This window comes from Oryctolagus cuniculus, chromosome X, assembly GCF_964237555.1.
Source record: "Oryctolagus cuniculus chromosome X, mOryCun1.1, whole genome shotgun sequence".
In the NCBI taxonomy this organism is placed as follows: domain Eukaryota; kingdom Metazoa; phylum Chordata; class Mammalia; order Lagomorpha; family Leporidae; genus Oryctolagus; species Oryctolagus cuniculus.
Genome location: NC_091453.1, coordinates 113,906,335 through 113,978,423, shown reverse-complemented (window position 1 = coordinate 113,978,423; position 72,089 = coordinate 113,906,335). Strand labels below are relative to the sequence as shown.

At 41.4% G+C, this 72,089-nt stretch overlaps 1 protein-coding gene and 1 long non-coding RNA gene across 19 annotated transcripts in view; one reads left to right on the top strand and one right to left on the bottom strand.

The window, feature by feature from the left end:
* The window catches only part of FHL1 (four and a half LIM domains 1), a 71,166-nt gene extending 47,882 nt beyond the window's left edge, over nucleotides 1-23,284 (bottom strand). For 5 of the 18 annotated variants that reach the window (XM_051827583.2, XM_051827587.2, XM_051827588.2 and 2 more), the window contains exon 1: nucleotides 22,142-22,279. The gene's annotated coding sequence lies outside the window, so the exon portion shown is untranslated. The other 13 variants (XM_051827586.2, XM_070066945.1, XM_070066930.1 and 10 more) reach the window with 11 other exon arrangements.
* Nucleotides 23,285-39,509: 16,225 nt separating this feature from the next.
* LOC138847632 (uncharacterized) lies at nucleotides 39,510-47,232 on the top strand. The gene is made up of 2 exons (XR_011385557.1): nucleotides 39,510-39,669; nucleotides 46,966-47,232. It is a non-coding gene; the product is annotated as an uncharacterized lncRNA (long non-coding RNA).
* Nucleotides 47,233-72,089: the final 24,857 nt, after the last annotated feature.

Below are 72,089 nucleotides of genomic sequence, written 5' to 3'. Positions count from 1 at the left end.
CATAACACCAGATTCGGATTTTCAAACTGATAGATTAAAAGGAGTCTTTGCTTTTGGACGTGGCACAACCAATAAACTAACAAAAGGTGGAAGGATTAGCAGTATACTCTAACATGCCCCAAATAAATACCAAGGATCTGTTTCCATGGGTAATTTCTGAATGCACACTTAAATAATTTTTTGGTCATAAAAGGGGAATAAGAAAAATATATTTGTTATTTGGTTAATAAGTTAACCAGTTAAGATACAGGTTAAGACTCCCAAATCCTATGTCAGAATGCCTAGATTCAAAACTCAGCTCCACTGCTGAGTCAAGTTTTCTACCAACGCATACCGTAGGAGGCAGCAGTGATGGTTCAAGTGATTGGGTTCCTGCCACCCACATTAGAGAACTGGATTGAGCTCCTGGTTCCTACACTTGATCTTAGCCAAAAGGCCAAGAAGCAATGAGTTCCTGGTTCCTGACTCCTGACATTGGCTTTGTCCTCAGCCACAGCCATTACAGGCATCTGGGGAGTGAACCATTGGAGGAAAAGCTCTCTCTCTCTCTCTCTCTCCATCTCTCTCTCTCTCTCCATCTCTCTCTCTCTCTATCTCTCCGCCTTTCCAATTAAAAAACATAATAGAGGAAATGAAAATTATCAGGCATTAGGAACAAATGGAAGCAAAGCAAGAACACAAACCAAATGGCAAAATCCAGTAAGAAAAACAGGGTGGCAGATATTTGCCAAAGTCAAAAGGTAAAATCTTGAAATTCTTGTCCTTTGCTCTAATGTTCAATGATATTTTTGTTTTGTTTTAAATATGGAGATTGATGTCCTTTCAATGACTATCACAACAGCATCCAAACAAAACAAAAAATAAAATGAAAATTCACTTAATTGACTGATGGGCTTGAATTAGTCACTGCCAAGTTGAAAACTTTCCCAGATCTCCAAGCATTCTTTCGTTAACAAAAACAGAATTTTTCCCCGAAGTAAGGGCCATGGGTAGCTTTTAGATGAGTATAAATCTGTACTTTTATATAAGTTGTTGTGTACCCACAAATTAGAACTCCTAAAGCATAGCAATGAGAGACAAAGAAGTCTGAGAGGGATTCCTGAACCAAAGACATTCTACGACTGCTGTTCTCCCACAACCATCACAAATTCCTGTCCATTCTTCCTGCAAAAGAGCTTTCACATTTTTCAATCTTATAATCTCATATCTCCAGGGCTAACTTGGCCCAATATCATCTCGTACCTAGGCTACTTCATGAGATTTTTTTTTTTTTTTGACAGGCAGAGTGGATAGTGAGAGAGAGAGAGACAGAGAGAAAGGTCTTCCTTTTGCTGTTGGTTCACCCTCCAATGGCCGCCGCGGCCGGCGTGCTGCGGCCGGCGCACCGCGCTGATCCGATAGCAGGAGCCAGGAGCCAGGTGCTTTTCCTGGTCTCCCCATGGGGTGCAGGGCCCAAGCACCTGGGCCATCCTCCACTGCACTCCCTGGCCACAGCAGAGGGCTGGCCTGGAAGAGGGGCAACCGGGACAGAATCCGGCGCCCCGACCGGGACTAGAACCCGGTGTGCCGGCGCCGCTAGGCGGAGGATTAGCCTAGTGAGCCACGGCGCCGCCATGAGATTTTTTGATTATGGATATGCCTCCTACTTCAAACAGCTGTTAGAATAATCCCTGAAATGCATCACCTCAAATGGGTCACTTCCTTTCCCCCAATACTTAGGTCATTGTTCTCTTTTTTAAAAAGGATTTATGTATTTGAAAGGCAGAGTGACACAGAGAGAGACACACCAGACATACCACTCATCCAATGGTTCACTCCCCAAATGCCAGCAACAGCCTGGGCTTGGCTAGGCCACAACCAAGAGCCAAGAACACTACTCAGGTCTCACACATGGGTGGAAGGGGCCCAAGTACTTCAGCCATCATTTGCTGCCTGCAAAGTGCATTAGCAGAGAACTGGATCAGAAGCAGAGGTGGCACTTATTCCCAGGCACTCTGAAATGCGATGTGGGTGTCCCAAGCAGCAGCAGCTTAACCCACTGCATCACAATGCCTACCCCAGCTTCAGCCGGGGACCAGCCATTGTGACCATTTGGGGAGTGAACCAGTGGACAGAAGAGCTCACTCTCTCACTTTCTCTCTCTCTTTCTCTTCCTCCCTCCCTCCCTCCCTCTTTCTGTAATTCTGCCTTTCAAATAAATAAATATTTTTTCCTAAAAAAAGAAAACCCCACTCTCAAATAGTTGCCCCAAAGTAGTCTAATGTATAGACAAGATTGAGAAACACATCCTCAAATTCCTATAGCCCATAGTTGTCAAACTTTAATGGACATCAGAATCTCTGGGGATGTGTGCTTGTTAAAACACCATCTGGGCCCCATCCCCAGTATTTCTGATTCAGTAGGTTTGGGGTGGGGCCCACAAACTCATATTTCTAACAGGCTGCCAGGTGATCCTGCTGTCCCAAAGACCCCACTTTGAGAAACATCAGTTTACACTCATAATTAGTATGATTATACTTTATAGTACAAAAATATATGTACCATAAGCATATGATGATAATTATTACATGGGAAACTCATTTGGCAGGTCTTATGGTTTGAACAGGACTTGGCTCCCCAAACTGATGCAAACATTTAATCCCCAAAGTCTTATGTTAATGGTTAATGGACTAATGTTAATGATGGGTGGAAAGTGGGTTTGATCCAAGTATGGCGTCTGAAGGTGGGGTCTACGGGAAGGGACTGGATTGGACTACATCGCTGAGGTGGAGCCCCATGATGAAATCATGATGGATTTATAAAGAGACGCATGGACATGGAGGAAGAGAGTGCCCCCTGTGTCTCCTTGTCTCTCTCCTTCCTGGATCCCCATGTGATTTTCCCTCTGCCATCCTCCCACCTCACCAGCAGCCTGAACTGCTGGTTCAAGATTGGGCCAACCCAATCTTGGGCTGTGAACTTCCAAACTGCTACCTCAAATAAATCTCCTTCCCTCCTAAGTAGTTCCTCTTAGGTTTCTTAGTTAAAATACAAAAAGCTGACTAATACAGCAAGACAATGTGCCATCTTCTGGAATCTGTTCCACATTTGTCTATGAGTCAATCTGTAGAATGTCTTAGACATGATGCTGTCTTATTCCCTTTTGATAGACTGAGACCCACAGTGATTTGTCCAGGGGATCAGCTAGTTAAGGGCAGCAATCCAGCTAAGATGCAAAACTCCTGATTCCTCCACCCCCAGATCAATACTCCCCACCACATCCTTGTTGTCTCTAACAGCTTCTCCAATTAGAATGGACAGTCGTTGCTTTATGAAATTACTCTGGTTTTAATATTTCCCACTGCATCTAATATGCCTAGCCAAGTGTTTCGCGCATCAGAATAAGCACTCAATAAACATTTGTTGATTTCATTTTATGAAGTACTCAGCCCCATACTTTTCATAAGATGGGTTTGGCACTCTGTGAACTATTTCCCTACAGTTTGGCAACTGGGCAGCTTTGCTCCAATGAATTTAAATCCTTCACACCAGCACGCATGCTGTCATCACCTGCTATAAGGACAATAATAAACATAAAGAAAAATCACGGGGGTGGCAGGAATGACAAATAAGCTTATAAGGTGACAGAATTCTACTTTTAAGCTGTATGTCAGAAAATATTTACGAAGTACCCTGAATTCCACCTGATACCTAACAAAACAACACAACACAGCAGTAAAATTCAGACAAAGAAATGAAGAAGTACACTGTTTTGGGAGTCTGAATACTTAGGCCAATTTTTTGTGTGTGTTAAGGCCCTCAGTGTTCTCTTTTTCTCAGTGTTCTTTAATAGAAAACTTTAAACTAACTGGATTAAGGAAACAGAAGAAAGGGAACTAAAAGGAGCCAAAGGGTGCCAATAAGCAGGTGGGTGAGCAGCAAGGGGGCAAAAGAATGCTGTCACATTCATGCCTCAAGCCACAGCAACTATACCTCCTCGATCCTTCCACACCAGGGGGTTCCACATCTGTGCATTCTACCCATAGTGAATGGAAAATATTTGGAAAAAAATTAATCTGCACTGAGCATGTACAGATTTTTCTTATCATTAGTCTCTAAACAATACAGTGTAATAGCTATTTACATAGCATTTATATTGTATTAAGTATTATAAGTAACCTAGAGATGATTTGAAGTATACAGGAGAATGTGTGTATATAAATTCTATGCCATGGTAAATAAGAGACTTGAGCATCCACAGATTTTGGTAATGGTAGGAGTCCTAGAACCAATCCCTTTCCGATCCAGAGGGATGGCTGGAATTGCAGCACCTATCGAGCACAACTAGTTTAGCCTGTCTATAGCTGTGGGACAATGGCATTCAGAGTTGGGCAGACTGTTGCTCTGGCCATCTTTCAAGTCAGCAGGAACTGCTATGAAGTGGAGTAAGCTGCAGAGGTTGTGCGACCTTATGGCTTACCCCTGGAACAGAGTAACCAGTTATCTCCACCAATGAACCAGAACCCCAGCCTCCACCACAGATCGTGACTTAAGGGAGACATTATTTGTTCCTTCTCTTCCCTCTTCCCTCTCTGAAATTTTTAAAAATAAATTATAAAATCCACTGCTTTCAGCGGAGGCAACACCACATGTATAGTCAAGTAGGCTAACAACAAAATTAAGGGGAAAGAATAAGTAAAACATCAAATAACACGTATAATAAGGAGTTTACATAACAGATTCATACATGAGGAATTACTTTCTCATATGCAAAACAAAGTTTAATAAGTTAAACTGAGGTGAATTCTATAACTAACTCTTCCCTTTGTTAGTATTTTTCCAGGTAACTTTTTGTACTATGAAGCTTTTCACATTGGGTCATATCCCAATTGCATGGAGAACCACACCCTCTAGATATCCATAGCATGAGTGGATGTCCCCCGTAACACAACCATTTTGTGTTCTAATCCTCAATGCTTTGTCAGATGTTTTTCTCTTTCAGTGATTTTAGCATCACCACAGCATCTGCCTGATTGCTTCTCAATCCCAGCAACTCTCTTAGAGCCAACCCCACTGTCATTACTACCTACAAGACAAAGTTCAGTTCTCACAGCCAACTCCGGAAAGCAACACATATTTGTAGCTGCTCATCATAGTTACCCAGTTCCAATATAAGAAATCATTTACATGAATCCCTATAACAACGTAATCTTTTCGCACACATTTACCATAGAATGGGCCACACTGAGTACTTGCCAAGGGCTGCTGGTGTTAGGTCTATGCTTCGAAAAGCCACAGAGTAAATGCCCTTGGGCCCAAACCAATGTCTGACCTGTATACTGGCTCAGAGTGTTTTCTTGAGCTCACCAACTGTCATTGTCACTAGCAAAACCACACTACAAGGGTCCAAAAAGGGCTCACAGGGTTGTAGTGCAGGAAATTAGTCAAATCTGGGAGCCCGTATCATGACAACGATGGCATAATGTCCCAGTGGGTGGCAAACAAGGGAAGTTTCAGGCCATGGACACACTGGCCTGCCCACTGACTATTGTGTAAGCAGACAGTGTTCAATAGTACTGGCCAGCTCTCCTGGGAGCTCATACTTTCCCTTTCAGGGGCCATGCCCCCACTTACATCACTCAAGGAGAAGCATTCCTTTTCATTTCTTCTCACTGAAAAACAAACCCTGACTTTTAACCTACAAGGTAATAAGAAAAAGAGACTGAGACATTATTTGTATTTCTGAAACTAAAACATATGAAGAGTTTTTTTCCCCAAATTCATAAGCTTCATGTTTTTCCAAATTCATAAGCTTTTATGTTTGCAGAAAAACTGCATGGCAAGTAATCAGTTCCCACATATCTCCTCACCACCTCCGTCCCACTTTTCCCTATATTAGTGGGGTACATTTGTCAAAATTGATGGACCCGTCTAAATCATTAAGTCCCAAGTTTTCAATTTTGTGCATGTTACAACACCATAATATTTATCAAAGTTACCATAAGTGGTATATTAGGTGCTCAATTTAAGTTCTTTATAGGGGTCCTATATATAGGATGATGGGACATCATGGGTTAATATTATTATGAACTAAAATTCATAGCTTATATTAGTGTTCATTCTCTGTGCTGTGCATTTTATGGGTCCTGACACATGTTAAAGGGTTTTTTTTTAATGTCCTTAAAGAACATTCTGAGGAATAATAAATCGCCTTATCCCAAGACAATTTTAATCGCTTTTGCTTTGTCATAGAGAATATTATGATGTAAAGCATTCATTTGTTTAATGAGTCATGGATTCAAAGATCTTCATAAAGTAGCCCAGCAAATATATTCAACTTTGATTATCTGAAAACCAAGCTTTCACAACTCTCCAACCTCTAGTATGGCTCCGAACTTGCATAGAGTCTGAAAAAATTATTGTATCACAAGGCCGGCGCCGCGGCTCACTAGGCTAATCCTCCGCCTTGCAGCACCGGCACACCGGGTTCGAGTCCCAGTCAGGGCGCCGGATTCTGTCCCGGTTGCCCCTCTTCCAGGCCAGCTCTCTGATGTGGCCAGGGAGTGCAGTGGAGGATGGCCCAAGTGTTTGGGCCCTGCACCCCATGGGAGACCAGGAGAAGCACCTGGCTCCTGCCATCAGATCAGCGCGGTGCGCCGGCCACAGCGCGCCAGCCGTGGCGGCCATTGGAGGGTGAACCAACGGCAAAAGGAAGACCTTTCTCTCTGTCTCTCTCTCTCTCACTGTCCACTCTGCCTGTTAAAAAATAAATAAATAAATAAATAAAATAAAAAAATTATTGTATCACAAACCAAAAGTAAAAAAAAAAAGAGAGAAGAAAAAATAGCCTCTGAGATGCCATGTGACATGTTGGGATAAGTCAGTCTGCTGCCCACTCAGTCTGGAGATGTTTGTAAAAATGACTTTGGCCTGAGAAAACAGAGTGGTGCAAGAGAAACAGCAGCAGCAGGACAGGAAAATTGCAGGGAAAGAAAACCAGGGAAAGGAAAACAGAGAGTTCAGAAACAGCAGCAACCAGCAATAGCAGGACACCAGGTACAGGCCAGAGCAACAGCGATGGGACAGACAGTCAGCTAGACACGTTTTGTACATTTGAAGATTGTTGAGGGGGTGAGAGAGGAAAGGGCAAACTGTATCTCAATATAGTATATCTCTGCACAATAATTATTCAGGTAACTGAATAAAACCATGAGAAAGTCATATTTAGCATACTAAAAGCTGGTTTCCCATGCAATTGTGTAAAGTTGGCATAGTGTCTACATACAGAAATTCCCCTCTAAAACCTGCTTCAAATCTTTCATAAGGCTCAAAGGATAAGGTTAATCATATATATATAAAATCATATATATAATCATAAGGTTAATCATATATATGCAAATACATAAACACACTGGCTGCAGGTTTGGGATATAGATATAAAACTTTCATCCCCATTCTCACATTCCTTACAAATAAGTGTGAAGCTAAATTTAAATTATTTTATTTTTCCTGTTCCTGGGGGACTTGACATCTCAGTGTAACTACCTGAGAAAAATATATACTGCTTTTACATTTATTGGGATTGTTTCTTTCTTGGGTATAATTTCCCTCTGGTCCAAGTATGTAATTAGACTATTTACTAAGTAATTCACTTTCAGACTATCAGTATAATAATCTAGGAAATAAACACCTAGAATTTCTTTGTAATAATATTTTATCTTAAACATGTAGAAGAAAGTTGCATTTTGGAAACAGATCTGGTCTTCATTATAGAGAAGAAGACACAAATTTTCAAACTGAAGTTTGGAAAGAAGCTCCCAGACAAGAGTCAATCAGTGAGCATTAGAAGACAGTGGCAGAACTTTGACTATGGCCTTGTCTAAATAAGATCAGAGTTGGCGAACTCAAAAGGCTTCCATAGCCTTGGCAACTCATGACAAGAGCCTCGGGCGATTACTGACGCCATAAATAAGAGTGTAAATTGTTAAATCAACAATAGGAGTCACTGTGCACTTACTCCCCATGTAGGACCTCTGTCCTTAATGTGCTGTACATTGTGATTTAATGCTATAACTAGCACTCAAAGAGTACTTTATACTTCATGTTTCTGTGTGGCTGCAAACTGTTGAAATCTTTACTTAGTATATACTAAGTTGATCTTCTGTATATAAAGATAATTGAAAATGAATCTTGATGAAGAATGGGATGGGAGAGGGAGTGGGAGATGGGATGGTTGCCGGTGGGAGGGTAGTTATGGAGGGAAAAAGCCACTATAATCCAAAAGTTGTACTTTGGAAATTTATATTTATTAAATTAAAGTTTAAAAAAAAGAAGGCAGTGGCAGATGGAAGACCGTACTGCAAACAAGGCACAGGGGCACTTTTGGGGGTGCTATAAACATTCCACATCTTAACTTGTGGCAGTGGTATCATGGGCATATACATCTACCAAAACTCATCAGTTAGAAGTTTGTTGCGGCCGGCGCCACGGCTCAATAGGCTAATCCTCCACCTACGGCGCCAGCACACCGGGTTCTAGTTCCAGTCAGGGCGCCGGATTCTGTCCCGGTTGCCTCTCTTCCAGGCCAGCTCTCTGCTGTGGCCCAGGAGTGCAGTGGAGGATGGCCCAAGTCCTTGGGCCCTGCACCCGCATGGGAGACCAGAAGCACCTGGCTCCTGGCTTTGGATCAGCGTGGTGCACTGGCCGCAGTGGCCACTGGGGGGTGAACCAACGGAAAAAGGAAGACCTTTCTCTCTGTCTCTCTCTCTCTCTCTCTCACTGTCCACTCTGCCTGTCAAAAAAAAATTTATAAAAAAAAAAAAAGAAGTTTGTTGCACATAAATAATGCTCAACTAAATAGGTATTTATAGTGGCTGAAGCAAAGACTGACTACTTTATCTATAGTTGCAAGTATAAACTTTTGCCTCCTCCTATTAGACTGGCTGCTTGATTTGTTTCCTTAGTGTAAATGGGTTGTAATTGGGTTATTACTACATTGGAAATTCCTGCCTTTTAACAGGTAGAATTTCTTGTGGTCTAGAAGGGAATGGATCTAGGGTTTGAACTCTTACATCGACGCTGACATCTAGAAGAGCAGAATCTTTCACAAGGAACTTCAAGTGCCTCTTTAGCATCTAGGATCTACCTGACTGAGAAATTTGATTCAAAACCATCATCATATCATTCAAAGGCACATTTTAGAAAGTGCTGAAAAAACTATGGCTTAGTGATATAAAAATTTTTGGACTTTATCTCTTTCATATCTGCCTCTGTGTGTTTGTGTGTGTGTGCACACGCGTGCACACACTCTAGTCTCTGAGAAACCCAGGGGAAACCTATTTCTTCAGCTCACACAGCCACATGAAAGTACAGATGGCTGAGCACATTTATAAGGAGATGCCAGCAATTGGCTTCAAAAACAAGAATGACACATAAAACCAGGGCACGTAAAGGTCACTGCAAAACCAGTCCTGATCGTCCCCCTAATAAATCAAACATTTCAAATTGGACAGCACTCAAGCAGCCTTATCCTCACCCAAAAATTGAAGCTGAGTGACAATATTTGTTCATTAATCAAGTGTAGAACTTTAACTTTGTATCATACTCAACAAAACACCTTTACCAACAAAACCTTTGTATTCCCAGCTATCATTTCTGAAGTACTGAAAAGTAAATTTGCAGCCCTGTAGATACTACAAAGTCTTGTGATTAAAAAATCAATGGTTGGGGGAAAAGTTGAGTAATGGGTACTCAGTTCTAGCTGGATAGGAGCTCTGATGTTCTATTGCACAGCAAGGGTGACTACAAAGAATAATAGTGTATTGTGGCCGCCGCCACGGCTCACTAGGCTAATCCTCCACCTATGGTGCTGGCACACCAGTTCTATTCCCGGTCGGGGCGCCAGATTCTTTCCCGGTTGCCCCTCTTCCAGGCCAGCTCTCTGCTGTGGCCCCGGAAGACAGTGGAGGATGGCCCAAGTGCTTGGGCCCTGCACCCCATGGGAGACCAGGAGAAGCACCTAGCTCCTGCCTTCGGATCAGCGTGGTTTGCCGGCCGCAGCGCGCCAGCCGTGGCGGCCATTGGAGGGTGAACCAACGGCAAAAGGAAGATCTGTCTCTCTCTCTCACTATCCACTCTGCCTGTCAAAAAAAATAGTGTATTGTATGTTTTTCTTTAAAAATCTGATAGAATTCTGAACATGTTCACATAAAGAAAAGCTAAATGTTTGAGGACATAGACTTGTTTACCATAATTGCACATTACACAATGTATATATGTATTGAGATATCACATCATAGCCCGTAACTATGTATATTTAATTCTTTTGTGTCAGAAAATTAAAAATAAAGACTGTCTATGGAAAATTTTATGTCTTAGAATATGTATAACATCCAGAGAGTTAAGCTGGTAAATAAAATACAAATTATACAACTAGTAAAACGCTGACAATGAAGACTGAGTTTTTTTATTATTCTTTTTTCTATATGTTTCACTGCATTTAAAAAATTATATGTTTCTTCTATGTGTGCATTTAATAGCTATTGTATTTCAAAACTGAGGTGCAAGTCAATCTAGTGGTTTGAATCAACAGGAAAACCCATTTCAGAAGAGAAACACAGTGTACTAGAGGAAGCTGGAAAGAGCTGGCCACTCATTGATAACGCACATATTCATTAGCAGGCAATAATGAGGAACAGGAGCAAAACTACTTAAAACCACACCCTCAGGCAAGGGTACAATTTTCTCCTCTGTTCAAATAGTAAGCTCTTGATGATGAGAACCCATATTTATTATTTCATGTAGCTTAGCATTTGCGAGGGCCCTGACTGAAAATGAAGGTTCAGTTTTGTGTTCATAGACAGCAGAAGGTGGCCCAAGTATTTGGATCCATGCCACCCATATAGGAGAACCAGATGGAGTTCTGGGCTTTTGGCTTTGGCTTGCCCCAGCCATGGCCATTCCGGCCATTTGGAGAATGAACCAGCAGATGGAATCAATATCTCTCTCTCTCTCTCTCTCTCTCTCTCTAATTCTTTCAAATAAATAATAAAAAAAAATGTAGACACACATATGCAGTTTCTGTCCTTATCCCATCCTTAGGAAAAAAAAAAACAAAAATAAGGGACAATGTGTTGTTAGCTGACTGCAGGAACATCATAGACTGTACTTACACAAATGTAGATGGTATAGCTTACTACACACATAGGTCATATGCTATAGTCTATGGTTCTCAGGCTATAACCCTGTACTGTGCTGTACTGAATATTGCAAGTAACTGTAACACAACTGTAATTATTCGGCTATCTATAGAAAAAGTACAGTAAAAATACTAGGTGAGGGGTGTTTTTTAAGCTCCATTACAATCTTATCGGACCACCACTGTATATGTAGTCTACTATTGATTGAAACAGTTATGTGATAAGTGACTACATAAGCAGCCACACATATTGTGTTTAATTCTATTCTGTCAATGACATTTCTGTACAGAGTGACACCAGCTCTTCTCACTCCACATCTGCCGTGAGAAGCATCTGCTCTGGCCCAGCCCAAATTAGGATTACAGCAACAGTGCCCAAAGTGAATCTGGGGAAAACAGCAGCAGACTGATGAGCTGAAAAGATGTAGTGCACACGGTGAGCCTGGGACAAAGAAAGTGGGCTCAGCCAGATGAACTGAAAAAAGTCACCCTGAGAGTGAGACAGACACACGCAGTGGAGACCCAAAGACAGAGTGACCCACACAGCTACAGAAAGAAATTAAGAGGGACAGAGGAAAAAGGGAAGAAAAGCTAAAGAACCAAATTTTTGAGTGAGTGCCAGATTAAACAATTGTTTGTCTGCTTCAGTGACATCACACTGCCAGCATTCACTACAATTTAACTTCCTACTTAAGTTTTGAAAACAGATGCAATCTTTAAAAATGCTTTCCTACAATTTCAACATAAATCTAATTTTATAGCTTAAAAGCATGGTTTTCATGGAGCAGCAGCCCTAATTCTGGTCTTCCAGGCTACCATGTCTAAAGACTCATAGAGCTGTCTTTCATTTTTGCACCTCTGTAGGCATACTACATAAGCCGTGGTACTTGACACTTGCCCTGTTGGCCAGGGGAAATCCAATTCAAGGCTACATGCAACAAGAGGTTCCCCTCCTCTAATGTTCAATTTCAGTACAGCAAAAAAAAAAAAAAAAAAAAAAAAAAAATTTTAGAAAAATGCCCGTACTGTTTACAATTGTTCTGATCATATTTTAAAATTAAGAAAGAGTTGGCTTTTTGGTATCCTTTAGTATAGCTAACATACTTCCATCACGAAAGCTTGTTCTTCTGAGACACAGGACATCATAAAGTTCACAGCTGAAAGAATGTTTAATCAGGAAATACAAATTTATTTATGTATGAAGAAGACCTAAAAATTGAAACTAGCTCTGGCGTTCAACTGCAGAATCTTCAGATAGAATCACCATCCTTCCCCAGAGCACAGAAAACATACCTGGAATCCTGAGGTCTCTGCTAGCCATAAAGATGGAGTCTTTCCTCCATCACAGAAAGTAAGTGCCGTTTTTACTCGGAGGATTAAGAAGAACACCTATCCTTCCTAAAGCTGGAAATCCTTCTTCTCTCTCTCCAGTGTCTGGAATTAGGCTAGATGATTATAAATTTTGTTTTAGTTTAATAATGAAAAAAATATAACCTTGAATCAGGTATAAAAATGAAGGTCGCAAGGGTATTTACAGCAATGAATTTATATTACTCAACTTGGAGGAAGAGAAAAATGAGGGAGCCATCTTAAAGCTTCTCTAGACAGTGCAACGAACTTGAGTCCACCATTTTAAAATTACTTCACTTTGGAGCTGGCACTGTGGTCCGGTGGGTTAAGTAGCTGCTTGTGACGCCTGCATCCCTTATGGGAGTGCTGGTTCAAGTCTCAGCTTCTGTGCCCCTGATCCAGCTCCTTGCTAATGTGACTGGGAAAGCAGAAGTAGATGGCCCAAGTATTTGGGTCCCTACCACCCACTTGGGAGACCCAAATGAAGTTCTTGACTCCCAATTTTGGCCTAGCTCAACACTGGCTTTTGCAACCACTTGGGGAATCAACTAGCCTGTTCACTGTGTGTGTGTGTGTGTGTGTGCGTGCGCGCGCGTGTGTGTCCTTCTCTCCCTGTCATTCTCCTTTTCTAACAGATAAATCTTTCTAAAACATTACTGCCTATTTAAGGGAATAAAATAATGTCACTAATTTCTAGGTGGCAGATTATGATTGATTTTTATTTTCTTCTTGAGGCTTTTCTGTATTTTCTCTTTTTTTACTATAATGGAAAAGTAGCACTTATGTCACTGAAAAAATTCGATCTTAGAAAGGATTATGCATTCTTTCAAATGTTATCAGATCTCTCGAGCATGCTCTCCAATCAATAGAGGAAGGCCAAATCAAGCAATATCACCATGCATGTCTACACACAGTGGTTGATTACCCAAGTGGCTGACTGATGTAGTCCAAATCAGGATATTATTATTATAATCAGAATCTAGGGCTCACAATCCTATGTGGAAATCAAAACATGTATTTTATCTAAATAACAGCTCTTTTTTTTTCCAGAATCCTGGCCCTTGAGAATCATGGTTAAAATTCCTTTGCAATTTAAAGTAAATGAAATGAAACACAAGGTTCTTTTTCTGCCCACACACACAAAAACTGCTTTCCAGACAAAAAATGATTGTTATTGGACTTTTTAAAACTTTTCCTCTTTTTAAGCTCTAAAGGAGAACACATCAAAAGTTAAAATAATATTTAGAAATCAAAATAAAACTCCCACATATGAAAAAATGAATTTGTTTATGATACAAACAACTTGTATAGTAATCACAATGTTTAAACTGTGTAAAAAGAAAAAAGAACCAAATGCTGTCTTTACTGAGTTCTACAGGGCACTCCTAAGAAAGGTCAAAGGTAAACTGCTGAAAGGACATAAACACAATTAATGGGCCCGGTGATATGACCTAGCAGCTTAAGCTACCATCTGCAGCACCGACATCCGATATGGGCGCCGGTTAGAGTCCTGGCTGTTTTACTTCTGAACCAGCTCCCTGCTGGAGATCCTGGGAAAGCCTTGGAAGATGGCCCAATTCTTTGGGCTCCTTCACCCATGTGGATGAACTGTATAAAGCTCCTGGCTCCTGGCTTTGGCCTGGCCCAGCCCTAGCCGGTGAGGCCATTTGGGGAGTGAACCATCAGATGAAAGACTTTTCTCTCTGCCTCTGCTTCTGCCTTTCCCTCTCTAACTCTGCCTTTCAAATAAATAAATCTTTTTTTAAACACACACACACACACACACACACACACACTTAGCTGACTTCCAGGGCCATGGTTATCAAAGTACTGACTCAAAATTTCAGGTATGATAGAAACTGGATATTCTCTATGACCTTGTCTAAATAAGATCGAAGTCAGCAAACTCAAAAGGCTTCCATAGCCTTGGCAACTCATGACAAGAGCCTAGGGAGATTACTGACGCCATAAACAAGTGTCAATTTGTTAAGTGAACAACAGGAGTCACTGTGCACTTACTCCTCATGTAGGATCTCTGTCCTAAATGTGTTGTTCAATGTGAATTAATGCTATAACTAGTACTCAAACAGTATTTTACACTTTATGTTCTGTGTGGGTGCAAACTGTTGAAATCTTTACTTAATATATACTAAATTGATCTTCTGTATATAAAGATAATTGAAAATGAATCTTGATGTGAATGGAATGGGAGAGGGAGCGGGAGTTGGGAGGGTTACAGGTAGGAGGGAGGTTATGAGGGGAAAAAGCCATTGTAATCCATAAGCTGTACTTTAGAAATTTATATTTATTAAATAAAAGTTAAAAAAAGAAAAAATATCTCAGAAAAACAATATTTATGGAAAAAAAGAAAATGGATATTCTCCAAAACAATAATCATAGTCTCAATTGGAATAGATTTGCAGAAAAATTCCATATTCAAGTAAATTCTTATCAGCTGAGGAAGGTATAGCACTTCACCACTCAATTCTCTAACTAAATATAGTATAACCTATCATCTACATGTTACTTAAGATTTATCTATTTGAAAGACAGAATGACACACACACTGAGAGAGAGAGAGAGAGAGAGAATATCTTTCAACCATTGGTTCACTCCCCAAATGACTGCAATGGCCAGGGATGGCCCAGGTCGAAGTCAGGAGCCAGGCACTCCATCTGGATCTCCCACATAGGTGGCAGGGAGTCAAGCACTTGGGTCATCTCCTGCTGCTTTCCCATGAACATTAGCAGGAAGCTGGATCAGAGGTGGAGCAGCTGAGACTCAATCTGTACTCTGATATGGGATGCCAGAGTCGTAAGCAGCAGCTTAATACTCTGAGCTCTTACAACGCTATTTCTGAAATATACCTTTTACCCAAAACTAGTTATTCTCCTCTCTCTAGCAGGTTCCACAACTCACCTCCAACCTTTGAAGCAAGCAGCAAGGACAGTGGCTTATTCACGGGATATCAATTCAAATCCCAACTCTATCACCTATTAACTGTGCAATCTTGAGTACGTTACTTAACTAACCTTTCTCACTCTTATCTGTAAAATGTGCATCATAACTACTCCATAGAGTTGCTGTGAAGATCAAATTAGATGATGTGTATAATTTGAATCCGTATAATTCTTGGAATTATAAGAATTATTCAGTTAATGTTGGTTCCCCCTTATCCCCTACTCCTCATGGCTTAATACAAGTATAGTCAAATTTAACACTCGTGGTATTAATTGCACTCAAGCAAACTCAACAACATATCGGACATGCAGTAATTTTTGAATGATGCATGGCATGAGCCAATATAAAGTTAATATGCTCCATGAGGTGAAAGATGAACTTAATTTTTAATTCTACTTCCAAGTCTGACCAGCTGTGGGACCTAGGGCAAGTTACTTTACCTCTCTGAGCCTGGTGCCTAATTTATTAAAAGAGAATATATAATTATCCTTTTAATTACTCAGGTTGTGAGCCCAATCGACTACTCAGTCACATCAAAGACATTGCCAGGGACTGGAGTGGTGGTGTGGCAGCTTAAGTTGCTGTTTATGATGCCAGCCTCCTATATGGGTGCCTGTTTGAATCCTAGCTGCTCCACTTCTGATCCAGCTCCCTGTTAATGTGCCTGGGAAAGCAGCAGAGGATGGTCCAAGTCCCTGGGCTCCTGCACCCATGTAGGAGACTGGGAAGAAGCTGCTGGTTCCTGGCTTCAGATCAGTCTAGTTCTGCCATTGCAGCCATTTGGGGAGTGAACAAGCGGATGGAAGATTCTCTCTCTCTCTCTCTCCCTCCCTCCCTCTCTCTGTGTGTAAACCCTTTCAAATAAATAAGTGAATCTTTAAAACAAGAAGAAGAAGAAAGACTTCCAGACTTATGTTATGAAATTATTATTACCTGATATCCAAATCAGAAAAATAACACCAAAAACTAAAACCATGAACTAATAGCTCTGAACATAGATATAAAAAAAAGACACTGTCATTGTTCTCTACTCTCCTGGAATTATGTTTTATTGCATTATGTTGAAGAAATTTTATCAGCATTGTCACTGACATTTCAGGATAATTCTTTATGGTAGAATATTTCCCTGTGTGTTGGAGGATGTTTGAACAGCATTCCTGGCCTGAACATTATGAAAGACTGCTGTGGGGAAAAACCACCCTGGTTGAAAACCACTAATCTAGCACTACCCAAAAACAGGGGAATTCTCCAAGACCTCAGGAGATAGCCCTGCAGGAGAGGAAAGGCTTACTTGAGCTACTGTGTAATATTACTCACTCTTCTGGGCTTGCTTCTTCATCCATTATTACCCGTAATTCAAATCTGACCAGAGACAGATGCTTTAAACCATCGGAATGTCCTTTAAATCTCAGGAAGAAACGCTGGCCATCTATCTACACAGTCATACAATGCTGAATTCAAACACAAAGAAATATGCTATATTCAATGTACCGTTATAGAACTGTTGATGCTTTATATATTGTGTATATGTATGGAATTATCACACTGTATCCCAGAAATATGCACTGTAGGAAATATCCTCACCTGTGCACTCAAGAAATAGACCCAGACTCAGAAAATACAGTAAAAATGATACTTACTATCAGTCTTGAAAGATTAGGTGTCTGAGGAGCAGGCACACCCACAGCAGCTACAGCAAACAATTTATATCCTATCACACAGGTCCCTATCACACAGGTCCCTATCACACAGGTCCCTCCTCTGATTCCTCATTGGCTGAGTACTATGGGATGTACAATCTTCCCCCACATCACTTAAGTTAGAAAGCTACCTTCCTCCTTCCTTTTCTGTACTTTAATTTCCTTTTTTTTTTTTTTTTTTTTTTGACAGGCAGAGTGGACAGTGAGAGAGACAGAGAGAAAGGTCTTCCTTTGCCGTTGGTTCACCCTCCAATGGCCGCCGCAGCCAGCGTGCTGCGGCTGGCGCACAGAGCTGATCCGATGGCAGGAGCCAGGTGCTTCTCCTGGTCTCCCATGGGGTGCAGGGCCCAAGGACTTGGGCCATCCTCCACTGCACTCCCTGGCCACAGCAGAGAGCTGGCCTGGAAGAGGGGCAACCGGGACAGAATCTGGCGCCCTGACCAGGATTAGAACCCGGTGTGCCAGCGCCTCAAGGCGGAGGATTAGCCTAGTGAGCCGCGGCGCCGGCCTTAATTTCCTCTTATGAGTTGGCTACTCCATAGTATCCTGTTTGCTAGTGAAGTTTTGCTATATCTGCAAGTCAGCTAACAGTGATTTTCCATTTTGTGCTGAAAATGGACAACTGGACATTTTCTTAAAATAAAAAAAATGGATGGGTGTCAGGACACAGCAAATTAAGCCACTGTTTGAGATGCCCACTTCCCATATTAGAGCACTAGTTCCAGTCCCAGCTACTCTGCATGTCTGATCCAGCTCCCTACTAATTTGCCTGAGAAAGAGCAGATGATGATCCAAGTACCTGAGTTCCTGTTCTCCACATGGGAGACCTGGTGGCAGTTGCTAGCTCCAGGCTTTGTCCTGGTCCAGCCCTGGCTGCCACAGTCATTTAGGGAGTGAATCAGTGGATGAAAGATCTCTCTTTCAAATAAATAAATCTTTAAAAAAATAAAAACCAAGGAAAAGGCCAAAAACCCTAAGATGACTAATAAATTGTATTATAGTCTTTCCTCAGTATCCCCAGGGATTAATTAGGATGCCCTGCAAATGCCAAAATATGTGGATACTCAAATGCCTTACTAAAATGGCATAGGATTTGCACATAACCTATGTACATCTTCTCATATACATTAAATTATTTGCATATCATTTGTAATACTTAATACATGTATTAAATTTTATGGAAGAAGCTGTTATACTAACAAGGAAAGTTGCTAAAGACAAAGAAAAAAAATATTACCTGTCCAGTGCAAAAGCAATTATTCTCTGAGTATTTTCAATGAGAGGTTGGTTGAATATGGAACATACAGATATGGAAATCCAACTGTACTGCTCAAAATGAAAATATGTCTTAGTTGGCAAAGTATAGAATTTATACAGTGAACAAATAAATCACTGGAAAGAAATTACTCCACTTGGAGGACAGTGTTGTGACACAACAGATTAAGTTGCCACTTCAATGCCAGCATCCCATATTGAAGCACTGGTTTGAGTCTCAGCTGCACTATTCCAATCCATCTCCCTGCTAATACACCTGGAAAAGCAACAGAAGATGGCCCAAATGCTTAGTTACCTGCCATCCACATGGGAGACCTGGATGGAGTTCCTGGTTCCTGACTTCAACTTGGCCCAGCCCCAGCCCCTGTGGCAATTTGGACAGCAACCCAGTGAATGGAAGATCTCTTTCTCTTTCTGTCTCTCCCTCTGTGTGTCACTCTGCCTTTCAAATAAATATTAAAAAATCATTTCACTCTGAGTGGTTGAACCATATTTAATGTACATAAAGTCATTATGTTACTGTCCAAAAGACTACAGACAACTTCTGATTATTCACAACTTTCAGTTTTTCTTTTTTTAAAAAAATATTGTATTATTTATCCAAAAGGCAGAGTAAGGGAGACAGAAGGGGAGAAACAGAGATCTTCCATCCTCTGGTTCACTCCCCGAAATGGTCACAAGAGCTGGGGCTGGGTCACACCACAGCCAGGAGTCCAGAACGCCATCCAAGTCTACCACATGGGAGCCAGGGACCCCAAGTATTTGGACCATCTTCATCTGCTTTTCCTGGCACATTAGCAGGGAACTGGATCTGTACAGAGGAGGTCACTCAGAACAAACCAATGGTCACATAGTCTACTCTGCTACCAAAAAAACAACTTTCTTTGCCCTCATCCAAGAGAAGCTGAAAGAAAAGATCTTTTAAGAGAAAGTCACTACAGTCTACTCCCTTTTACCCCAAATCTAAGCAACTGGTAGTTCAACGAACAACAACAAAAATGTTGGCAAAAGTGAGGGAAAGCAGCCAAGTAGATAAGGCCTAAAGTTCAAGCAAGCACGAACATTTGTTCAACTCCCACAAGGTTATAAAAGCCAATGCTGCTGGCACCAGAGGGGAAACTGGGGAGGGGTGTGTGGAACAAGGGAAGGGAGAGGTGGAGAATAGGAAACAGGGATCAGTCTCAGAGATTAGCTGGCATTACTTCAACAAACTGCTATTTTTTAGAGTCCAAATTTAAAAGTAAAGTTCAATTTCTTGCACAGATAACTGATTTACAAATTACATTCAAATGGATGTATAACTTGATCATACTTTTTGTTAATTTCTGAAATCTCTTCATCTTTTTTTCCCTCCAGGCTCACATGAGGAACAGGTTCTTAGAAAGTCAGGTAAAAGCCATTTCATTTACTCCTTTTGTCTAGAGAGAAACAGGCCCACGTCCCACAAACACGCTTCTCTCTGAAAATGATTTTACTATTTTACTTTTACCCTTCTATTCCTGAGACACAGAAAAGAAAAACGGGCTTAAGCTATATTGTAAAAATGTTATTTTTGGACTGTTGTCTGTGCACAGAGTGCCTGTCATATGAATATTTAAAATGGTGTATAGGTTATCTTGGCCAGTAAATATGAACCATCTGTCTTATTAAAGTGGTCAATTAGTTTAAAAAATATTAACTCCAGTGTTCTGGTATAATACAAACGGAATTTACCCACTTAAATGTTACACTTTTTTTTAAGTTTTACTTAAAAATCTAGACTTGGCTAAAAAAAATTTCCTCCACTGGAAATTAAACACTGGAATGGTAGCCTAGAATTTCAGTCTCCATGGTAGTCTTGGAGTTCATATTAAGTGTGAGGCGCTTTGCACACACTATCATCCAACAGAACAAATTTCTGTTGCCCAAAGATTATATTTTCCCTTAAAAATGTGCAGTAAGAATTTTTCAAAACTGCAGAAAAGACTAGATTTTAACCTTATGGAACTAAAATAGGAAAACATTATAGCCTCACCATATTAAAGGCTAACACCTATTTAATACATGGTCATCTTAAACAAATATGAGTATGAGCTTCCAAAGTCAAAGCTTCCAGCCCAGAAGCCTTGCTTCTTCAGTATAAAGAATAGGGAGGGCTGGTTCCTGGAGATTAACTGAGAGGGAAGAGGCTTTACAAAATTTCATGAGGCCCTTAATTTCGACTGGTGCTGTTCTGCAAATGTTCAACCTATTTCTAAGGAAAAACATAACATTGATATTAAAACTGCCTTAATCAAGGTAACGAAATTCCTGGTGTTCTGTAAGCTTGCCACAGATTTGATAACCCAGGGAAGAATTACAAGCAATTACAAAATGATAGCTCCAATTAGGAAAACTGGATCTATTCCAAAATCAAATCTAAGGACGCTCAGAAAATCCCAATGGAACAATTTCAATGAATAGTACAAGGGACCACGTTTATTCTAGTGGCAAAGACACAGGTAAATTCTACTACTCCCATTCTTCTGGAGGCTATGCAACCTGCTGCAACGATGTTTATCTCTTGCCCTTTAGGAAACTGAAATACCAAACCTCGTTAATAAACCTGAAAAACTCACGCACTCTGAAATGCAGACACTAATACAGCACCCAACACGCACCACACAGTCTTTGCCTTGTCCTTGGCTGATTTTGAAACCTCTGCCTAGACCTACACGGCCAAGTGGTCGAGAGGAAGCAAAGAGAAAGAGAAACTTCGAAAGCAGAAACCTCTCTCCCAGAGCCTAGAACAGAATGTACCTTGTAGAGATTTTACAGTTTGGGTGCTGGAAAGGTCACACCCTGCAGTTTTGAAAACCCACCTTCTAAGGCTCACCCCCAGGATACAATCTTCCTCTGGCTTCTCCAGGTCCTTCTGCCCTGGTGCTGAAATCCCCCTCTCTCCCCACCCTGATTCTCCAAACCTCCTCCACCCTCTCCAAGAAGAGACCCACAGCGGGCCCTCCCCCAGCCTCTGCATTCTCTCCGCACCCCATCCCTAGTCCTCCAACCACACCCCCCAGCATCCCCAAGGAGCAAACCCAGTCCAGTGCTCTCACCTACACTCTCTTGCATCCCTCACTGCTGCCACTCTCTTTGAAAGCACCAGGGCAGAGCCCTTCTTTCCCCTTTGCCAATCCCATCCATCCTTTAAAGGAGAAAACCAAGGGGGAACCCCCCTTCCGTCTTCCCCGATTCCCTCCAAACCCGCTAGCTATTGCTTTTCGAAAAACCAAAGAGGTGCCCCCACCTCGCCCCACCCCCACGGCCCGCCATGGTTGATGAGAAGACCAAGGGACACCCTCCTCTCCCTTCCCACTCCCCACCATCCCCGCAGAAGACAGGGAGAGCGCCCCTTTTACTCCCACCGCCCTCCACAATCTCCCTCCCCAAGCTTGCCCAGGGTGAAAGCCCAAGGGAGGCCAGACACCCACCCTAGGGTACCTATCAATCCCGGTTCGACACCCGGCAGCCCGTGACGTCCCCAGCCCCCTCCCCAGCGAGGCCGCAGAAGCCAGAGGCCGCAGGTAGCCAGCCCGGGAAGGCCGGGCAGCCGGGTCGGTGGGGCTGGAGGGCAACGGCTCCCTCGGGACGCTGGCTGCCGGGCTGGCGGGCGGGCGGCACACACGCACGCACTTGGGGAGAGGCGCGGGCTGACTACCTGGGGATGCTCGTCCGCGCAGCTGTCTCGGCGTTGGCGGCCGCTGCCTGCACCGAGGCCGAGGCGCGGCGGCGGCGCGGCTGCGGACTGAGCCCCCTCGGCCGGGCGTTGGATGTAGGGCGCGGGAGGGGCGCGAGGGGAGGGGCGCGCGCGGGGTAGAAGGGGAGGGAGGGAACGCGCGCGCGGGGGCGGGGGCGGGCGCGGCCGGGGCGGGGCGGGGCTGGGCGCGCGCCAGCCGGGGTTCTGCCCGCGGCGCGGGGGGTTGTGTTGCGGGGAGCGCGCGCGCGGGAGCCAGGCTGCTGGGCACAGGGTGGGGGCGGCTCACCACGCACCCGGCGCGTCCACGTGCCCCCGCCTCGGAAGAAGCCCGGCTGCCTGCAAGGCGCGGGCTCGCGGGGAAGGTGGCTGAGGAGAGGAGGTGACAGAACCGGCAGGGCTCTGAAGGCGGGGAGGAGGGCAGCTGGGGGTGCCTAGGCACCCCCTTCCCTACCCTGGGCTGCAGGCTGCCGAGGGCGTCGGGGAGTCACGAGTCACTGCAGGCAACCGCGGCCAGGGCAGGGGAGGTGGGAGCAACAAAGACAGTGGAGCTAAGGATGGCGTGTCGCCTCACGGAAGGGCTCGCTAACCTGCGCACTCCCTGAGAAGCAGCGTTGAGTCCGGAGCGCCCTTCGTCTCGGCCGGCAACTGCAAAACCCCGTGGTTTTGAAGACCCCTCCCCTTAGTAACAAGCCTCAGGAAGCTGAAAGAGCGCGGTCCAGAAGCTCCTGAAGGCTTTACATCACTGGAAAGAGCTGATGGCAGAGCGGCGGGTGGCGATTCATTCATTCAGTTTACTGAGCTCTCGCCATGTGCCAAGCCCTGTGCCAGGCGCTGGATGTACAGCGAAGTCGCGTCGATATCCCTCTGCCTTGGGAGCTTCCAACCTGGGGCGGGGGTTGGGGGGGAGACGCTAAAGAAGTGAGAAAAAGCTAATTTAGTCTGCGCAGCAAAAAAGGGGCTGCAGATACTGTGGTTAAGAAAGGCAGGAAATAGTATTTAAGGTGAGCCCCAAGACATATGAAAGAAGCAACCATATAAAGGGCCGAGGAGAAGCTTTCCAGAAAGAGGAAACAGACTAAGAAAGCCACAAGGAGGGGGCAAATCTTGATGTCTTGGAATTAAACAGTGATTATTGTGTTTGGTGTCAGGAGAGATAGGCAGAGTTGCAGTATAAGGCTGGGCAGGTGGGCAGAGACCAGATCTTGGACTGTGTCCTAATGCGTTGATTTCCCCAGTTTTATTTGTACACTTGGCCTGCCATATCCATGGACTCAACCATCCTCACATGGAAAAAAAATGCATCTGTTCTGAATTTATCATTATTCCCCGAACAATATGGTATAACAACTATTTTCAATGCAGCACTACCTTCATGTTATATAAAGTATTTAAGCAACCAAGTATTTGGGGATCTTCAGAAGTCAGGTCCCTGCCTAGGCAACTGGAATGAGAGCTGGATTGGCCCTCAGTATGAAAAAAGATATTCTCTGATGTGAGGAGGACCGTGGAGGTAGATGATGATGGGGAGCAGTGGTGGGCAAAAGCAATTAGAATCTGATGACTCCTATTTTCCCATGGTGCATAAACTGAGCCAAGGCATAAGCCCTTGCAAAGGAGCCCCGACCTTCTCTTTTCACATTCGGAGCCATCAGAAGCACAGAAGTTAGGTCTCCCTAGAAGGCAGTAGAGGTCCCCACTATGCAGTGCCTAGGAAAAGAGGAAGCCAGTCTGCCCTCAACTGCAAATGTCCGAATCCGCTGAACAACCAACTCTGCTGCAAGCATCTCCTTGAGTACCAGCCCTGTGTATAGTCCCAAAGAAGTAGTCAACAGGCACCCAAGATGGAAGACTGGGAAAAGGTCCTTCTTTCAGGGAACCTTCTGGCACTCAGTGAGTGTTGCTTGTTGTTCACTCTTTCCTAGACCCCTTCCTACCTCCCCATTCCTTTGTTCTTCCTTGTTCTTCTGTACCCCCACCCTCCACTCCACTCCTTCCTGTCTGCCAGCCTCCCCTACTTCCTTCCTCCCTTCCGCAGACATCCCTAAGGCTCCTAGTGTGTACAAGACATGCTGCCCCATTTGTCACATTGCCCTGGCTTGGTCTGCACCCAAGACCAGCCCTATCTGCCCCTTAACACTTCATGTCCTTCGATTTTGACTCAACTTTTGTGAGTCAAGGGAACACTTCCAGTTAAAGCATGCAAAATATTGTGGGTTTGTGTTGCTGGATAAGCAAAATAGATAAAAGAGAGTGCCTAAATTATAAAGTTTTCTACATTTTGACGATATTTTCAGCATTGAAAAGCAAAAAGAAATTAAAAAGACTAAAATTATGCTGTATATTCAGATCTGATCTTCCTTTCTGTTTAGATAAATAAGCATGAGAAAAGTCTTCAACAGAATTTAAAACATCTTTAGGACAAAATATGGAGCACTTATCAGTACATAAAGTAATCTAGTCCTTTGCCTTCTCTTCAAAAAGTACCTTTCGGACTAATGATTCTAAGTTATTGAAAATAACTGTGATACATGTCACTCACTCTCACATTAAAAACTCTTATGCCCTACTTTACAGATGAGGAGATGGAGGCTCAAAGTTAAGCAACTTTGGAGCCAGGATGGAAAATCAAGCAGTGTTAACTGCAGAGCCCACAATACAAACCTGTACTTGTATTTCCAAAATAGCAAGAAAGCATGTTCGTCATTTTTGCTACAGTCATCCAAAATAGCTACTTCTTTCAGGGAAGTTATTTTTTTTTCTAAAGTAGTTCTGAGTCCTCCATATGACTTTTTCCTGTCCATGCAACGCACAGGAAAGCTGTTCCCTAAGTGTGCTCCCTTCTACAAGGGACTTTGATTCTACATACGCTTGGTCTACTTCATGATCATCATGAGTCATGGCATTGATGGAGTTCTATCCAATTCCCAGCAAGCACATCTACCTTGCAGGCCAGCCTTACCTCTTACTTCTTCCCACTCAGACCCTATGGGCTGTCAGTCTGGGATCTAGAAGAATCTTAATGCACGCCCTATACATTCTTCCCATGAAACCTTTGTCGCTGGGATTCCTTCTGCCTAGCACACAGTTTCAAGGGCTCCCTGGACATTTCTACATTTCACAGGAAGCTCAACCTCAGTAGATCCAAAGCCAAATACTCCCATTCCAACCTATATATCTGCTTGTATTCTCTGTCTCCATTAATGGTATATCACCCACCCCACCCCCCCGCCGCCAGGTACCAAAGCCAAAACTTCTATTACTTTTGAAGTTTTCCTTGTGTCCAATAAGTCACTGTGTCCTGTAAATTCTACTTCTGAAACAACAAAACCTCTACTCCTCTTCTAAGTTGGCCCTGACCAATTCAGGCAGAATTGTTACGCCCATGGCATTTAGTCCATACTGCTAACACAGCAGGTTATCTTGATATACTTGGTGATTTCATGTATTTATTTCTCCTACCAGGTCACAGGCTCCTTGACAGCAGGCAGTGTATCCTTCCTGTTTACATTTCCAGTTTCTGGGAATGTGGTAGGCGTTAAATGAATAGTTGTTCACAAGTATGTTCCATTTTGGGAAAACATAAACATATACATAATGAAAAAACAGTATAGCTAATTTCCATATATCCAACACTGAGCTTCAACAATTAGCCATGATAGATTATGTTTCATTTATAGTCTCCCAACTTATTCCATCCAATGCACACATACACAGTACTATTTTAAATCAAATGCAAGATGGTGTATCATTCCATCAAGAAGCATTTTGGTATATTGCTAAAAGATCAAGTTTTTTTTTTTTTTTAACATAAGGACAACATCATTAGCACACCTAATAGTAGTTAACTAAAATTCCTTAATCCCAACAAACATCCAGTCAGGTTTTTAAATTCCCCAGATGTCTCCCACAAGTTATTCTACAGTTCATTTATTCCAGCCAGAATACCTTTAAAGGCTCATTTATTAGATTTGGTTAATAAGTGTAATTAATGGTTCTTGGATGAATGAATAGATGGATAAATGAATTCTTCCTATTTTACAGATAAGGAGACAGGGATCAATAAAAGAGCTGGAGGAAATACATCACCACACCCTTATCCTGGAGTTGCTGCTAAACCTCCACCTCTGGCTGGCAACACTAAATCACTATTGTAGCCAAGCTGCCGCCCAGAACCAATGCTGCTGAAAATATCCAACATGGCTGCTCACCATATCCCCTTGATGACCGATTGTTTATTATAACATCATTATAATAAAATTACCATGGCTGACACCCATTCCTATCATGCACCTGACACCATGATACTTCTGAGACTTCCGAAAAAGACCACAACATGGGCAGTCACCAAATTCCTGGAAATCTCCACCCTTTTCTGGAAAATTGCACCCAAAACACTACCCCCTATGCTCCAGATCATATAAAGGGATAACCCCAAACCTCATAAGTTTTTGCTTGCTCTAGAGCAACCCCACACTATCTCTTTTTTAGAAAAAAGGGGTTGTTTTAAATTTATTTTAAAGTCAGAGTTACAGAGAGAAGGGGAGAGACAGAAAGAGAGATCTTCCATCTGCAATGTTTCACTCCCCAGATGGGCCAGGCCAAAGCCAAGAGCCAGGAAATTCTTCCCAGGTCTCCCACGTGGATGGCAGGGACCCAAGTACTTGGGTCATCTTCCACTGCTTTTCCCAGACAATTAGCAGGGAGATGGACTGGAAGTGGAGCCGGTGGGACACAAACCAGCGTGGCACATTTATCCACTATGACAGAAAGCCAGTCCCCACAGTGTCTTCTGAGTGTGTACTTTCACTTTGCTAATAAATTTTATTCCTCTGCTAACCTTTTTCTATAGCTTATCCTTGGATTCTTTTGTGTATCAGAGACAAGAACCAGGACCTTTGGCCCTCCAACACCTGCTTTCTCTCACCCACTTCTTCCATAGTCCAAATTCCACCCATTTCACAAAGACCCATCTATCTGATGCCGGAACTCATTCAAGCTCTTCTCTGATAGCCTAGCTGTTGAAAGTGGCGGCTCTCCTTTTTTTTTTTTTTTTTTTTTTTTTTTGACAGGCAGAGTGGACAGTGAGAGAGAGAGAGACAGAGAGAAAGGTCTTCCTTTACCGTTGGTTCCCCCTCCAATGGCCTCTGCGGCTTGCACGCTGCGGCCAGCACACCGCGCTGATCTGAAGCCAGGAGCCAGGTGCTTCTCCTGGTCTCCCATGCGGGTGCAGGGCCCAGGCACTTGGGGCATTCTCCACTGCACTCCTGGGCCACAGCAGAGAGCTGGACTGGAAGAGGGGCAACCGGAACAGAAATCCGGCACCCCGACCGGGACTAGAACCCGGTGTGCTGGCGACGCAAGGCAGAGGATTAGCCTATTGAGCCACAGCGCTGGCCGTGGTTCTCCATTTTTACATAGCATTTTTCATAAATGCTTCTTACCCTTATTACATTTAATGTTCTAGCAAAGATTCTGTGAGGACAGTTTCTCTCTCCTATCAGGTTTTCAGCTCCTTAAAGGAAAGTAAAATATCCTAATATTGTGTACCTATTGGCACCAAGCACAGGGCCTTTCTCATATTAGACAACCAAATACATTATTTCTAAACTGAATGGAGTTAATAATTAAGAACAACATTCACAGAATCCTTGAGATGGAGGAAGCAGTTGAGGCACCTGGAGATAAAAGTTCCTGTTATCTCCAGAGTTACAGGGTATGTTTGGTTCCCCTCACTCTGAAGATAAAGAGACCCCCTGCCTGGACCAGGACCATGCTAATTTAGGGAGCTAAAACTGACCTAGAACTCATTTCATGCTTGTTATAATACACTAGCATGCTCAATAACACACACCATGAGAGGAAACATATAAGGAGCAAAAGAGAGCAGTAGCTAGATTCTGGGTCTACTTCTGAAAAAAACACGAATATTCCTCCCACTTATTAGGATGTACCATTCCTTTCATTAAATGACCATATAGTGTTAACCACAGTTTAAAGACCGGCCACTCCCCTTGGAGTAGGCCCCATTCTGTCTGTAGCTTGTTTGCTTTTACAATAAAATGCTTGCTTGCAGCTCACTATTTACTATTCTCTGATTCACTCCTGAATTCTTCCTTGAAGCAAGTGAAGGATCTGAGTACTTGGTAGCCCTCACTGACCAGTGCCACTTTGTCTCTCTCAGGTATAGCTAAAGGATCGACAGATTTAGAATTTTAAGTTAGAGCTTAGCTTCCTGTTGGTTATGTGACCCAGAGTAAATTATAAACCCAGATGCCTTCAAATATTTTTGTTTGTATAATCTCTAAAATGATTTTGAAAACCTGTGTATTCCCTTCCAAATTATGAAGTCTGATCTTTCTCATTGAAAAGGAACATAATTTTCATATATAGTAAATATTTACATTCTAGGAGAAAATTACTGTATCCCTTTCTTAGTCCATCCAGTTAAATCTAATTGCAATAGCCACTTAATCCCCACCATTATATATATTTAAATATACATGATTAACTTCCTTAACAGTTGGAAATTTCACATTGCTCCTTTTTTCTCCTTAAATTCATATCCCCAGCATTTCTCCCACAGAATTTTGTCCTAATATAATACATTTTTATGTATGAGTCTGCTTTTGATCACTCATATGTTTCTCTGCAACAAAAAATACCTTCATAAAATACATTCTTAAAACAATTTCCTCTTGCCATAGGGCTCTGCATGCTAAGAACAGAGTTATATTTAGTACACAATTGATCAAAAGAACTTAAATATTTTATAAAGTTTGAAAAATTATTTAAATGTACAAGGTGAAATTATTTTGAAAAAGTATTTCTTAGAGATGGGTGAAGTTTTTTTTTCAATTAGTTAACACATATGGATAAATATTGCTTGTTTTTAGAATAGGGGTTCTATATCAATTTTATTTTAGTTCTTTTTTACACTTACTTTTAAAAACTGTAAGTGCTAAAAAATATTGTTCACAAAAATACCTAGAAGGAAATGAAGAGTTTTTCTCACACCATTTTTACACAATCCTTTGAAATTTTTCTGAATTGTAAACCCAAAATCCCATTGTGCTCTATAATCAAACATTAATTTTAATGTTTTATTAGCTGACAATTCCATTAGATCCTTCAGCAATTTTGTTGAAGGCAAAGAATTGGAAACCACATGTGTTGCAAAAGGTCTTGTTATACAGTGGTTAGGGTCATTCATTTTTCCACACCAGCACCCTGATTTTGGCTTGCTCTTTTGTTTGGAGCTCAGAGGTTTCTTTTCCCCACAGCAATGCTTCAAAGTCAGATTAGTGTTGAGGGAAGAGGATTGTCTTTCTTTTGTAAAATGGAAGAAGAGCTTTTGAGAAAGAGGAGGTAGGAAAAGAGAATCCACCAGCTGGAGACACAGGGTTCTCAGGCCGATCAATTTTAGTAAGTTGAGAATCTAGAAATTAATTTCTTTTTTAAAAAAGATTAATTTATTTTTATTTGAAAGGCAGAGTGACAGAGAGAGAGAAGGAGGAAGGGGATGAGAGAGAGGGAGGGAAAGAGAGAGAGAGAGAGAGAGAGAGAGAGAGAGAGAGAGAGAGAGAATCGCTGCTGGTTCATTCTTCAATTCTTCAGCTGCATGCAAAGGTCTGGGCCGGACCTGACTGGGCAAAGCAGGGCAGAAACCAGGAGCTGAAACTCAATCCAGGTTTTCCATATGGGCTGCAGGAGCCCAAGTCTTAGAACCATCACTGCTACCTCACATGGTGCACACTAGGAGGAAGCTGGAGTCCAGGGAAAAGTTGGAACTCAAACCTAGCACTCTAACATGGAATGTGGGCATATTAACCACTAGGCTAAATGTCCACTTGTATTTTTCAATCTTGACATTCCTATTTTCTCACGAGCACAATAGATTATTGTACAGCTTAAAAAGCACGTTAAAAATGTTATGTGGCTCAGCGAAGATAACACCTGAAATCAATAAAAGTCAAATCAATATGTTCCCCCATGTATCTTTGTTTAACTTGCAGACATTTTTTCAAGAACAGAGGATAAATGTGAAAAACATTCTGGGTGCTCCCACCACCCAGAATTAACTGTTAACAGCTTATATTTATATTTACTGTTAGCAGCTTATATTTAACTATTTCTTTTGTAAAATAAAAGAGTTGAATGTTATAGATAAATATTTAATACTGGCCACTGCTTCCCTTTCTCTCTGCTTGAGTCAATCACTATTCTAAGTTGGTTCTGTTTTATGATTTTAAGGTACTAATAGTTTATACCATTCTGCAACTTATTTTTGCCTGTTGTGCTCAACATTGTGGCTCTATTCATCATTCTTCTCTTTCAGTCATTTTGGAAATTGTGCATTTCTATTTCTATCATTCAATCCAAATGTAATCAGCACCTGCATCCTTCTCCAAAGCAAGGCAATTTCTCCCATTCCACTCCCAACTCCATTGTTTTTGTTCTTTACCATTTTGCTTAAGTTTGTTTGTTTGCTTGTTTTTCAAAGATTTATTTATTTATTTATTTAAAAGGCAGAGTTACAGGGAGAGACAGAGAAAGATCTTGCATCTGCTGGTTCACTCTTTAAATGGCTACAATGGCTGGAGATGGACCAAGCTGAAGTCAGGACCCTGGAACTCCATCCTGGTGTCCCACATGGGTGCAGGGGAAGAAGTATTTGGGTCATCTTCGCTGCTTGCCCAGGCACATTAACAGGGAACTGAATTAGAAGTGGAGCAGCTGAGATTCGAACCAGTGCCCATATGGGTGGCAGGCAGTGCAAGCAGTAGCTTAACCTGCTGTGCCACAATGCCAGCCTCATTGACTATGTTTTTAAAATATTTATTTTATTTATTTGAAAGGCAGAGTGACAGAGAGAGACAGAGACAGAGAGAGATCTTCCATCCTCTGATTCACTCCCCAGATAACTGGGACTGGCCCAGCTTGAAGCCAGGAGCCCCAAACTCAATTTGAGTCTTGCACATGAGTGGAAGACTCCTCTGCCTTCCCAAGCACATTAGCAGGGAGCTAGATTGCAAGTATAGCAGCCCTAGGAATCCAATCAGCACTCTGATATGGATTCCAGCATCATAAGCAGCGGCTTAGCACTGGCCCCAAATTTGAACTATTTTTAAATATAACTACCTTTTCTTTTGTTGTTTGTACCTTTGGTATCATATCCAAGAAGGCCTTGCCTAACCCAAGATCATCAAGATTTACTCCTATATTTTCATCTAAAAGTTTTATAGTTTCAGCTCTTACATACAGGTCTTTGATCCATTTATAGATAATTTATGCATGGGCTCTGAGCTAGGAGTCCATTTTATTCTCTTATATGTGAATATCCAAGTATTCTAGCATGATTTGTTGAAAAATCTCTTCTTTCCCAGTTGACTTGTCTTGACACACTTGTGGAAAATCAATTTACTGCAAATGCAAAGGTTAACATCTGTGCTATTTTATTCCATTGATCTATGTCTATTCTCATAACAGCAACACATTCTCTTGTTTTTTGCAGTATTATATCAAGGTTTAAAATTAGGAAGCGTGAATCTTCCAACTTTATTCCATTTTAAGATTACATTGGCAATTTTGGGTTCCTTGAATCCACATATGAATTTGAAGAACAGCTTATCTATTTTGGTAAAAAAATCATCTAGAATTTTGATAGGGATTGCACTGAATCTATAGATCAACTTGGAAATATAATTATATTTACAGTATTGAATCTTCTAATCCATGAACATGGAATGCTTTTTGACTTGTTTAGGTCTTTGATTTCTTTAAACAATATTTTTAGTTTTCAGAATAAAAGTTTTTGCTGAATTTATCAAGTATTTTATTTGTTTGATGCTTGTATAAATGAAATTTCTTTCTTAATTCGATTATTAGATTGTTCACTGCTAATGTGTAGAATTACAATTGATTTTTACATATTGATCCTGTACCCTGTATCATGTCAAATTCCATTATTAGTTCTAAGAGGTGTGTGTGTGTGTGTGTGTGTGTTCTGAAAGATCTTCCATGTCTAAGGTCATGTCATCTGCAAATACAGAAAATTACTTCTTTATGTCCAATACAAATTTATTTTATTTAGTTCCAGTTTTAGTTCATTACATTGACTAAAACCTGCAATACCATGTTGAGTAGAAATGGCAAGAATAGGCATCCCTGTCTTGGAGGGAAAACTTCCAAGTTTTAGCTATTTAATAAAATCCATTAACTATGGATTATTTTTAAAAAGATTTATTTATATGAGAGGCAGAGCAACAGAGACAAGACTATAGCAGAAGTGACATTGTGTTCTTAGTGCATCACATCAGAAGGCACTTGATGTCAGTTTGTCCCATTACTGTTAATACCAGTTCTGATCCCTCAATTCAGGCAATTTCCAACAGATTTTTTCATTATAAATGTTCCCTTACCCCTTATAATTACTTATTATTACTTATAATTAATAAGTAGTCTCTCAAGTGATATTTTGAGACTGAATTAACTATTTCTTAACATGATTTCACCTGATAGTTTCAGTATTCAGATTTTTTTTACTGTATCAGTTATTACTATCAGTGGTTACAAAATGATGATTTTCTATTTTTGACACTTCTTATACATTTATTAGATGAAAATATCCTTTAAAGAAGAGATTTCCTTTCTTCCTTCTTTTTTGAATTTTTATTTAGTATCAATATAGATTAATAAATCACTTAATTATTATTCTTCAATATGTTATACTCCATTCCTGTCCTTATTCATTTTGATGCTCAGATTTTCCCAAATGTGTCAAGTGGGGGCCACTTTTGGTTGGCTCCTGTTGTTTCTTTACATCCATCCACCCGTCCCTTGCTTCCTCACCTTGTAAGATATTCCAGCTCATGTTCTTTATCGTTCATGGACACACAGATTGTTTCCATTTCTTGGCTTTTGTTAATAGCGCTGCAGCAAGCATGGCAGTCTTTTCAAGACTGATTTCATTTCCTTTGAATATATACAACCAGTAGTGGGATTGCTAAGTCCTAAAATATTTCTATTTTTAATTTCTTAAAATTTATATAGTTGAACAGCAGAGCAAGAGAGAAAGATAGAGAGAGAGAGAGAGAGAGAGAGAGAGGTTTTCTATCCACTGGTTCACTCCCCAAAATGGTTGCAACAGCCAGAGTTGGGCCAGGTCAAAGACAGGAACCAGGAACTCCATCCAGGTTTTTCACAGGGGTGGGAGAGACACAAATACCTGAATCATTATCCGCTGCCTTTCCAGGTGCATTAGCAGGAAGCTAGAATGGAAGCAAAGCATCCAGAGCTTGAACCATATGGGATGCCAGCTTCCCAAGTGGTGGCTTAACCAGAGGCACCACAATGCTGGTCTCATATTCTTTTGTTGGGGGGGGGGGCATTTTACTATTTTCTGCAATTGCTGTTGTAACAGACCAAAGGAACAAAATAGAGACTGTAGAAGTAAACTCACACATCTAGAGCAAACAGATCATCAACAAAGGTGCTACAAACATGCATTGGAGAAAGGACAGTCTTTTCAGTAAACAATGCTGAGAAAATTGGATATATATATATATATGCAGAAAAATGAAACTAGACTCTCTCTCACCCCATATATAAAAATGAACTCAAAAATGGATTGAAAACCTAAATGTAAGACCTGAAACTATGAAACCAATAGAAAAAATGTAGGAGAAGTGTTTCAGGACATTGTAATGGGCAAGGATTTCTTTTATAAATCAGGAAAGAAAATCAAAAATCAGCAAATGGAATTTAATAAAGCTAAAAACTTCTATACCATAAAGAAACATTAAAGTAAGTAAAAAGACAATTTATGGAATGGGAGAAAATATTTGTAAACCACACATCTGTCAAGGGGTTACTAACCAGAATATATTAGAAACTCAAACAACTCAATAGCAAAAACAATCCAGTTTAGAAATGAGCAAACCATTATATTGAATGAAATAAACCTGTCCCAAGGGCCGGTGCCATGGCTCACTTGGATAATCCTCCGCCTGCAGCGCCGGCATCCCTTATGGGCGTCAGGTTCTAGTCCCGGTTGCTCCTCTTCCAGTCCAGCTCTCGGCTGTGGCCCAGGAAGGCAGTGGAGGATGGCCCAGGTGCTTGGGTCCCTGCACCCACATGGGAGACTAGGAGGAAGCACCTGGCTCTTGGCTTTGGATCGGCGCGGCGCCGGCCATAGTGGCCATTTGGGGGGTGAACCAATGGAAAGAAGACCTTTCTCTCTGTCTCTCTCTCTCTCACTAACTCTATCTGTAAAATAAAAAAAAATGCCCTTTAAAAAAAAGAAAAAGAAATAAACCTGTCCCAAAGAGACAAATATCATATCTGTTCCCTAATCTGTGGCGACTAGTAGACTATAAAAATATAATGCATATGAGCAAATTGACAGTTTTTTATTTGAAAGAGTTACAAAGAAAGAGGGAGAGACAGAGAGAGAGGTCTCCCAACCTCTGGCTCACACCCCAGGTGGCCACAATGGCCAGGACTGGGCCAGGCTGAAGCCAGGAGTCAGGAGTTTCCTCCAGGTCTCTCACATGATTAGCAGGGGCTCAAACACTTGAGCCATCCTCGGCTGCTCTTCTCAGCCCACTAGAAGAGAGCTAGACCAGAGGTGGAGCAACCAGGACTAGAAGCAGCACCCATATGGGATGCATGCACTGCAGGCAGTGGCCTCACCTGCAACCCAACAACACCAGCTCCCGAAATTGACATTTTGTGATTCAATGATTGTTTAGAGCCCTTTTCTCTACTGTTGAGGAACAGTCTTTTTTTTTTTTCCTTCTATTTGTTGAGTTCTTTACTTAGTGTAGGATTAGTCTTATGTGTATAAAGTAAACTGAAAGTAGACCTTTGTAAAAATTAAGAAAGGGAATAAGAGAGGAAGGAGGAGGAAGGGTGGGAATGAGGGCAGGAGGGAGGGTAGGGTGGGAAGTATCACCACGTTCCTGAATATGTATACATGAAATACATGAAACTTGTTCAGCTTATATGAATAAAAAAAGAAAAATAAATAAATAGCAAGATGGTACATTTAAGAAATTTAAAAAATAGACATTTCTCAAAGGAAGACATACAGATGGCACAGAGATATATAAAGAAATGCTAAACATCGCTAACCATCAGGAAGATGCAAGTCAAACCCACAATGAGATGTCACTTCCCTCTGGTTAGAATGGGCGTTATCAGAACGGCAAAAGAGAACAAGTGCTGCTAAGGCTCTAGAGAACAAGGAACCCCTGCACACTGTTAGTGGAAACGTGAATTAGTATAGCTGTCTGGGAAAGTACCTGTTAGATCATTCTTTCTCTTGTTTTCCACAGAAATTAGGTCTGTTGGTATCTTTTCAGTGCCCAATTTCCCCCATGAATTTTCTAGTTTTGTTGAGAACTAATTTTCTTTTCTTTTTTTTAAAGATTCATTTTATTTATTTGAAAGATAGAGTTACAGAAAGAGAGAGAGAGAGAGAAAGAGAGAGAGAGAGAGAGGTCTTCCATCCACAGGTTCATTCCCCAAATGGCCACAATGGCCGGAGTTGCGCCAATCCAAAGCCAGGAGCCAGGAGCTTCTTCCAGGTCTCCCACATGGGTGCAGGGGCCCAAGCACTTGGGCCATCTTCTACTGCTTTCCCAGGCCACAGCAGAGAGCTGGATTAGAAGAGGAGCAGCCAGGACTAGAACCAGCGCCCATATGGGATGCTGGCGCTTCATGCCAGGGCTTTAACCCGCTGCACCACAGCGCCAGCCCCAAGAACTAATATTCTTAGAGTATTTTCTTCTGCATGCCCATCCCCATGGAGATAATTCCTGAAAATGTCTCAGTCTTGGTCCCTGAAGATATCAAAACCTCAGATCAGGGCTTCTTCCTGCAAGGTTTAGTGCTTCTAGTGTCTGTATCTAGTGTCTGTATTCATATGGCACAAAACTAGTTAAGACCTCGTGCTAGCTGGAGACTTCTGCCTCAGCTGTTGCCTCAGACAAGCAGGAGATCATGGCTCAACCCTGGGATCCTGATTCCAGTCCCTGACATATACTGGACAAGTTGAATCCATTTTTTCCACATCTGATAGTTACGTATTTTTTTAAATATTTTTATTCATTTGAAAGGCAGAATCACTGAGAGACAGGGAAAGTCAGAGAGAGGGAGGGAGGGAGGGAAGGAGGGAGGGAGGGAGAGGGAGAGGGAGAGGGAGAGGGAGAGGGAGAGGGAGAGGGAGAGGGAGAGGGAGAGGGAGAGAGAGAGAGAGAGATTGTCTTCATCTGCTGGCTTATTCCCCAGATAGCAGCAACAGTCAGGGTTAAGCCAGGTCTAAGTCAGGAGCCAAGAGCTTCATCCCACTTGCCCACATGGGGGTCCAAGGACTTGGGCTATCTTCCACTGCTTTCCCAGGCCACCAGCAGGGATCTGGATCAGAAGTGGAGCAGTTGGAACTCGAACCAGCTCCCACATGAGATGCTGACTTCACAGGCAGTGATTTTACTTGCTATGCCACAACACCGCCCTTTTTTTGATTTTTAAATGTATTTTTTAAAACCTTACAGGGGGCTGATGTTGTGATGCAGTGGGTTAGGCCATGGCCTGCAGTGCTAGTATCCCATACTGTTTGAGTCTCATTACTTGCAGGTTCCTGGGATACCAAAATAAGTTAAGGGAATTATCACAGCTGACCACAGCTCAAGCATCCTTCTCTTTGTACTTTGGTAAGAATATGCAATTCAGGACAGGCATTTGGCCTGGTAGTAAAGAAGCTGGTTGCGATTCCTGCATCCAAGATCAGAGTGCCTAAGTTCAATGCCTGGCTGCAGCTCCTGACTCCAGCTTCCTGATAATGCACACCCTGGGAGGCAGAGGTGATGGCTCAAGTAGTTGGGTCCCTTCTACCCACATGGGAGATATAGATTGAATTTCTGGCTCCCAGCCTCAGCACAGCCTGGTCCCATCTAGATTGTTGTAGGCACTTGAGGGAGTAGACCACTGGATGGGAGTTCATGCTCTCTATTCCTCCCCTTCTCCCTCTCTCTCACTCTTTCTGTCTCTGCTTCTTCTAGTTCTTCTTCTTCTTCTTCTTCTTCTTCTTCTTCTTCTTCTTCTTCTTCTTCTTCTTCTTCTTGACAGGCAGAGTGGACAGTGAGAGAGAGAGACAGAAAGAAAGGTCTTCCTTTTGCCATTGGTTCACCCTCCAATGGCTGCCGTGGCCGGTGCGCTGCGGCCGGCGCACCGCGCTGATCCGAAGGCAGGAGCCAGGTGTTTCGCCTGGTCTCCCATGGGGTGCAAGGCCCAAGGACTTGGGCCATCCTCCACTGCCTTCCCTGGCCACAGCAGAGAGCTGGCCTGGAAGAGGAGCAACTGGGTCAGAATCCAGCGCCCCGATGGGGACTAGAACCCGGTGTGCCAGCGCCGCAAGGCGGAGGATTAGCCTATTGAGCCATGGCGCCGACCCTGTCTCTGCTTCTTAAATAAACACAAACTTTAAGAAAAGAAGGTACAACTCACCTTCATAATAGTTAGATTTTTAAAATGGATTAGAATTGCTGGGGGATCGTGAAGGGGTTCCCACATTGCCTGCTTTCCCTTCCCATCTATACCTGGATGTATAATCGCAAAATAAAAGTTTTAGAAAACAAACATTCACCCCCAAAATAAAGCTTTTCTTTCATTGCTTTAATCCTTTCCTTCAATTGTACTGATGATATCCTGAAATGCTGAAGTAGACCACACAAAATCACTTCCAGAAAAAAAAAAAAAAAAAAAAAAAAAAAAAAAACCTGCCATCTACTGAATACTCCGTATTACTGCCTGTGACCTCTTCCTGCATGTATGGAAGAGCTGGGTTTTGGATGGTGAATTATTCTAAAGAATTCACTTGTGATGATTAATTCTGGCTTCCGGGCAGATCTCTTACTTATGCTGCCACACTCCTGGCATTTTTCCTCTGACGAATGTGTACTTAGGCTGTGCGTGACATTTTTCCTGATTCTTGTGTTTCACATCTTTTTAGCCTCCTCTGGAAATATTAAAATTAGAGGCATTTTCAGTGTCTGGTTCAATGCTGAGACAAAAGGCCTGCTCTGCTCTTTGATATTTAACAGGCTGGTATGCTGACTAATTCTGCCACAGCTTTCTCTTCGTTCAGTTGCCAACTAGAGCAGTAGACATGGTGTTTGATAAAAGCAAGCCAATTAAACATTACTTTTCTGCCATTAATAGTTCAGTTCTTCCCTGTTTAAGCACAGACAATATCTCTGTAGAAAAAGCAACCAAAACAATAGTACATATACTCAGAATATTTAAATATTTAAATAAATTTAAATTTATATTCAGTCATTTTCCTGTTACTTCAAAAATGAAAGCCACTGATAAGTATAAAACTTTGTGTTTCTGTGTGGGTGCAAACTGTTGAAAGCTTTACTTAATAAATGCTAAATTGATCTTCTGTATATAAAGAGAATTGAAAATGAATCTTGATGTGAATGGAAGGGGAGAGGGAGCGGGAGAGGGGAGGGTTGCAGGTGGGAGGGAAGTTATAGGGGGGGAGTCATTGTAATCCGTAAGCTGTACTTTGGAAATTTATATTCATTAAATAAAAGTTAAAAAAAATTCTTTTTCAAAATGAGGTCACAAATTTCCTAGGCTAACGTTTCCTTTTTTAGAATTATGGGAATTGAGGGAGGCCAGAGAAACCCAGCAAGGACGAGTCAGCTTAGACTTTGGAGCTTTGTTCTGTTTGGGTTAAATCACATTAATGTCATTGTTTTCTTAGTCAGGATTGCCACATGCAGAGTTTTACCATATATGCTTATGCTACAAATGTGCACAGCTTCTCTTAGCCTGGGATTAAACAGCTCTTAGAGTTGGCTGAATATTAACAGCAGTTACATTCTGAAGAGTTAGATAATTTATTTGTCCATTGATTAATGGTTGTGGAAACACTGAACAAAAATGGAAGAAAATGAATTCTTCACTTGTTTTCTAGGCTGCAATGATTTAGGAGTGACGACCATTTTGGGTTGAGATTAGGCCTATATTTGGATATCACTAAGAGGTGCTTTTCTGTAAAGCTTACTAAGAAAACAACCATGGAGTAGAAGACAGCACGCCCTCCCTCCCCCATCTCAACTCCTCTACCAGTCTCCCACTCCGCCCCTTGCTCAGCCACTCCAGCCTGTTACTTCACTGAATGTCCTGAACAGGTTTCCACTTCTGGGCCTTTGTTCTCCCTTTCTCTCTGCTTAGGTCACTCTTTCCCAATACCCTCATAGGGTCGCTTCCTTGCTTTCCAATCTTCTTTCAGCACCCTCTCTAAATAGCACCCAACACCTCTTGGCTGTGACATTATCCTCTTTTGACAGCTTCATAATACTGCTCTTGTTTGTTTACTTATTATCTCTTATTTCCACTAGCATGGAGCTGCACAAGGGATTTTTGTCCCTTCTGTTTGCTGTGCCATCCCAACTTCCTAAAGCAGCACCTGGCATTTTGTGAGTACTCAAATAAGTATTTATTGAATGAATGGATGATTAAACCCTAACGCACTGTTACCCAGATATCCAGGTAAATTATAAGAGCCAGGAAAAAGAAAATAGCAATAAAAGAAAGAAAATTTTAAAGAGAAAGCCAGATGAAAATTGGCAAACAAATTAGAACAATGGTGATTCCTTACCTTAGATGTAATTGATTTTCGATTTATTGTGGCTCCTTTAGATCCTCTGTCAGTGAACTCTATGTAAAAAGCTTAAATGAGGGCTGGTGTGTTTCTTTTAATTTATTTTATTTTCATTTGAAAGATAGAGTTACAGAGGGGGAGAGAGAGAGGGAGAGAGGGAGAGAGGGGGAGAGAGAGAGAGAGAGATCTTCCATCTGTTGGTTGGATAGAAGCTAGTACTAGAACCAGTGCCCATATGTGATGCCGAAATGCAGGTGGTGGCTTAACCCATTGTGCCACAACGCCGGCCCCAAGGGCTAATGTTTTGGCTCAGCAGGTTAAGCTGCCACCTGCAATGCTGGAATCCCATATGAGTGCCAGTTCAAGTCCTGGACGCTCCACTTCCTATCTAAGCCCCTACTAATGTGCCTTGTAAAGCAGTGGAAGATGGTCCAAGTGCTTAGTTCCCTGCCACCCAGGTGGCAGGCTTGGATGGGATTCCAGGTGCCTGGCTTTGGCCTAGCCCAGCCCCTGCCATTGTGGCCATTTGGGGAGTGAAAAAGGAGATGGAAGATCTCTGTCTCTTCTTCTCTCTCTGTCACTCTGCCTTTCAGATAGGTAAATATATTTTTAGAAAATAAAAAGAACAGCTCAGGGGAGAAGAAATTAAAGATGTGTATGGACTCTTTAAAACAAAAAAGGCGGTATGGGAAGAATCACTGTGTCACTTAAGTTGTATTTATGAAATGCATGAAGTTTGTATACATTAAATAAAAGGTTTCTGGGGGGAAAAGGTGGGTAGTTTTGATGTTGTGGCACAGAGGATTAAGCTGCCATCTGAGGTGCCAGCATCCCATGTGAGTGCAGTTTAAGTCCCCAGTGCTCCATTTCCAGTCCAGGTCCCTGATAATGTGCCTGGGAAAGCAGTGGAAGATGGTCCAAGTGTTTGGGCCCCTGCCACTCACATGAGAAACCTGGAAAAAGCTCCTGGCTCCTGGCTTTGGCTTGACTGAGCCCTGGCCATTGTGACCACTTGGGGAGTGAGCCAGCAAATGGAAGATTTCTCTCTCTAACTCTGCCTTTCAACTAAAATAAATAAATAAATATCTTAAACATATTTAAAAAATTAAAAGTTTAAATATATCAATGGGTGGCCTTTGAAGCAAGAAAATACTATGCAAATTTAGAATAATTACTCCTCCTCTAACTTCATCTGTTTTATAAATAACACTCTTGGCATCTGAGTCAAACCCATTATGGAGAAATAGATAAAATAATTCGCTATTGATCAACTTTGGGCAGTAATGATTTCTACAAACCTCAGTGTCAAAACTGAAGCCCATGTATCCCCAGTATGTGCTGTGCTGAATCGTGGGCTTCAGATGTTCACTCATTTTTTCAAGAAAAGGCAGAAATCCAGATTTTTATGAAAACTGCTTCATTTTTAAACATTGGCAACTAATTTAAATAGTTTTCAAATACCACAGAGGCCAAATAAAACATGTCTACAGACTGAACTTGGCTCACAGACCCCTGCCCTCTCTTTTTTCAACTTCTCAAATGCCTTCAGTCTATGAATTTTCTTTTTTAAAAGTTGGCACCAAATCCAAGTAAACATTTAAAACTTTGATTAGCATAGAAACTTTTTAAGATCAAGAGAAAACACTGTTTTAAGTAAAAGACCTTGATATACGCTGTATACTTAAGTGTGAACCACTATGCTATATGTTTTAATAAAGTTTTTCACTGCTTAAGTAAACATAAAGCAAAAAAGCCAACAATTCAAAGAGAGGGGAGTATGCCAGCTGTGATGTCTTAAGGTCAAGATGGATAAGAAATGGAAGGAGTGGCTTCTCTAGTGAGGGGTTGGTGTGAATTTATCTAGTGCACAAAATAAAACTCATCCATAGCATTAACAACAGAGTCCCGATGTTGGTCCTTGAGAAAATTGTAATCTCATTGGATCTGATTTTCAGTTAATTAAAGAGGGAGATTAATACTAGAACCCAGGAATTTTCCGTGTCCTTTAGAAAAGAACTATAATTATAGAAATATCCACTCACCCAAGAAGCACATTAAATACTTTAACTATTAGCAGACAAGTGTCTGGAACAACCAAAACAAGCAGTTGCACATTAACTTTGCTCAGATAGGATGAGGTTGGCTTGGAATTTTAATGATAATGTTAAATTCATTAGAGAAGTCAATCGTTTCCACATTACAAAAACATACTAATGGGATAATTTTCTTAAGCTTTATTACTGTGCAAGCTATTGTAAAATGTTGGAATCCCTGAAAGCAGCAACCCAAAAATATTAACAACTTTTGATTTTAAACTTAAAGATTGATCACGTGAATTTTTTACCTTTTATTCAAAATGTTACAGTAATTATCTGAAAATAAAATAAAGAAAACATGGGCCAGCACTGTGGCATACCAGGTTAAACCACCATCTGCAATACCAGCAGACGGTGCCAGTTCAAACCCTGGCTGCTACATTTCCAATCCAGCTTTCTGATAAAGAGCCTGGGAAAGCAGCAGACGATGGCCCAACTTCTTGGGCCCCTACATCCACGTGGGAGACCTGGATGAAGCTCTTGGCTCCTGGCTTTGGCCTGGCACAGCTCCAGCCATTGAGGCCATTTGGGGAGTGAAACAGCACATGGAAAATCAATCTCTATCTCTCTCTCTCTAACTCTGGCTTTAGAAAATAAATAAATGAATAAATATATACATATTTTTAAAATTAAGAAAATAATTCCATTCACAAAGCACCAAAAAGTATAAAATACTTGTTCTTTTAAATTATTCTTTGAAATAAATCTATTTTTAAATTTATTTACTGGAGATGCAGAGAGATGGAGAAAGAGGGAGAATAGGGGAGAGAGAAAGAAAGAGAGAGAAGGAAAGAGATCTTCCATCTGCTGGTCTGCTGGTTCACTCCCCAAATGCCCTTGAGAGTCCCTGGTCAGGGTCAAAGCTGAAAGTCTGGAATTCTATCCACATCTTCCTGGATGGCAGAAACCCTATTACGTGAGTCATCACCACTCTTCCCAGGGTCTGCATTAGCCAGAATCTGGCGTCAAGAGATGGAACCAGGAGTCAAACTCGGACACTCTGATGTGGGACCCAGATGTCTTAACCACTAGGGTAAACAATTGCTCTCTAAGGAAGAAATTTAACAAAAGAGGTGGAATATTGTACTGTTAGTAGTACAAAGCATTGTTCAAAGAAATTAAAGAAGACCTGAATAAATATAAGGACATTACATGTTCATGGAGCAGAATATTAATAATGTTAAGATGGCAAAACTTCCTGAATTGATCTACAATTCAATGTAACCCTGACCAACATTCCAATAACCGTTTTTTCTGGAAATAGCAAACCAATCCTTAAATTCACATGGAATTACATGGGACCCTATGTAGCCAAAATATATTGAAAAACAAAAAATGAAAATTTAGAGGACTCAGACTTACTACAAAGCTACAGTAATCAAAACAGTACAGACATAAGGATAGACATATAAACCAATGGAACAGAATTGAGAGTCAAGAAATGAACCCATACATCTATAATCAATATTCATTTTCAATATGGATACCTAATGCATTCAATGGGAGAAAGAATAGTGTCTTCAACAAAATGGTGCTAGGATAACTGTATATCCATATGCAAAAATTATGAAGTTATACCCCATCTCGCATCATATGCAAAAATTAACTCAAAATGAACTAAAGACCTAGGATTAAGAGCTAAAGTATAAAACTCTTAGAAGAAAATATAGGAGTGAATTTTAGTGATGTTGGGTAAGACAAAACATTCTTAACAGACACAAGAAAGAAAAGAAATAAACAAAATAGACTTTATCAACACTAACAACTTTTGCGTGCTTCAACAGACATCTTCAAGAAAGTGAAAAAACAACCATAGAATATGAGAAAACATTTGCAAATCACTTATGCTGTAAGGTATTTGTACACAGAGAAGACTTACAACTCAATAATAAAAAAAGAAAATAACCAATTAAAAATAAGCAAAAGACTTGAATAGACATTTCTCTAAAGATATACAAATGTCCAATAACTGTATGAAAAGATGGTCAACATCACTCGTGTTAAAGAAATGCATATCAAAATCTCAATGAGATGCTACCTCATGTCTATTAAAATGGCTACTATAACATTTTTTTAAATACACAAAATAACATAACAAGTGTTGATGAAGAAGTAAAGAAATTGAAACCGTTGTATGTTGTTGGTTGGAATGCAAAACTATAGTCATTTGTGGTTGCTCAAATAATTAAAAATAGAATTACATATTATCTAGCAATTTCACTTCTGGGAATATATCCAAAAAATTGAAAGCAGGGTCTCAGGGAAATATTTGTATACTCATATTTATAGCAGCATTATTCACAACAGGCAAGGGGAGAGCAACCCAAGTGTCATAGAAGGATGAATGATTAGAAACAATGTGTCACACACTCAAAGTGGAATATTATTTAGCCTTATGAAGGAAGAGGATCTTGACACAGGCTACAAAATGAGTGAAACATGAGGACATTGTGCTAAGTGCAATAGAACAGTTAGAAAACGACCAATACCACATTATTCCACTTACATGAGATACCTGGGATAACCAAATTCTGAGGAACAGAAAGTAGACTTATGGTTGCCAGGAGCTGATACAAGATTTATTGTTTAATGAGAACAGTGTTACAGTATTATGAGATGAAAAGAGTCCTGGAGCTATATGGTGATGATGGTTGCACAGTGAGGAAATGTACTTCATGTCATTGAATTGAACGCTTGAAATTGTTAATATGATAATCTTTGTGTTAGGTGCATTTTACTATAATTAGAAATATTCTTTTTAATTCACAAAAGAGATGAAGAGATATTTCTCCAAACAAGATGTAGAAGTGGCCAATAAGCACATGAAAAGATGATCATCATCATTAGTCATTAGAGAAGTATAAATAAAAACCATGAAATACTACACTACCAGGATGAGTGTAATAGAAAAGACAGAGGACAACAAGTGTTGGCAAGAATGTAGGGAAATTGGAACCGCTGTACATTATTTGTGGAATTGTAAAATTGTATAAATGCTTTGGAAAATAGTTTGATGTTTCCCCAAAAACGTTAACCGCGGAGTTACCATTTGTTCCAGCAATTCTATCTCTTGGTATATACCCAAAAAAACAAAAACGTATGTCGAAAAATAATGTTCACAGTAACATTTAACCACCATTATTCATGATAACAAAAAAGTAGAAAGAACCCAAATGTCAACCAATTGATAAATGGTTAAATAAAATGTGGCAAGTTTACACAATTAGGATATCATTTGGCAATAAAAAGGAATGAAGTACTGATACATGCTATGCAACAGATAAACTTTGAAAACATCATGTAAGTGAAAGAAACCAGTCACAAAAGGTCTGCACATTTATGGTTCCAATGCAATGTCCAGAATAGATCTGTAGAGACAGAAAGTAGATGAGTACTTGTCAGGGACTGGGGGGAGGGAGGAATGGGTGTGTCTAGTCATGGCTACAGGGTGTCTTTTTGTTTTTTAACTTTTATTTAATGAATATAAATTTCCAAAGTACAGAATATTGATTACAATGGCTTCCCACCCATAACGTCCCTCCAACCCGCAACCCTCCCCTTATCCACTCCCTCTCCCCTTCCATTCATATCAAGATTCATTTTCGATTCTCTTTATATACAGAAGATCAGTTTAGCATACATTAAGTAAAGATTTCGACAGTTTGCTCCCTCACAGAAACATAAAGTGAAAAATACTGTTTGAGTACTAGTTATAGCATTAAATCTCAATGTACAGCACACTAAGGACAAAGATCCTACATGAGGAGTAAGTGCACAGTGACTCCTGTTGTTGACTTAACAAATTGACACTCTTGTTTATGGCATCAGTAATCAACCTAGGCTCTTGTCATGAGCTGCCAAGGCTATGGAAGCCCCCTGAGTTCACTGACTCTGATCATATTTAGACAAGGCCATGGTCAAAGTGGAAGTTCTCTCCTCCCTTCAGAGAAAGGTACCTCCTTCTTTCATGACCCATTCTTTCCACTGGGATCTCACTCGTGGAGATCTTTCATCTAGGTTTTTTTTTTCCCCCAGAGTGTCTTGGCTTTCCATGCCTGAAATACTCTCATGGGCATTTCAGCCAGATCCGCATGCCTTAAGGGCTGATACTGAGGCCAGAGTGCTGTTAGGACATTTGCCATTCTATGTGTCTGCTGTGTATCTCACTTCCCATGTTGGATCATTTTCTCCCTTTTTGATTCTATCAGCTAGTATTTGCAGACACTATTCTTGTTTATGTGATCCCTTTGGTTCTTAGTCCTATCATTACAGTCAATTGTGAACAGAAATTGATCCCTGGGACTAGTGAGATGGCATTGGTACATGCCACCTCAATGGGATTGAATTCGAATCCCCTGGTATGTTTCTAAGTCTACTGTTTGAGGTAAGTCAGCTTGAGCATGTCCCGAATTGCACATCTCCTCTCTCTCTTATTCCCACTCTTATATTTAACAGCGATCACTTTTCAATTAAGTTTCAGCACTTAAGAGGAATTGTGTATTGATTACAGTATTCAACCAAAAGTATTAAGTAGAACAAACAAAAAAAATACTAAGAGGGTTAACATATTAAGCTGCTCATCAACAGTCAGGGTGAGGGCTGATCAAGTCACCGTTTCTCATAGTGTTCATTTCACTTTAACAGGTTTCCTCTTTGGTGCTTAGTTAGTTGTCACCTATCAAGGAGAACAAGTGGTATTTGTCCCTTTGGGATTGGCTTATTTCACTCAGCATAATGTTTTCCAAATTCCTAACAGGGATCACTTTTCAGTTAAAATTTAATACAGGGTGTCTTAAATTGGGTAAAGGAAGGTTCTAATTGATAGTGGTGGTGGTTGTACAACTCTATAGATTTGCTAAAAGCCATGAGTGAATTGTTTGGTATATTAATTACATCTCAATAAAGCTGTTAAATTGTGATAGTATTCTTTCACACTTACAGAAATTGAAGTGATGGGGCATGCATTGTAGCACAGAGGGTTAAGTGGCTGCTTGGATTTCATGTTTCCTTTATAGGAGTGCCTGGGATTGAATCCCACCTTTGCTTCCAGTATAGCTTCCAACTAATGTACCTGGAAGGCAGCAGATAACGGCTCAAGTCCTTGGGTTCCTGCTATGCACCTTGGAGACTCATATGAAGTTCCTAGCTCCTGGCTTTGGCCTGACCCAGGCCCAGTTGTTATGGACATTTGAGGACTGAGGCAATGAATGGAAGACTCTCTCTCTCTCTCTCTCTCCCTCCCTCCCTTCTTTTCAAATAAATAAACCTTAGAAAAACATAAACTGAAGAGTTGTTTCACAGATATTGATGGAGTACCTACTACATGGCATGCACTGTGCTAGGTGCTGCTGGAGGCAAAAATTTAAATTTTATATTACTACTGTCTCAGAATTCATAGTTCAGTACTTGTGCATCAATGACTACAATGCATTGAAGAAAGAAAGCACCCAACATTACGATGAGGATGAGAACATCTCTTAATGGAGATGGTGCCATCTGGGGCCTTGGAGGGTAGTTAGATTTTGGCAGGTATATTTCAGTGACAAAGGCCTTCTAGCTGTGTGGGGGAGGTGAAGGTAAGATGGGAGTAGCAATGCACAGAAAAGTGGAAGCAAGAAACATCTGTTGTGTTTAAAAAAAAATGTCTAGTACCCAGTTGGCCTAGAGGTAAGAACTGGGGTGTAGTGAATCCCTAAGGCAGCACAGGTGGGTTAGGCTATGTCCAGGAGAGCATTTAATGCCATGCTAAAGAGTTACACTGGGCCAATGGGAAATATGAAACCATTTGAGCAGGGAAGTTGCATGATTGGAGCTGTGCTGTAGAAGATAGCTTTACTCCCAACTCTACCCCCACTGCCACACTCAGCCTGGATCACACAGTGCCACTACACATCTTCTCAAGAGAGATACCTGAGCAGCTGAACTCAAGAGGCAGAGGACTTGAAGAAACTAGACAGAGAAGAGGCTGAAATGTCAGTACGACAAGGATGAACAGAAGGCCTTAAAACTCCTGAAGTTAATTTAATGGGATATTAAGTTAAATCTGAGCAGCATCAGGTTTCTCAAGAGGAATACTAGATGGTAAAAGTTAATTGAATGATGCCATTAAAAGATGAAGGAAAATAATATTCAACCCAGGATTCTATTCCCACCTACAGAACTAATCAAATGTGGGCTTAATCATCCTTTCAAAAATGTAAGAGATGGAAGTAGATATTTGATACCATAGTTAAGATGCCACCAGCAAGGCCCACATCCCATATGAGTGCCTGAGTTTGAATGTTTGAATCCTGCTTCTGCTGTCCATTCTTGCTCCCTACTAATGTGCACTCTGGGATGCAGCAGGCTCAAGTACTTGGATCACTGCCACTCACATCAGCATTTAGAGAGTGAACCAGTGAACAAGCAATCTCTCTCTCTCTCTCTCTCTTTCCACACACACACCTTTAAATAAGTAAATAAATACATTTTTAAAATAAATGAAAGAAATAAACTTTCTCTTGCATCTTCCTTTTAAAAAAAAAACTTACATATTTTCAATGGACCAACCTCCTAGTGTAGAGCACAAAAACAAAGAAAAATCATTTTCCCATTAAAACATATCCAACTGTTCAGACAATGATGACATTTTTGGCTGATATGATGATAATGACCTTGATACAACATAAATATGTGTGCCATCTCGTGTGCAACTCCTTATAAACACAGCTTGGTTCTTCTCCAGTGTCTCCTCTTAGAGTTGTGCTTGATTCCATTACCATTGATTGATTCCATATCCACTGGGAAATGGTATGGTTTCGCTTTGTTTCTTGGCCAAGACTCACTTGATCCTTAAAGTCTTGTGAGACACCATGGTGAGGAATGGAGTCAATCATACACACTTCTTTGATAGAGAAAAGGAGACAGAGCATGTTTATCTTGAAAGATAGATCCTTACTGGAAGATATACTCTAGCACAATGAGGGAATAAGACATGGCTGGAAAAGAAATGAAATTCAGGAAGCTGGCTCCAACCTGGGAGAATGGCATGGGGAAGGCTCAGGATGAGAAGTATGCAATGGGCCTGTGGAGCAGGAAGGTAGGTCCTTGGAAGTTGATGCATGGGAAGGAAAAAGGAAGAGAATTTGACAGAATGAACAACATTGTGGAGAAGATATAAAAATCTGAAATATGTGTATGATAGATAAGCTAAGAAACTCAAGATAATTAGAAATTCCAGGAAAATATATTACAAGAAAAGAAAAATAATCATAGTGTATTATTTGACTCCAAAATAAATGACATTAACATGTTTGTAATAGCATAAGCACTTGTTTTATTTAAAAATATAATTAAAATACAATACGACCATAAAGTAAAAGGTTGTTAAACATTCATCTCTCTAGTGCGCATCTAGCTTAACAAGAAGTCAATAGATGATTGAAACTGATGATCGAGAAATACAAATAAAATCATACGGTGAAGAAATGTGATCATAATGAGCAGGAGAAACAGCTGGAAGTATTTAATGGTTGCTGCTAAGGAGCAGAGCTAGGGTTGGTAAGGGGGGGGCGGTAAGTGGACTGTGGCTTTCATTATATGACAGTTGATTTGAAATTATTTGTTTTTTAATAAAAGTAATATGTCCTAGTAATATATTTTAAATTATGCAATTATATAAAAAGAAATCTAACACAGGATGAACTGTGAATGTTGACCTGTAGAGGGAAGAAACTTAATTAAAAAGATAATGTCATAGTCCTGGGCAGAGATAATAGAGTCTGAATGAAGCTGGCTAGGCAAACAGATATTCAACCAGATTTATCCAATTCATATCCATGAAGACCTTTTGCTGTTACAAATCCTATTAAATTGTAATCTTCATAACTGAGCCCTGGTCTATTTTGTTCACTGCCATATCATCAACATCTAGCATAGTGTCTGGCACCTATAGAAGCTTGATAAGTATTTGTTGAGTGAATGGATAAATACATCCTGAAACATTTCTGCAAGACAAAATTGCATTCTTTCTGATGTCTAAAGTAATACTTGTTTATAAACAGATGCTTTTTTGTGTGCCAACAAATAATAGCCATACCACCCTTGTCTCCGCTCACCCCCACTCCCCCCCTCCCCCAAAAAAAGACAGAAAAGCAGGGAGAGCCACCTAATCTTCTGGAAAGCAGGGTGGTATTTGCTTCAGGAGCACAGATAAGCTCTGTAATGCTGAATATATACATATACATATATATGTGTGTATATATATATATATATTCCCAGGTAAATAGTTAAAGAAGATAGTGGATAAGGCTTGCATTATTCAGATCTATGAGTATATGGTCCTCAATACTGGATTATCTTACTCTTTATCAAACAGATCCTGACCAAATGCATAATTGAAAAGCCACCATCTGAATATTTTCAAACAGGTGTTTTGACAGAATTTGGTATATAATCATTTTAGGCCTAGTTTGAATTTGAGAAAATGATAGGTTTAAAGGAGAAATATTGTGACAATACAACTGTTTATAAACAGTGTCAAAGGAGTTCTGTACTATTATATTAGAAAAATAAGAAAGAGATGTTTGTTACCGTCTAGCTGAAAACAACTGAACATCTGTTTAATTTTCAGGCATGCTGGCTGAGTTAGCTTGGAACTTTGAAGATTGAACTTTAAAAAATAATTTAAGTATTTCCATTTTATTTGAAAGACAGAGACGGCCGGCGCCGCGGCTCAATAGGCTAATCCTCCACCTACGGCGCCCGCACCCCGGGTTCTAGTCCTGGTTGGGGCACCGGATTCTTTCCCAGTTGCCCCTCTTCCAGGCCAGCTCTCTGCTGTGGCCCGGGAAGGCAGTGGAGGATGGCCCAAGTGCTTGGGCCCTGCACCCCATGGGAGACCAGGAGAAGCACCTGGCTCCTGCCTTCGGATCAGCGCGGTGCGCCGGCCGCAGCGTGCCAGCCACAGCGGCCATTGGAGGGTGAACCAACGGCAAAAGGAAGACCTTTCTCTCTGTCTCTCTCTCTCACTATCCACTCTGCCTGTCAAAAAAAAAAAAAAAGACAGAGACAAGCAGAGAAAGATTTTTTTTATCTACTATTATACTCCCCAAATGCTTCCAACAGCCAGTGCTGGGCTGGCTAGGCTGAAGCTGGAACAGAGAACTCTATCCAGGTTTTCCACATAGGAGACAGGGACCCAAGTACTTGAGCCATAACATGGTGCCACCCAGGACGTGCATTATATGGTTTGATTTCATTACTACTTTTATGATATTAAAAGCAATTTTAAAATTAAGAGCTGAGAGAATGCTCAAGAATGAGAGGCCATTTGTATTTTCACAGTGCACACAAGGCCTAAAATATGTTTCTCAACATTGCAGCTGTTGAGTAACACAAATAGTTTTATAGGCTCATAAGCATTTGCTTATACAGTTCTGCATTCCTATATACTATTGAAAAGTTGTTCTTAAATTCTCCACAGTTTAGGTGAACAAGAAGAATAGAAAAACTCATTTATTGTTCATTCATATTTCTTTAGAATCAGCTACCAAAACCATCACAATTTAGAAAAAACAGTTAAAATTCAGGAAGAGATGACCATAATATCTTGTATCAAACATAAAAGCTAAATCCCTGTCATTCATCCCATGCCAGGGCCTGTACCAGGTACTAAGAGCTCTCACAGAGCTCACAGCACTAGGTAGAACCCAACCATAAGCCAGAACACAGAGAAAGAGCATTATAGGTTGTTATCAGAGCTCGGTTGAAAATAAGCAGGGTAGGATGGCAAGAGCCACTGGGAGGAAGAAAGAATGGAAGCAGAAATCTCTCAGTTAAGCCCCTCCCACCCTGAAATTTGTCCATTTCCTGACCTGACTATGTATTCATCTTCAGCTACAAACTGAACAAGAGAAAGGAGCACCCAGACCCTAATGACAAAGACCCCCGACCACTCTGTTACGGATTCCCCCAATCTGCACTGGTGCCCAGAATATGACCAGTTTTCTAACTTCCTGGGATGGTGGTGATAAGGACTCCAGGGGCCCCTGGAAAGGAAAAGAAGAAACATACATGACATAACCCTCCAGGAGCTCTTGAGAGAGAGGAGAATTACATATAACGTAATTTTCAGATGTCCTTGTCTCTTCTGAATGGCTTGCCCATCTCAGACCTGATTGAGCATTCTGCTAACTTCTATGCTAAAGAGGCTACTCTAATGTCAGTCCCCTGATTGGCTCATGTTGAATACTTCATTAGCATATACCTTGACATATCAGAAAAACTCATTTAGAAACACATAAAAGCCCCTAGACACAGCCCTTCATTGGCTGGCTCCTCCTTCAGAAACGCCTCCTGACTGCTGGGAGTTTTCTCTCTCTCTCTTTATAAAGATTTATTTATTTACTTGAAAGTCAGAGTTACACAGACGGAGAAGGAGAGGCAGAGAGAGAGAGAGAGAGAGAGAGAGAGAGAGGTCTTCCATCCGCTGGTTCACTCCCCAGATGGCCACATTGGCCAGAGCTGCGCCAATCCAAAGCCAGGAGCAAGGAGCTTCTTCCGGATCTGCCGCGAGGGTGCAGGGACCTAAGGACTTGGGGCATCTTCCACTGCCTTCCCAGGCCACAGCAGAGAGCTGGATCGGAAGTGGAGCAGCTGGGTCTCGAACTGGTGCCTATATGGGATGCTGGCACTGCAGGAGGCAGCTTTACCCACTATGCCACAGCGCCGGCCCCTGAGAGTTTTCTCTTAATAAACTTCCTTAGCTTTGCTCATTCTTCCTTGTCCATGTGCCTCATTCTTCATGGTTGTGAGACAAAGAACCTGACAGGACAAAAGAGTTATAACACTAACAGCTGCAACACAAAAGAGGTGTAATACTAACAGCTTTGATATTTCTAATTCAGTGGGTAGCAAGCAAAATCACCATTTCTTGGGAATAAGACATAGACCTGAGCAATTAAAAATCAGTTTCCAGTCCTGCTACAGTGATAGTGAGCAATAAGCCTGTTTTAAGCCTGTCATGTGCAGAAAAACAAAAAATAAAACAGTGCCTTCACAGAACACTGAACAGGTGCAAACCAAAGTGTCATGTGCCAAGAGGGAGGAGGCAGAGCTCCAGGCCAGTACAGACCTAAGTGTCATGTGTTGCCACGCACCACCACACTTCCCCACCCAAACTCCTGCCCAACTCCTCTCAGTCAATGTAATTTCTTCCTGCTGTTCTATCTCCCTTGTGCTAGAGCATCAGCCAGACCTCAAAAAAGCTTGTGTGGGTTGCATGTCAGCCTCTTGTCAATTTCTACTTGTAAGTGAGCCAAAGAACCTGGGGTCAGTAACAGGTGGGCACTACTATGGGGATCAAACCTTTTTCATGTAAATGAGACAGCCGTGCCCTGAGAAGTTTCCAGAAGACAGACTAAAAACAAGTGGACAAGAAAATAAACCAAAGATGGTGTTGCATGAAAATGAAGGCAATCTAGGTTCTTGCCTCACGTCGAAGATTTTCCATATGGACAGGAACAGCATAAGTGAAGTTTATTGCAAATGAGAAAACCTGCTGCAACAGTGAGGAGGGGGATTCCAAGGGAGGAGTTGCCTGGGCAGCCTGCAAGTGTTGGCTGTTTTATACATAAAGTGGCTCTTTCTGATTGGCCCCTTGCTGAAGAGTAGGAATTTAACCAATCAACAGGCCAGAATAACCTCCAATCAGGAGATCAGAATATCAACCAATCAGGAGGCATGGATTAGTAACTATGTATAGTCTGCTTTCATTGACCCCTCCAGTCATCTGGAAGTGAGCCCCCAAATATGTTGTGGGAGTTCCAATGTCATTGCCACAGGAGTTTGCAGTCCTGGGCACTCAGGTCTGTGTCTTGTCTCAGAGAGACATGGCAGATTCTTCTTTATGGATTCATTAAGAGCAGCACAGCTTTTGCATTATAGCTGCTCTTCCCTGGCACCTCCATGCTGTCTTCTGGGTTGCTATTTTGGCAGCCAAGGGGGCCTGCTTCCTCCAGGTCTCCCACGCAGATGCAGGGACCTGAGGACTTGGGCCATCTTCTACTGCTTTCCCAGGCCATAGCAGAGAGCTGGATGGGAAGTGGAGCAGCTGGGATTTGAACTGGCACCCACATTAGATGCTGGAACTGCAGGTGGCAGCTTCACCTGCTACCCCACAGTGCCGGCCCCTTCACTCAGACTTTTATGCAATTCTAAAGCAGGAAATTCTCCCTGATTGGTCAATGTGTATGCTAATGAGGTATGCTGGGTGAACCAATCAGGAAACTAATATTTGAATAGTCTGTTATGCTCAGAAGTGTGTAGAGTTCTGTATCAATTCTGTTAGGCAGACTAAATAACAGGTGAAGATTACATTGTATGTATTTCCTCCTCTCCTGTCTGGCCCTCCCTCAGGACTCTTGGGAGAGTTACATCCAGTGGGTTTTTTTTCTTACCTATGTTTTTTCTTTCCTTTCCAGGGGCCCCTGGAGTCCCTGCCAATGGGTTATTCTAAAAGAAACAAAGCAAGAAAGGGTGGTCATAGAAGGCCTTTCCCAGGAGGTGCTATTTTAGCTGAGACCTCATAGGTGAGAAAGGATCAGCCAAGTTAGAACTGGGAAAAAGAACATTCCAAGTAGTGGGAACAAAAATCTAAAGTCTCTAAGATGGGGAAAAAATCCAGACATTTCCAGACAAGAGGCAAACATGGCCTACAGAAGAAGAGGAAAGAGAAGGAAACGGGTTGGAGAGAACAACAAGGGTCAGTTTCCAGCCATATTAGGAGTGGGATTATTATTTCTCATGCACAGAGAAAATGAAAAGTTTCCTACACTCTCTTGTCCCATGGCTTTCTGTTCCAGAGTGGTTCTTTCTCTGTAAACTTTCAATAGACAGATGGGTACAGGGTGCCAGTGAGAAATGAGAAATATCTGAAAGCAAAATAAGCTTGGCTTTTAACATTTCAAAGCTATATAACTGGATATTTGAGTACATTAATTATGTGCAGACCTATTCTTGTAGACCGTCATTTCCAAGTAACCTAGTAAGTCAAGAGGAATCTGAGTTGGTTCCCCCATCACTCTTTCTTAAACAATTAATGGGGGTGGGAATTTGGCACAATGGTAAAGTTGCTTGGAACACCTGTATTCCATATTAGAGTGCCTGGGTGCAAATCCTGAATCCAACTTCCGGTTTATGCACACCACAGAAAGCAGCACAAGATGAATCAAATACTTGAGCCCCTGCCACCCATAAGAGACCTGGATGGAGTTCTGCACTCCTGATTTCAGTCTGGCACAGCTCTGGCTGTTACAGCTATTTGGGGAGTAAACCAGTGGGTAGAAGATTTCTTCCTTCCTTCCTTCCTTCCTTCCTTCCTTCCTTCCTTCCTTCCCTCCCTCCTTCATTCTCTCTCTCTCTCTCTCTCTCTCACACACACACACACACAACTACAGACAGACACACACAATCTCATTTTGCCTTTCAAGTAAAACAAACATCAATAATTTTTTAAGTTTAAAATAGTTAACAAGAATGGTGTTTCCTGCACCATGTGGTATGTGTTCATACTGCCTTTCTCTGTTAGTTAATAAGTAACTAAGGTAGTGGTTTGGTTCTTGCATGACTGCCACTTTTTTTTTAAGAAAAAAAAAGATTATTTATTTGAAGGGCAGAGTTAGAGAGAGGCAGAGGCAGAGAGAGAGAGAGAGGTCTTCCTTTCACTGGTTCAATCTCCACACAATGGCTGGAGCCACGCCAATCCGCCAATCCGAAGCCAGGAGCCAGGAGCTTCCTCCAGGTCTCCCATGCAGATGCAAGGGCCCAAGGGCTTGGGCCATCTTCTACTGCTTTCCCAGGCCATAGCAGAAAGCTGGATCGGAAGTGGAGCAGCTGGGACTCAAACCAGTGCCCATATGGAATGCTGGCAGTGCAGGCAGTGGCTTTACCTGCTACACCATAGTGCCGGCCCCAGACTGACACTTTTTAAAGAGGATGTGAAGTGGGTCGTATAAACCTATGTGATATAGCAGGATAAAAATAATAGTCATTAGATAAATCTCATGACCAAAGCAAAATATGGGCAGGTGCTATTGTTTCAATATGGCTTGTCTCCTCTGAAACTCATGTTGAAATTTAATTGCTGACATAATGGAGTTGAAAGCTGGTGGGACCTTTAAGAGGTGATGAGCTCTTTAAGAGAATCAATGCCTTTTTTGCAGTATTGTGTTATTTCTTTCCAGAGTGCATTAGTTATCTTAAGAGTGTGTTGTTAGAAAGCCTCTATTTACCCTCTGCTTTTCTGCCATGCTATGATGTAGTAGGAGTTCCTTGCCAGATGCAGTCAATCTTGAACTTCAGCCTCCAGAATCATGCGCTAGACAAACTTCTTTCCTTTATAAATTACTCAGGCTCAAGTATTCTGTTATAGCAACAAAGAACAGACTAACACAGTAGGAAAACAAAATGAAATTCAAAAGTAAAAAAGAGGTTGCCGAAATGTCACATGTGGATCATAATCCTGGCTCTGGGCTTCCTGATGGACAAAGGAAAGAAGGAAGCAAGACCGAGTTCATATTGTATGGAAGATCTGCTCAAGTTTTCCTCAAGTTTATATTATCTGTAAGATAAACCGTAGTGTTTCTCAAGAGAGGTGCAGCTTTTCCTGGCATAGGAGCTGGAGATAATTGTTCTCATGGGTTCTGTTGGATTGGGGACATTATGTTCAAGTGTCTTTTTTTCAAAAGTAGCTTTATATTAGTACATTCATGCACTATAAAATCCATCCATTTTTAAGTGCACCAGTCCATATGTCTTTTTAAAGACTTCCACATGAGAACATCTAAGGAGTTTTTATAATTGGAGGACAGAGTTATTTGCCCATCAGATGAAGTGACTCATGGATAATCATACCTAATCCTGGTTAAAAAAAAAACTCTATAATTGTTAGCATATTCCTTCTAATTGCTAATCTTAAAGCTTATAGTGTTAGTTCCAGTTTACAAGATGGATAGCCTAATGATCAGGGAAATTGAGCAATTTAACTGAGATCAGACATTTTGCCAGGGCTAGACTTCCAAAGTGGAATGTTACACAAGCCATAATCTGATTCCAGTTGCTTAATATGGCTTGATTTTCCCTGTTTACAGATTGCTACTTATGTGGTGTGTTCATCTCACCTAATTGAAGTCCAGAAATGTGAAAGGGGTCCAGGAATTGAGACATTCTAAAGGCCCTCTTTCAGATTGCTAAACACAGATTAAGTGTAAGTAATACACTCCAATGCTATAAATAAAGAAAGAAGATGTTTGCTTTTTATTTTTGGATAAACATATGAAAAAATTATTTCAAATATTTTAAAAAGTAGATAGAACATTTCATCGCATTCCTCCAGAAATGAGTTCCTCCAAACTTTGCAGATTGTAGGTTGATGGCATGTGGCCTGACCAAAATGTATAGATAATAGCTAAGAAACAGAATGTGAAATATGGAGATACTGTTGTAAAAGATCTTGCTATTTTCCATAAGTATATTAGCAGAAGAATAACATGAGATCCAAAAGGTTTGTAAATTCATCCTCTTTGTTTATCTAGCATTTTTGAGTTCCTCATAAAGTATCCTCTAGTCAAGCAAGGACCTGAGCATTCTGCTGGAGCCCATGGCCCTGGGGAAGGACGTGTTCCTAATCTCTCCAGACTCTTACCAACACAGACTAAGAGCTGGAGAAGGACAAGGCAGCCAAAAAGTGTTTGTTTGGATCATCTAAGAACCTAGCGCTGTCTGCAAATACACCAGGTGCTCAGTAATTGAATTTTCACCTGAAGACAATTGGATAAGGAAACAGATTGTCTTTCAACACCCATCTGACCAAATCTGTGCTGCCAGTAACCCATTTCCACTAAGGATTTTTAACAAGAGAATAAGGAAAAATGTGTAAGACCTGCTCTCTGCCGGGGGAGTTGGGGAGGATATGACCCAGTAGGGGAAAAGGATGACCAATAAAACAATTAGAGTATAATCCTTGTGCTGAGTGCTGGAATACACACGCATGAGGAAGGAAGTGGCTCACTTTTCCTTGAATGTTAGTGAAGTCTTCACAGAGAAGAAGATATTTTGGAACACTGTGAAGAGATTAGTGTGTCAGGAACACTGGGGTAAAACATTCACCTATTGAATCCAAAGCACTCTCCATCTGATATGCTTCCTGTATCTTTCAAAGCCAAACTGCTCCAAAGAATCATCTACTTACACTGTCTCTTCCTCCTTACCTCCCAGCCATTCCCCAGGCACTCTGATCTGTCTTCCAGATTCTCCACTTTGTTGAAACTGCTCTTGTTTCAGTTTTGACAGATCAAAGGATCACTCTTCTACCCTTATATAACTTAAATTCTCAGCAACACCCAAAACCCATTCTTTCTCTCATTCTTAGGACAGCTTATTATTATTATTATTGTTATTTGGGGGGGGGGTTCTATGACATCCCACATCCTCAAACTTCTCCTTCCACATCTATTGCTGGATTTCCTTCTTCTTCTACTCATGCAAAGAGTAAATAAGATAATACCTGAAAAGTGCTTAGACAAGGTCATGGTAAATAGTAGACACTAGATAAATATTATATATAATTATTTCTGGTCTCCTGGTGGGATCTTTTTCATATTTCTAGTACTGATGTCAGTTTGTTCTTATTTTAAGTATTACCCAAACTCTGTATTTCTAATCATCAAGACTCACGTTTTAAATACCACCTATGTAATTATCAATCACAAATTTCTATCTTTAAGTTTTACTTTTTTCACTCAGCAGCCAGAGAATTATTTTTGAAACTCATATAACTTTATACTTATTGGTGAAATATTAAGTACTCTTCCCCTGAGATTGGTAATATGGCAAAGATATCAATTCTCATTACTTTTATATAACATCATACTGAAGGTCCTGGGCAGTGCAATAAAGCAAGAAAAAGAATAAAAGATACAAAAATTGGAAAGGAAGAAGTAAAACATTTTATCTAGATAACATTATTGTGGGTGGAAACAGATCTAAGGAGTCTAAGAACACCTAGCAAAGCTAATAAGAAAACTAAGCAATGAAAAATTGGGGAATGAGCATTTGAAACACATTGTTATTTATGATAGTATTAAAAAACCTATAAATAAAAAAGTATAATGAAAGGTGTTCAGGATCTCTAGAATAATAAATGGACCACATTGCTGAAACAAATTAAAGAAGACCTATACAAATGGAGAGATATATCATGTTAACAGATTGAAAGAATCAATATTGTAAGAATATCAAATTCCTCAAACTGTTCTATTTAATGCAGTTCCATTTATAATCCCAGTACATTTTGTTTGTAGAAATTGACAAGATGATTCTAAAATCTATATGCAAATGCAAAGAACCTCGACAAATCAATCTTAATGAAGAAAAGCTTTCCATGGCTCATACTATCTTAATTCAATATTTAGTCTGAAACTACTATGTGGTACTGGCATAAAGACAGAAAAATAGATCAATGGAACAGGTTGTAGTCCAGAACTAACCACATCCATATGTTGCCAATTAATTTTCAACAAATGCAACAAATGTACAAAGGCAATTTAATATTTATTTATTTATTTGGAGAAACAGACAGAGAGCAACCATTTGCTGACTCACTCCTCAAGTGCCCACAACAGCTAGGGCTGAGATTGGGCCAGGCCGAGGCCAGGAACCACATCTCCCACATGGGTATCAGGGATATAACCACTTGAGTCATCTCTGCTGCCTCCCAGGATCTGCATTAGCAGGAAGCTGGAATTGGGAGCAGATCTGGGACTTGAACCCAGATACTCTGTTGTGAGATGTGGACACCCAAGGTGGCCTCTTAACTACTAAGCCAAATGCCCATACCAGCAAAGGCAATTTAGTAGGGAAAAGATAGTCTTTTCATCAAATGGAACTAGGAACATCTATGTATTCTTTTTTCTAACTGTATTTCAGAATAGTTTTAAATTCGCAAAACAAAAATTGTCAAATATTGCAAACAGTTCCCATATAACCAACACCCATTTTCCCCTACTATTGACATCTTGTATTAATATGATATCTTTGTCACAATACAAATGAATCATGATCTCTACCTCACTGCTTACTTAAAATTAATTTGAGTTGCATATATACCTAAATGCAAAAGGTACAGTTATAAGTTTGTTGACGAATATGTAGGTGATTATCTTTATGGCTTAGGGATAGGTAATCATTTCTTTGACAAGACACAGAAAGCACTGACTATAAAAGAAAAAACTGATAAATGAAACTGAATCAAAATCAAAAGTTTCTCCTCATCAAACAACACTGTTAAGAAAATGAACAACCAGGGGCCAGCATTGTGGCATAGCCAGTAAAGTCACCACCTGCGACCCTGGCATCACATATGGGCACTGGATCATATCCTGTCCACTCCATTTCCCATCCAGGTCCCTGCTAATGCACCTGGGAAAAGCAGAGAAGATAGCCTAAGTGTTTGGGTCCTTGCTACCCACATGGGAGACCCAGATGAAGTTCCTGGCTCCTGGCTTTAGCTTGGCCCAGCCCTGGCCATTGCGGCTATTTGGGGAGTGAACCAGTGGATGGAAGATTTCTGTTTTTCCCTTTCTCTCTGTAACTCTGACTTTCAAGTAATAAATAAATCCTTTTTTTTTAGGAATAAAAAGAAAGAACATGAACAGAAATGACAGATTAGGGGAAATAATCACAATACGTATAATGGACAAAGACAAAAGACAAATCCCAATAGAAAAATAGGTAAAAGACTTGAATTGACACCTTACAAAGGAAGGGTTCTCAACATTATTAATCACCAGTGAAGTGCAAAATACAACTGTAATTAAATGTCATTTCACACCCTCTAGAGTGGCTAAAATCTAAAAGACAGTCATTATAAAATATTAGCAAGGATGTGAAACAAGTTGACATCTCACACAATGCTGGTGGGGGTATAAAATAGTAAACCACTTTGAAAAATTGTCTAGCATACTCAACTAACAATTCCACTCTGAAGTATTTATTCAGGATAAATGCAAGCTTATGTCCACACAAAGTCACATATAATGATGCTCATGGCAGCCTTATTCTTACAGTCAAAGCCAAGGAGTGGGGGAATCAAAACACGCATGCATCAGCAGCAGAAAAAAAAAAAAAAACAAAAACAAATCCACAATAAGTTAATACAAAGGAATATTACTCACTAGTCAAGCCAACTACTGATATATGTGACAACATGGATAAATCTCAAAATCATTATGTTGAACAAAAGAAATAGGCATAAGAATGTCTAATGTATGATTCCATTTATAAGAACTTCAAGAACAGGAAAATAACTAGTCTTTATGATAGAAATCAGATCACTGTATGGGAGAAGGGTGTGACTGTCTACAAAGAAGGATGGAAGAAACTTCTGCAGTTATGAAAATGTTTTACAGTTTGATTGGAAAGTTGGTTACAAGAGATATATAATGACTTAAACGCATTGAACTGAATACTTAAGATTTATGAATTTTTATTGAGTATAAATTAAACCAATTTAAAAAAATAAAGTCTCCAAACATAAAACAGCAATAAAATGACTTCCAACTGTTTATTTTGCATCACTACTTGGATGATTAAATAAGCATCTTGAAAGGAACTCTAGTGTTGAGTGGTGGTCTCAAAATCCTTTGATAGGGCTGGCGCTGTGGTGCAGCGGATTAAAGCCCCAGCCTGCAATGCCAGCATCCCATATGGGCACCGGTTCTAGTCCTGGCTGCTCCATTTCCCATCCAGCTCTCTGCTCTGACCTGGGAAAGCAGTAGAAGATGGCCCAAGTCCTTGGGCCCCTGCACCCATGTGGGAGACCTGGAAGAAGCTCCTGGCTCTTGGCTCCTGGCTCCTGGCTTCGGATCGGCTCAGCTCTGGCTGTTGCAGCCATTTGGGGAGTGAACCAGCTGAATGGAAGACCTCTCTCTCTCTCTCTCTCTCTCTATGGATCTACCACTGTCTAACTCTGTCTTTCAAATAAATAAAATAAATCTTCAAAAAATAATTCTTTAACACTGTGAAGGAAAGAAAATAAGGTCATGTGATAGCCGGTGATTGAGTGCAGGAGTAATTTAGATAGGGTGATTAATAAGTCATGCGGTGAGCCAAGGGAAGAATATTCCAAGCAGAGGGAAAGTAAATGTAAAGGCTAAGATAGGAATGACCTTGGCACATGCCTAGAACTTAGCAAGCAAAGGAAATGTAGTGGGAGATGATTCATGCAGGGCCATATAGTCCATGGTGTGGAGCTTTGATCTTACTCTGAGTGTGCTAAGAAGCCAATGCAGAGGCTGAAGCAGCACATGACATGGTTTGATTACATTATAAGAATCACTGGGACTGCTCTCTGGAGAGCAGATTTGGGATTTGGAGGATGGGGAAGAGTGAAAGCAGAGTGGGAAGTCAGAGGACTATCCCTTTTTAAATTTATTTTATTTATTTGGAAGACAGAGTTACAGAGCAAGGTAGAGACACAGAGAGAGGTCTTCCCTCCGCTGGTTCACTCCCCAGATGGCCACAATGGCCGGAGCTGTGCTGATCTGAAGCTAGGAGCCAGGAGCTTCTTCCAGGTTTCCCACGTGGGTGCAGGGGCCCAAGCACTTGGGCCATCTTCTACTGCTTTCCCAGGCCAAAGCAGAGAGCTGGATGGGAAGTGGAGCAGCCAGGACTAGAACCGGTGCCCATATGGGATGCTGGAGCTTCATGCCAGGGCGTTAACCTGCTGCGCCACAGCACCAGCCCCAATTATTCCTTTTTAATGCCTTTAATTTCTCCCATTACACTCTTCCCTTTCCTGATGCTAAAGGTTGAACTCCAGAGACAGCACCTCCAGGGCTCCTTTTCTGATGGGGTTCTGGTTTATTTTAGCCAATGGAAGCACTAAAAGGAGCTCAAAGGCAAGAGAAGAAAGTTCAGGATATTCACTCCCACTTGCCTGTAATCCCATTCACCTCTTTCCTCAACCAGGCCTTGGCTGTGGCTGTGTTGTAACAACTATTACTTCTATTGCTTCTTGTTGGTGCTTCATCACCTCCTGGTTGTTTTGTTAACTTGTCTGCACCTTACTTGATAGTTGCATTATTAAACTCTCTCTGGCTAATCTCTTTGGAATGTACCATTTGTTTCCTGCTGGTGCCTTGAACAGCACAGTGGCTGTTTCAGGCAAAAAGATGATGATGGCTTTGATTATGGTTGCAGTGTTGGAGGTGGCAAGAAAAAGGGTCAGATTTGAGATATATTTTGGAGTTAGAAACCATAGAATGTCCTTACAGATTGGATGTGGAATATGAGGGAAAGAGAGAAATGGAGGGCAATCTCTAGGATTTGGATTCAAGTGATTGGTGATGCTGTTCACTGAGGCAGAAAATTTGAGAAACATACAAGTTTGTAGGAGCAGAGATGGGGGAAATAAAGACTTTTCTATCAGCCATGAAAACTTCAAGATGTCAATTGGATGACCAAATGGGGATGTCATGTAGGCTTATAGACAAAAGAGTCTGGAGCTCAGTAAAGATGTTTGGCAAGAGATAGAAATTTGGGAGACATCATTGTACTCTAGTATCAAAAACCACTGTTGCAGAGGAGCAAGGAATATATTTGAATTCATTCTGATGACGGTAGTAGCCACTGCAGTATCCAGTGGTCACTGGGAGTGGGTATGATCATGGTATCCATGACCATGTCCAGTGGCAATGGCAGTAGCATGTAACCATGCTGTTCCTATGGTGTGAACTTGACTCAGACTCTGATCCCAGAGCTTCCCCTAGTTTCAGACTGTTTTCCAAGTCTGGTTCACCAGTCTTCCAGTCAATTCTGTTTGCAACCTAAAATCTTACCAGTGATGTTTTTTCTCTCTAGATTAACCAGAGTTGGTTTCTTCTGACTACAATTAAGGAACCTGTTAGTACAATGCCTTGAATTTAGTAGGCATGCCACAAATATCTGCTGAATAAGAATCTGACCTCTTTTTTCCCAACTTGAAATTACTCAGTAAGAAGTGCTGTGCACTTCCACCATGGCAGCTGTGGTCTAATGGCAAGTACTCTCTTTTGTTAATTGACAGTTTTTCTTGGAGTTTTCAAAGGGCAAAGAAACAAGAGGTCAGCAGTTGAAGTCACTGTCATTCCAATCCAACAGGAATAAACTTACTGACGCAAGGGTGAAGTCAGTTTCCTCCTAAAAATTGCATATGGGAATTATTATTCATGGGAAGGGATTCTTTTCTGGATGTGCTGATATTTAATGATGCTCGACATTAACCCACCCACCATTCCCCATATTTGAAACAGCAGTTATAGAAACCCATGATCTCCCAGTTTTAAGATGTGTATCCATAATGAATGAAAGGGTACCTTTTGTCCTTTGCGACTAGAATAAAGAGCTTGCATTTCACTATTCAAAACTTTTCAAAGTAATTCAATTCTACCCTCCCCTCCAGTGCTTTTAAATGAAAGTCAACCGTTGTCTTTGAAGAGATTTAAGGAAATTATTGCAACAGCTGGAGTCTCAATCTGCTTTGGCTAAAACAAAAAATATGCGGAATTATCCTACTCTGTTTTATTTTACATTTTATGGATTTGGAGCTGCATAAGGGGCCATCTGCTGGGGCTCCTGAAAAGAAACCAACTTTCTGTCCACAGACAGCTCCAGATGCAAAGAGGAGGTCAACTCCTCAGCTGTGCTATGAGCCCAACCTGAGAGAGTGTAGGGTCACTTTGGAGCTCTACTTGGTAAAAAATGGAGTCAACAACTGGAGAAATAAAGTGATTTTTCAAAGGATCAATACATCAAAGCCTCAATGCTGTCCAGTCCCATCTTTCTCCATCTCCATTTAGCCTTGGCCAATACTTCCCAAACTAATAAGGGAACCAGTCACTTGGGAATCTTGCTAAAATGCAGATTCTCATTCTCTGGATATGAAGTGGAGCCTTGAAGCATAAATATATGCATGTTTAACAAGCACCCAAATGATGCACATACTGCTGGCCTTGGACCACACTTTGCATAGCCAAAATCTATGGCCACCATCACATCTCTTACCTGGTAGCTTTCTAATTCATCACTCTGCCTCCAGCTTCACCTAATTTTCAATTTATTGTTCAATGAGAAGATAGAAATGGTTGGTTTAGAAGCTAATGGTGAATGTGGAACATATCCTTCACTGCTGTCCTCTCCAAATCCACCAGTGGCTCCCAATGTTGCTAAACTAGAAGTTCCCAAACCACTCTGCTCTCTATGCAGTCCACACTTTGGCCTTCCACCCCCATCCATTGCTTTCTCACAGCTCTGTGTCCATGTATATGTTGCTTGGGCCTATTCCCCTCTGCCTGGTGAACCAGTTGGGCTTTAAGTACTCTCTGGGAAGCATTCTCATTCCCTCCACAGGTCCTGCCCCCTTCACAGAGGGAAGACCTCTTCCCTGTGTATTCCCACTGCAGCCTGCAGATAATTTCTTTCTTTTTCTTTTCTTTTTTTTTTTTTTGACAGGCAGAGTAAGACAGTGAGAGAGAGAGAGACAGAGAAAAGGTCTTCCTTCATTTGGTTCACCCCCCAAATGGCCGCTACGGCCGGCGCACTGTGCCAATCCGAAGCCTGGAGCCAGGTGCTTCTTCCTGGTCTCCCATGCAGGTGCAGGGCCCAAGGACTTGGGCCATCCTCCACTGCACTCCCGGGCCACAGCAGAGAGCTGGACTGGAAGAGGAGCAACCAGGACAGAATCCGGTGCCCCAACCAGGACTAGAACCTGGAATGCCGGCGCCGCAGGCGGAGGATTAGTCTAGTGAGCTGCGGCGCCGGCCGTGCAGATAATTTCTACTTCCAATTTGTATCAACCTGAATTGTAATGGTTTCCATGGTTATTCCATAGTTCTCAACCATACTAGGGTTCCCCCTCAACACCCTGTATAATCCTGTTACAGCACTGATCACAGTACATTGTAACTGAATATTTACTTCTCTACTCAGATAGATTGTGTATTCATTCAACAAATATTTATTGATCATCTACTATTCTAGGCATCAGGAATACAGCAGTTCCCAAGGGAGAAAAAATCCCACTACTGCCCTCTTGGAGCTTACCTTATGATGGAAAGAGACCTATAATACACAAATAAATATGTCAGATGGAGATAATAAAAATAGAGGAAAATCAAGAGAAGGTTGGGGAGGTGTGCTGTTTAGGATGAAGAAAGGTCTCCAAGGTAAGATGACACATTTGGGCAGAGATCTGAATGAAGTAAGGGAGCAAACCATGCATACATCTGGAATTGTGCTGGACAGAGGGAATAGCAAGTGTGAAGGTCATTAAAACAGAGGATGGTGAACATTTTTGAGGAAGCCAGAATGGCGGGAAAAGCATGAGCAAGGGAAAAGTGTTGGGAGGCCCTGCTGAGGCATGGAAGAGAACCACCTTCAACTGTAACAATCTTAGCATAGGAAAGAAAAACTGCTTGAGGAAGAAAGACTGCTTCTTTTCCGTGCAACACCTACCATCTAGTAAAATTTAAGAGCTGTAGTTTATTACACACCTTCCATGTGCTCATAATCCTAACACCCACAATAACTCCACAAGGGAAGTGTTTCTTAACTTGATTATACATGTGAAGGAACTGAGATTAAATGATTTGCCAAAGGTCAGTCAGCTAGTAGCTAGTACAGGAGGACTAGGATGTGGGTCTCTGACTGCAAAATCTGTGCCCTTTCGGCCACATTTCCTCAAGTATCTCTGTAGTTAAATGGCAGTGTTGAATAATGCCAACATTTTGATGGTAGAGGAGGAGGGAATGAAATGAGACAGTATCACAGTTTGTATGTCAAAAAAAAGGTCACGAAATCCACAGTGTAGACTGATGGGAAGAACAGTCAGGAACTCTCTGGTGTGAGCAGAATCTTGTATCTGCAAGCAGGCCCACCCACATTATCTGCCGAATCAAACTTGTTTAAAGTCAGCTGACTGTGGACTTTCATCACATCTGTACAACACCTTCACAGTAACACTGAGATGAGTGTTTGATTGAGTAACTGAGCTAAGGACACATAAAACTGGCCATCACAAAATGTTAATTGCCAAAATCACATTTAAAATTTTTAACATTTGTTTACTTTTCTTTTATTTGAAAGGCAGACAGAGGGAAAGAAAGATAGAAACCTTCCATCTGTTGGATCACTCCCCAAATGCCCATGACACCTGGGGCTGGGCCAGGACAAAGCCAGGACCCAGGAACCCAATTTGGATCTCCAACGTGAGTGACAGGAACCCATTTACTAGAGCCCATAAATTGTTGCTTCCCAGAGTGTGCATTAGCAGGAAACTGCCGTCAGGAGCAGAGCTGAGACAGGAACACAGGCACTCTGCTAAGTGATGTGAGCATTCAAGCAGCATCCTAACCTCTGTGCCAAATGCTTGCTCCCACAACTCTTTTTAAATGTTTTACAGTATGCATTAAAGCTAATCACACATATACACTTGGATCTAGCAGGTGTCCTTCTAGGTTAGTACCTAAGTTATATGCCTCTATTTCCAAAAGTTACGCACAAGAATGTTCACTTTAAAAGGCCTTATTTGTATTAGTCTGAAATTGGAACAATCAAAACTTCCATTGACAGGAAAATGGAAAGCAAATTCTACTAGATATGACTCAAAGGACTACTACTTAGTAATGAAAAAGCAAAATCTTCTGCTATGTGCAATGGTATGGATGGATCTCACAAATACAAAAAATGACTCGTTCACAAATACATACTTCCTGTATGATTGCAGTTATATAAATTTCAAAAGTGTGTAAAACTAATCAATGGTGTGAGAAATAAAAAAGTAGCTACTTTGGTGTGAGAATTAATGGCTTCAATGAAACAATAGGAAACCTCTGGATACTGGTCATGTTTCATTTCTCTATATAAGGGATGGTTACAAATACATGTATGTATACATGTGAGGGCTCTTCAAAATAGTTATTGGAAATGTGTATTATGGGGAAAAATGCATGGATTTCAAAAATCTTTGCACCGGCCGGCACCGTGGCTCACTTGGCTAATCCTCCGCCTGCGGCGCCGGCACCCCAGGTTCTAGTCCCAGCTGGGGCGCTGGGTACTAGTCCCGATTGCTCCTCTTCCAGTCCAGCTCTCTGCTGTTGCCCGGGAGGGCAGAGGAGGATGGCCCAAGTGCTTGGGTCCCTGCACCTGCATGGGGGACGGGGAGGAAGTACCCAGCTCCTGACTTCGGATCGGCACAGCACCGGCCATAGGGGCCATTAGGGGAGTGAACCAACGGAAGGAAGACCTTTCTGTCTCTCTCTCACTGTCTATAACTCTGTCTGTCTCTCTCACTGTCTAACTCTGCCTGGCAAAAAATAAAAAAAAAAATCTTTGCACCAAAATAAACTTATATTTTAAAGAGGTTTTATTTAATTTTATTTGAAAGGCAGAGAGAGAGAGAGAGAGAGAGAGAGAGAGAGAGACCTTCTATGTGCTGACTCGCTCTGCCAGGCCAAAACGAGGAGCCAAGAACTTTTTTATATAAGGATTTATTTATTTGTTTGAAAAGCAGAGTTACAGAGAGAGAGAAGGAGAAATACAGAGAAAGAGAGAGAGAGAGAGAGAGAGAGAGAGAGAGAGATCTTCCATTCACTGGTTCACTCTCCCAAATGGCTGCAACAACAGGGGCTGAGCCAGGCCAAAGCCAGGAGCCTGGAGTTTCTGCCAGGTCTCCTACATGCGTGCAGGGGCCCAAACATTTGGGCCATTCTCTACTGCTTTCCCAGGAGCATTAGCAGGAAGCTGGATCAGAACAGGAGAAGCCGGTACTCGAACTAGCTTTCATATGGGTTGCCAGTGCTGCAGGCCATGGCTTTAACCAGCTATGCCACAGCATCTGCCCCAGAAGACAAGAACTTAACCTTGATCTCCCACATGGGTAGTAGCAACCCAAGTACTTGAGCCATAACCTGTTGCCTCCCTGGTTACACATTAGCAGGAAGCTGGAATGGAGAGTAGATCTTGCACTAGAATTCAGGCATTCCAATATATTATGTGGGCATCCCAAGTGGTGCTGCATACCCACCTCTAAATTTATCTTTTAAAGATTTTTCCATGAACCATTTGAAATTCCTCCATATCGGTATGTATGCTTAAGACCCACATACTTGGGGCTGGAACTGTGGCGAAGCAGATAAAGCTGCTGTCTGCAGTGTCAGCATTCCATACGTGCACCAGTTCGAGTCTCGGCAGCTCCACTTCCAATCCAGCTCTCTGCTATGGCCTGGACAAGCAGTAGAAGATGGCTCAAGTCCTTGGGCTCCTGCACCCACTTGGGAGACCCGGAAGAAGCTCCTGGTTCCTGGCTCCTGGCTTCGGATCGGTGAAGTTCCGGCCGTTGTGACCAATTGGGGAATGAACCAGTGGATGGAAGAACTCTCTTTCTCTGCCTTTCCTTCCCTCTCTGTGTAACTCTGACTTTCAAATAAATAAATAAATCTTTAGAAGAAAAGACCTATACACTTTTCATAAGTTATACTTTAATAATTTTTTTTAAAGATCCAGACAGGCAAGAAGAATGAGTTGAAACCAACAAAATAATCCTTAATGTCTAACAATTTTAAAGTAGAGCATGAGGAAGACCCAATTTGGCAGCTTGGAGAGAGACTTGAGAGCTTTAGTTGACCACAATTTCTATGAGAGTCAGCCACATGACGTGGCAGTTTTAAAACTTCATGTAATTTAAGCTGCCTTAGCAGAGGCAAAAGTCTCTGTTGTATGTCAGCTTGTTGGTTCCAACCCTTCATTTTCAAATCTCTTTGAATCATAATTCTGTCATGTAGGATAGAACAGGATTGTAGAAAGAATTCTTAACTAGGAAAATAAAGTATTGCCTTGGAACTATCTTTCTTAATAAATGCAATAATTTTTAATGTTGAGTAAAAGTCTGATGACTTTTTTTGTATAACTGCATGTAGGTTTAGAGGCCACACGTAATACTCTCAAAAGCTGTTGGCAACTTTAAGATTTATTATTATTTATTTGAAAGTGGGGGAGGGGGGAGAGAGAGAGGTCTTCCATCCACAGATTCATTCCCCAAATGGCTGCAACAGCTGGGGCTATGCTGAAGGCAGAAGCCTGGAACTCCATCTAGGTCTCCCATGTGGATGGTGGCAGGGACCAGCTTCTGCACTTTCCCAGGCTCTTTAGCAGGGGGCTTGATCAGAAGTGGAGCAGCCGGGACTCGAACTGGTGCACATATGGGATGCTGACATCACATCATTGTGCCACAATGTTGGCCCCAAACTTTTTTATTTTATTTTGTTTTGTTTTATTTTATTTTATTTTATTTTATTTTAGAAGTAGAGTTACAGACAGCAAGAGGGAGAGACAGAGAGAAAGGTCTTCCATCCACTGGTTCACTCCCCAATTGGCTGCAACAGACAGAGCTGCGCTGATCTGAAGCCAGGAGCCAGGTGCCTCCTCCCAGTCACCCACACGGGTGCAGGGGCCCAAGGACTTGGGCCATCCTCCACTGCTTTCCCAGGCCATAGCAGAGAGCCGGATAGGAAAAGGAACAGCCAGGACCAGAACCGGCGCCCATATGGGATGCTGATGCCGCTGGCTGAGGATCAACTCACTGCACCATGGCACTGGCCCCTGGCTCCAACTTTAAAAGATTTAAGAGGATCTACAGGCCTAGCATGAAGATGGTGAGAAAGTTAACTCTCTCATATATAGAGGAGCTTGAGACAAAAGCTGAGAGACATGGAAAGTTGTACTCATTGTGAATATTGAAATGGCTGGCATATAGGAAACAAGATATCTATCCACTCTGTATGACAGAGCTAAACCTATATGTAGGTGTGATCGTGAAGCCAACTTGGGATTTGTATGAAGAAGGAAACTCCGAAGGTGGGAGTTAACATAGCAATTAAGACACTTGTTAGGGCACCTAAATACCATAGCTCAGGGTTCAATTTCCAGCTCTGGCTCCTGACTCCAGCTTTCCATCAATGCTTCAGCTGGGAGACATCAGTAATGGCTCTCCTAATTGATTTAATTCTATGTACATGAAAGACCTGCATTGAGTTCCAGGCCATTGCAGGCATTTGGAGACTGAACTAGCAGGTGGAAGTGCGCTCTCTGTGTGTGTGTGTGTGTGTGTGTGTGTGTTTGTGTGAAAAAGAAAGAAAGGACGTCTTGCAAAAGAAAGAGATCTAGCTGATCCTCATGGGAAACATTTAGATAGTTGCCTAGTGGCCATAGGCTAGCTAGTGTTGCAAGGATTCTCGCTGGATGCTTCCCCTTTCTAGAGGTGAAGAAGCAAAGAATAATGCCAAAGGCCAGAGAAGGTAGATTCTCAAAGATAATGAGAAGGAAACATTTTATGACCCATGTTCAATCAATACTGGTTATCTACAATCTCTTAAAAGAAGTCGATGGGATCACTTTTCAGTTAAAATTTAAACACCTAAGAATAATTGTGTGTTAACCACAGAGTTCAACCAATAGTACTAGAACAAAACAAAGAGAAAATACTAAAATGGATAAAGAATTACATTGTACATCAACAGTCAGGACAAGAGCTGATCAAGTCACTGTTTCTTATAGTGTCCATTTCACTTCAACAGGTTTCCCCTTTGGTGCTCAGTTAGTTGTCGCTGATCAGGGAGAACATATGATATTTGTCCCTTTGGGAGTGGCTTAATTCACTCAGCATGATGTTTTCCAGATTCCTCCATCTTGTTGCAAATGACCGGGTTTCATTGTTTTTGACTGCTGTATAGTATTCTATAGAGTACATGTCCCATAATTTCTTTATCCAGTCTACTGTTGATGGGCATTTGGGTTGGTTCCAGGTCTTAGCTATTGTGAATTGAGCTGCAATAAAAATTAATGTGCAGACAGCTTGTTTGTTTGCCAATTTCATTCCCTTTGGGTAAATTCCAAGGAGTGGTATGGCTGGGTTGAATGGTAGGGTTATATTCAGGTTTCTGAGGAATCTCCAAACTGACTTCCATAGTGGCTTAACCAATTTGCATTCCCACCAATAGTGGGTTAGTGTCCCTTTTTCCCCACATCCTCTCCAGCATCTGTTGTTGGTAGATTTCTGAATGTGAGCCAT